General features: G+C 43.8%; 1 protein-coding gene across 1 annotated transcript; it reads right to left on the reverse strand.

Annotated features, from left to right (window-relative positions):
- Positions 1 to 213: 213 nt before the first annotated feature.
- Positions 214 to 33,554, reverse strand: LOC144105455 (uncharacterized). The gene is made up of 5 exons (XM_077638578.1): positions 30,435 to 33,554; positions 18,870 to 19,027; positions 15,506 to 15,582; positions 7,957 to 8,046; positions 214 to 419 (listed from the first exon to the last, which is right to left on the reverse strand). Exons 1-5 carry the CDS (start codon positions 30,534 to 30,536, stop codon positions 292 to 294), a joined length of 555 nt encoding a protein of 184 aa, XP_077494704.1. The 5' UTR covers positions 30,537 to 33,554; the 3' UTR covers positions 214 to 291.
- Positions 33,555 to 72,089: the final 38,535 nt, after the last annotated feature.

A 72,089-nucleotide genomic window follows, 5' to 3' on the forward strand; every position in this document is an offset into this window, starting at 1 on the left:
CGAATTTTTGAAAAAGAAAAACTGAAATCTCTAACCCTTAATCATACAGCGCTGTTATTGCGTTGTAAACCTTCGTTGTTCGCAAGTCGACTTTAGACGAATGACACCAAACTCTGCCGTGCATCAGTAAATCCGTGACAGTCTTTGTACCTTGTTTGTGTCAACAGTTTGTAGCAAGTCGAAATGAACAAAAACAGTCGTTGACTCAAGTGATTCTGTTCAACATGCATTTATTGTCATCTTCCTAATGCCATATTTCGGGCCATTTCAGTTGCGATGATTTCAGGAGAGTTAGCTGTAAATGCAGTAATGCTTTCTTAGTGTAAGGCTTTTTTGACGGCACTTTTTTGTGTAGTACTTTTCACACACCTCAGGAATGCTGTGATTGATTTTTGATAAAGGTACAAGGAGTTCGCAACCTATGAAATAGAAAAAGAACATCTCAATTACTGAATAATCATGAACTGTAATCATTGTTTCTTTTGCCTGAAATATGTCAATATCTTGTAATTAATACTGCAACAATAATACTTATGGTTCAAGAAACGTAAGACCATACATGTCATTGATAGATCAGATCACCGACATAATTATCCGGTGCACCGTCGCAAATATTTATCTAATGTAAAGGCGTTATCGTCGAAAGCAAAAGCTGTATACAGAACCCAAGGTATAGGGTACTGTTAGCTGTGAAAGTTTCATGAAACTATCTCAAGCATTACAGAACAAAAATTTTCCAAATATTATACTCACAGCTTACATAACGCGGCCTATGTCATATGCAATGCATTACCTATTCCTACAGAAGTTTCTCATGGCTTTGATTTTTGATTGCACTATTAGGTATACTAAGGAGCACATTCTGCAGCAAGAGGATCAAAATTAGTAAGCCGAAAAAGGTTGTTTACTTCTATGACCGGTGAGAAATATACAAATTGCCGCGTCTGCACCAACAGTCGCTTTGTGGTTGCTCGGCGCGCAGCTGGTGCGCCATGCTGGTGGATTTTGTGAACAAACTGACGTTGCGAAGTGAAGACGTTCAGGTTCAGGTTTTTGCAGCTACTGGTGGAGCTAACCTTGCGAATTCTGCCGGCAATCGCTCCAGCGTAGCGACACTTAAATGCTGAATATAGTCCACAAAGCAGGCACATATCTGACTTCTGACTAATCTGCATGCTTCTAAACACAATCACCTATAACAGTCAATAGTCACTCCTTTAAACACAATCTGAAGACCAAATCCGAGTCTTGAAGGTAATTTGAAAGAAGGCGTAAAGCCCCATTTCTATACGACTGATTTCCGCGTGGGTAGACAATGCCCGGAAAAGAACTGTGAGGGACTCCTGTATTCTTGACGCAAGCGAAGATTACACACCTTTGCGCGTTGTACACAAGACAGCACATAAGGAAATGTTCTATTTCACCGCAAACACTACATGTGGAACACAGCGGAGACGATGCCAAACCGGTCATATACATACACTCAGAGGTACTACCAGAAATCGTGCGAATGCGATGAAGCAATGCGGCCTGAGATATTTTAGTCCCTTGGTCGGACATGACTTCTTTGGTGCACTCCACAAGGTTCTTAAATGACCGCTCACTAGTTCTCTGAAGAGTCTTTTTGCATCTTGCGGGACATTTCTTGATGGATTAGCTGACAGCGCTGTATGTGTGTGACTGTCAGCCACCTTGTTGGTTATGGCACCTATATGTGAGGCATTCATTTCAATCGTATTGGGAGCCTCTGCTGCTCAGAATACGCACCATGCGTGTACAGAGAGCTAAGAGACAAGGCGTCAGTAGGGAACCCCTGCTCTAACCAATGAAGGGAAGATTTTTAATCCGTAAGGATCACAACAGGTTCAACCGTACAAGACCCATGCTTGTGTACAGCCGCCTCAATTGCAACGCTTTCGGCCAATGTGGAGATCACGACTTCAGCAAAGCGTACAGACCAGGCAGTAATTAAAGAATGAATGTGAAAATCTGCTGCCCTAGCTGCTCTGGCTTTATCCACAGAACCACTAGTGAAAATTTGCAGATGATGGGCATACTCCTTCGAACGCCTCCGTGTGCTGTTGGAGCTTCTCAGAGCTTCTCGGTGTTGGCGTTTCCCTGACGTCTAGGAGCGAGTTACCAATATCCACTGCGACGTGACACTGGTGAAGGTCGGGCTCGACACCCTCATGTCGAGGGCCCCTCCAGATAGCTGGTCTTTGTGTCCCCAGCAGATTCCGCTTCTCTTCACGCTCGGCCACTGCAGCAGCCGAAGCCTCCTAGAACTGGCCCCATATTTTGGCCCCCTACACGAAGAGGCACCCAGTCGTGGACCCAGTGAGCATATGCTCATGACGCAGCCTAGCGTGTTAGCCTTGACGCTTCAGAAGCTCCGTGCGCCAGCCTGTTTTCGTAGCGACATTTCTGATGACGTTAAAGACGGGCTTGAACAGTTTCAGTGGTAGCCGATTTTAATCATTGAAGCTCTGCGAAGACTCTGCAGAACGCTTATTTCGCACTCGAAAATGTAGCCAAGACTTCATTCGAGAAGCGGTAGGTCGGGGATACCTTTCACCAGCAAGTGCGGGGCTCGTTTGCGTGCACGGGCCGCCGGGATCATGAACGGCGCTTCATGAACGCTCACGTACGAAAGCCTAATTAGAGCGTTGTCATGTTCGCCGAAGACGTGACCCCCTTTTGTTGGTGCGCTGACCTGGATATGGTGGAAGCCACGAAGCTCCGTCACATCATGCAAGGTGCGCATGAACTCTTCACTGGCTTGGTCCAAAATCCTCCGCAGACTATGGCAGACTTCATTAAAGAAGCTACCGCCATTGAGCGGGCCTTTCAGGAGCGCTGCCACCAAAACGAATCTTTGTGTGGTGAGCCATGCAGCAGTGCGGCCGCTTTGTTGCCTGTCTAGCGACAATTCGTCTTTGCGTGAGCAGATATGCGTGGTGGTCCGTGAAGAGCTCTAGAAACTTAACCTCGAAGCCCTCCCCCCCTCCCCCCGATCCGACAGCTGCGGCTTTTACCGAACCCATGCGCGACGACATCCGGCAAGCTTTTTCACCACCTACTCCAGTAATGCCGGAGCCACACCTAATGAGCTACGCCGCGACTCTGTGTTACGAGTTGCCACCTGTGCGACATCTGCCGTACCACCCACCGCCTCCGGCCGCTCCGCCACTGATTTTCTACCAACTGCCCCAGAGGGGACCTGCATTGCGTCCACCAGCTTTGAATGGGGCTCTTTAGAGCACTTTTGACCAGCAGCCACACTGCTACCATTGCGGGCAAGCCGACCGCCTGTATCGTCATTTCCTGTACCGCGGAATCATGCTCCGAGGTTTTCCACGTGACTCTTATTGTCCCTGTTTCGGTGAGTGGCCCTGTGAAATCGAGGAATAACGCTTCCCTATCGGCCGACCACGACCTCTGTCTTCCTCGCGCTACACGTCGCCCAGCTGCCAGGCTTTCGCTGATGGGTTGCGGTGCTGGTCTAGAAGCCCACGCCGGGAAACTGAAAGCGACGACGTTTGGGGGTAAGGTTGCTGATAACAGATATTATTATGAACCACGAATGCCACCGCAGCTTGATTCTGTGATATCGATGTTCCCTGACACCGATGCACTTGTTAGCGCCGACCTCCGCATTCACGTTGAGAGGCACCCAGTGGCGGCTTCAGTTGGTACAGGCGCAGACTTTTCGATAATCAGGAAGCATCTCACGGATCGTCTCGGCAAAGTGAAAAGAGAACGGAATGGACCGCAAATCTGTACTGCTGGCGGTCACCTCACGACACCTGTCAGAAGGTTCGCTGCTAGAGTAAATATTGTTAACACTGCTTTGTTGCGACTTTTGCGGTTCTGCCCACTGCTGGAAGGACCTAATCCTTGGAATGGGAATTTCGCGGGAGCATTGTGGCATCATAAACGTTCCTGGCCATCTGGTAACATCTGCGACCCCTGGTACAGCTTCAGTGGACACCGAACCACACAGAGCGGCCCTGCACATCATCGACGCGGATGTGACTATGCCTCCGCGATCCTGTGCTGTCGTTACCTTCATTTGTGACGGCCGGTGCACTGCTGACTGTGTTACAGAACAAATCCTGCGCTTGTGCTCTCTCATGGGGTCTGCGTCGCTATAGGTATCGCAACTCTGTCCAACAGCCTGGCAGATGTCCTTCGAATAAATATTTAGATGGAATGGCGATGCATCGCCAGCGACACCATGGTCGCATACTTCGAAGACATCGCCGAAACACATGACTGTCCTGGCTTCCAAAGCGAAACATCCATCTGTCGAACACCTCAGTTGGTCCTTGATGTGAACCCAGGCTTACCTTCAGCCTAGAGGGAACGACTAATCGGCCTTCTCGCTAAGCTTCGTATAATAATGGACGACAGTACCCGACCGGTTCGACAGAACACATACCGTGTCTTATTGCGCGAGCGCGAAGCCATTGCTCAAGTCCAAGAAAAGTTGTAGGATGGTGTTATTCGAGGAGTCCCTGGGCTTCGCCAGTGGTTTTGGTTAAGATGGGAGTGGGCGATTTTGTGTTACTGCCGGAAACTTAACCAGATCGCAAAAAAAGACGTCTACCCGTTACCACACTTTGCCGACTCTCTTGACCCGCACCGCCACGCACGCCACTTTTCTTCGTGGACTTAGTGGTTATTGGCAGCTCGAAGTTGATGTGCGGGATAGCGAAAAAAACAGTGTTCGTGATGCCGGATAGCCATTATGAGTTCAAGATCATTTCTTTCGAATTTTTTTCGCCTCCGCCAACATTTTAAACAATTATGGGCGCTGTTTTATCAGGCCTTAAATGGCAAACGTGCTTCGAATTTCTGGGCGACGTCGTTGCATTGTAGCCAACGTGCGATGAACACCTCCAGCGCCTCTTGACCGTGCTACAGGCATGGTCTACTTGTCTGACGTTATAGCTCGAAAAATGCAACTTTAGTTATGAAGAACACCTTTTACTAGAGCATGACGTCGCCCATCGTGGAGTCCAGCCGGATTCAGCTAAAACTGCTGCCGTCTCCACCTTTTCCACTCATTCGGAAAAGAAAACGGTCCAGCGTTTTTCGGGCCTTCGCGCTTATTACTGGCAGTTCATTGCCAACTTTTCTCGACTTGCAGCACCGTTGACGCGTCTCACAAGGCAGGACGTCCCGTTCGCATGGATTTAACAGCAGCAGCTGCATTTGATGAATTACGGAGCCGCTTGCAAACCATGCCTGTCCTTGGTTATTTCGACTTTTGCGCCGAGAATGGTCCACACAGATGCCAGCAACGTGCGTCTTGGTGCTGTTATCATACAGTGGTAGGATGGCGCCGAGCGCGCCATAGCATACGCTAGCAGCGCTTTGTCTCGGGTTGAATCTAACTATTCGACTACCGAAAAAGAATGTCTATGTACAGAATGAAATTTCGACCTTACTTGTTCGGCAGGCATTTTCAACTCGTAAGCGGCCACCACTCTGTTGGTTGACGAACTTACGGGATCCCTCTGGCCGCCTTGCACGTTGGAGCTTATGCCTTCAGGGTTTTGACATGACAACCGTGTGCAAATCAGGACTCCAGCAAATTGACGCCGACTGCTTGTCCAGGCCTCCAATCAAGGTCGCGCGCGAAGACTACGAACCGGAGTTTCTTCTCATCACAGCCGTACACGCAGGAAGTATTTTCAAGAAGCAACGTGAGGACCCGGCGCTGAAACATCTCATCGACGTCGTCGAAGCACGCATCACGGAGGTTGCCTAGCCCTTTGCAAGAGCGTATTCCGTCCTTTGTAAACGCAACAACATGCTGTACAAAACCAACTTTTCTCTTACGGGAAAACTACGTCCTCATCGTCCAGCACCTCTCAGTGAAGAAATCTTGCAGGCTTGTGATGGCGAGCTCACTGCCAATCACCTCGGCTGCGCCCGGACTAGCTCGGGTCCAACACAGCTATTACTGGCGTAAGATTGCAGCGACAGTGTGACATTGCGTGCGCATGGGCCGCAACTGTCAACAACGAAAAAACCCCTCTTGTCAAGCCAGCTGGGCATTTACATCCTGCACAAGTGTCCAGAGTCCCCTTTGACCAGGTTGGCATGGACCTTCTCGGCCCTTTCCCAACTTCATGTTCGGCAAACCAGTGGATCATTGTCACCACAGATTACCTTAAACGCTTCGCTAAAACCAAGACTCTCAAGCGTGACACCGCGGCCGAGGCTGCGAAATATTTCGTAGAACACGTCGCACTGAAGCATAACGCCCCGGCACGTATTATCACGGATAGAGGCACCGCTTTCACTGCCAATCTCTTCGAATCCCTTATGAGACTGAGTGGCACTGCCCATAGGAAAACAACCGCATACCATCCCCAGAAAAATGATCCGACGGAGCGCCTAAACAAAACTCTCGAGACATACTTTCCATGCACGTTGATGGTGAGCATCGATTTTGGGACGATATCCTGCCATATATTACTTTCGCGTACAACATCGCTCAACAAGAGACCACGCAAAGGACGCCCTTCTGTCTGGTGTACCGCCACGCATTGTCGACAGTGTTGTAAGTAGTGCTGCCCCGTGATGGCAAAGAAATACACATTGGAGCCGAGGAATTTGCTCCTCGTGCAGAAGAAGCTCGACAACATGCGAGAGTGCGCATCCTGAACTAACAAGGCCGTGATGCCCGGAGTGACAACCGCAGCCAGAGACTGGTGACGTTCACCCCGGACGACAGAGTGTGGGCACAGATCGCCATTCGATGCCGCGGTCTTTCCAGAAAACTGATCATAAAGCAGTACTTCGGCCCCTACAGAGTTCTCCGTCAGCTAAGCGACGTAACCTGTGAAATTCTTACGGGTGGGGTTTTCCGGACTACCCGCCGTCAGCAAAAAGACCTTAGATCGTCCATGTCGTGCGGGTGATGACCTGCTTTTCGCGAGACATTTAGTGCCTTAGCCGTGCGTTAGTCAGTTTTGTTTCCTTTTTCTTCTCCCTATTTCCTTGTTAAAGCATCGGGCTGATGTTCTTTCCCAGAGCGAGAGGAATGCCGCGTCCGCAACATTAGCTGCTCGGTGGCTGCTCGGCACGCAGCTCGAGCGCCACTCTGGTGGCTTTTGAGAAGAAACTAACGTTCCGCTCCGGCCGCCTCTCTGTGCTTTTGGAGGTTCTCAGAGCTTCTCGGCGGTGGCGTTCCTCTGCAGTCTAGGAGCTAGTTACCAACATTATCTATTCTGTGAAAATATTTGCTACCATTACTTCCACTCGGTCGGCATGAAAACGCGTACCCAAAGCCAATTAACGAATGCTTTCCTTTCTCCTCATTGTAATGGGGCCAGTATTTTCGCGATTAGAACGCCTGCCTTGTGCTCAACTGCAGTGTTCCAGCCTTACTGGTTTAAAGGTATATATACTATTCTGTACAAAAATTAGTTTGTTTTGTACCATCAGAAGCAGTAATAAAGGCACGTATATATTCAAATTTCGGATTTTTAATACAAGTTGCTAGCCTGTGTTCATTAAGAAAGGCAGCTTAATCACCTTGTGGTCTCAGCTTTTTACTGGTCAGGTAGTACATTACATGCATTTTCTTGCAGCGCTGTACTTATCTGTCAGTTAAACAACATTCATAGACACCGCGTCACATACACCGGAATTAGCAACATGAAGAAATATGCGCCAAATTTTTGGGCTCTCTGCATTCAAAAGCTGAAGTTCGGAACTTTGCTTATTTTTCATTCCGTCTGCCAGGTTCTCCGTGAGCGAGAACCCAAATGGCTGGCTCGCAGCCGCCCTTAATCTGAGAGAAACAATTTAGCGCTAGGATTTTGACACTCGACTTGACAGTTGATGCGGGTGCCACACCATGGTGCATAACCACGCCTGATGTCTATAAACGTTTCAGTATACGAAGCTTCTAGGATTGAATAATAGGAACGAACTTGCCTGATTTGTTGTCGCTTTTGGCAGCAAAAATGACGAAGCAAGCTCCACTTGTCTCCATTTCCTTGAGCGTGAGTGTGTAATTTATTCCATCTAGGGTGCAAAAAAAGCTGCATTAATCACCACAGTAGTAAAATAATACAACTTGTCCGACCCACACAGCTGTAGGTTTATTTCAAAGGCTCTTTTCATTAAATCGCGAAAGGCGACTGCAGCTGTCAACATGTGGCGCAGTAGACGTGCTAGCCAGTCGTATATTCTGAGACATGCACCTAATAAGGAAGGTGCTGATTGCGCCTTTGTCTTTGGGCCTAGCCTCATTTTGCTATGTTATTAATAATGATGGAGAGGCATAAGTCTTCAGCTACCATTGATATTCGCAGGGACATAGAACGCCTTTTTACAGACGGAATGCAAGTAGTAGAGCAGGAGCTTGAATTTACGCTATAACTCCTAGGCGTTATCGCTATCATTTGAAATTCACTTGAGTATTGTTAAAGTGATTTCAAATGAATCTAAAGAAACCGCCGGGAATGGAGAGATCTACTAGTTACTTCTAATGCCCCGATGTGTCTCCATGAGGGCTTGGAACACACAGTGAGTCATACGTCAATGGACGCCGCAGCGTCGAAGTAAGCCATGTTTATTTTCTGGCAGTGTGAGCCTCGCACCTTGTTTCTCATGGGCACATTCACATAAATGTGGCCACCAGACGCTCTTGGCTGGTTCACGGGATTGCATTCAAGGCCGGAAGTTTGTACCTTTCTAGTTGGAACGCGGCTTTAGCAGCATACGTTTCGGCCAAATTGTTTACAGCCAAGGATTGACATTTTACTGAAAATCAATGTTCAGACGGCAGAAATATTTACATGACCTAATACTAGACTTTATAGCTGTTGACGGATTGGCAGGGTGAAACCGGGTTGAGAGCCTTGATGGGTTAAAGTGCAGTCTGGATGCCCTATTTTTGAGGAAATTTTTGTAGCCTACGTGACATTACATTCAGTTAGTTTTTCCGAAATCTAGAGCAGATAAGTCGAGTTCTCGTCTGCAGAAAAATGTATGCACATGTTATCACCGCTGTGTACGACAGCGCACAAAACTTTGGGCGTGAATTCTAAGACAAGCGTTTCCGCAGACCACACATTCGGTTCCCTTTCCGGGCAACTGCTGAGAACGGTGAGCGAAGGGCCAGCCGAAAAAATCAGCGCCAGGATAAGAGATAATATAGGATCATTTCAGATTGGTAGAATATATATGCAGATACACAAAGCATTCCTTCCTAATTTTCTCCCGCACTATTTAAAATAGTTTGAACTGTGGAATAAGAATAATAGCCGCGATAGTAAAACTAAATCCAGCATCACCTTCGCCATCAGTTATAATGATAACTTTGTCGCATAAGCAATATCTGCCGTTTACGGCATACAAGTTCTTGCGGGGAATGGTACGTTGAAAAAGGGAATGCTGCATTAATACATCTCATAAGAAATACGTCGTATTAACAGCCCGCATATCATGAATCCTACGAATGTGGCCAAGCAAACATCGCACTGTAAATCTGTTAACCATTGCTTCAAGCCGATTCTTTTGTAAACCACTTTAGCGCTTAGGCTGAAATATGCATTGTTTTGGCCATAGCCAGTCACTATGTACATTTCACCATTTTTTATATGCCCGCACCGACTGAAGTAAGACAGCAGGAAAGCCCGTATGGAATATAGGATTGATAGAGGAGCGATTTCTTCTCACAAGGTTTTTTTACAGCGGTCAAGTATTTTCAATCGCTGTTTTTTATTTCTTCTACTTCCTCTTTATTTGTTCCTCGTTCTTGAAATACAAGATACGCTGTTATTATACTATAAAAGTGGCCTTGTTTCAACCCTCCCTGTCGGGTCGGCCTGGTATTGCACTGCCTACGGGATCGGCCCGCGACATATTAGCGCGCACCTTTTCTGTCTATCTTTACTCTCCTATCCTTTAACGCTCCTGCTTTCAGCACGGGGCAGCGAGTGTGGCTCGGCTTGAGCCAGTATGCAGACCCGTGCACTTTCCTTTTCTTCCTGTCAGCAACAGCAGCAGCAACCCTCACTGTGTAATGTCTCTATGGTTTTAAAGAAACGCTTAATTGAATAAATTAAATAAAAATAACCAGGAATAGAGGAATTAATCACTTTGTATTTCTTATATGCCTCTTTTGTTTCATTGTGTGTTGCTTTAGATCAAATCACATACTATTGGACTTGTGTTCCACAAACGTAGCGTGTGCGTTGAGAAGTCTCATTTTTTCTATACATAAGGCTAGATATCTTTGTGGTAATTACTGGCCACAGTCACTAATCATCTATTTATAGTTTAACTTTTTTAGAGAGATCACGGTAGTTAAGCATCATGCGTGACTTCATGAATGATTTTCATACAAAGAGTGACATTCTTACGAAATCAGAGAGTTACCGGCGATTTTCTTTCACCTCTGTGTTTGGAACTGTATGTCTACTTGTAATCACTGCATTCAATGGCTGAATATTATGCGGTCACTGTACATAATTACAGCTTGATGCTGGCGTAGTTATGGTTTTCACCGATGCCAACGGATGCCTCGTGAAAGCTGTGCCAATTGTCTGAAGTTTTATTTCGACTTTCCCAAGAACAAAAGTTCGTTTGTATCCATGGTGAGCATCAGAGCAGCTGGGAGTACATTTAATTTTATTTTTAGTGTTGGCACAAATTGCTTTCGAGTGTGTCCGTATATGAGCAGAAAATCAGGTTTTTATAATTTTACACTGCATTGCAAGAAAAGCAGTGGTTGAGATTAAAGGAGATTGAACACAATTTAACCATGCATTTTGGGAGATAAGCTTCAACCGTAGGCGTCAAGGCGGTGATATGAAATCTGATGTAAAATCACTTTCTGCTAATTACCCAGTGGCAAAGAGCAGCTCTACTCTTGTAACAACGAAAGCGCTGCGGCTCTGTTCGCACGTCACAACAGAATCTAGCCGACCACAAACCAACACGCGTCTTAACGGCCTCCAGTTATTTCCTTTCGTATAACTCATTGCAGCAGTCTCTTTTTGTTTCATAGAGCAGAGTCACGTAGCACATTCACTGGATCTAGTTTTTATGTTAACTTTCGTTGTATATTCAGGACCAACGTGACGAACAACGCACAGCGCTATTTAAAAAAGTACAAATATCAAAACTCAATATGAAAATAAAAGTGACAATGTACTAAATTCTAATGCCTAAATTCAATAAATGTCGGAAAGCAGAGTAGCACGAACGATGACGATGATGATGAAGACAGATAATTCTCTGTGTCCTTGCGTCGCAGATGGAAGTTGATGAGGACGACGATGTGCAATGCACAGCGCGGGAGTGTGTTGCAGTTAAACACTAGGCATTTTCTGCTGCGGCGATCCCTTAATGCTTTCGCGCAGTGGCCAGCAGAGGTGATCTGTTCGCGCCGCCGCGGGTTCGAGTCCCAGTCGCGGATATTATTTGATTCATGTTAATTCGCTTCTTTCACTAAGCACGAAGCCACAACATTGCAAGACCTTGCTATGGGTCTGCCCATCGGAATAACGCTTCCGCATTAAAATTAGTCTCGACAGGAAATGTAGGCGCAAGCATAAAATGTATTCAAGACAAAGCGTAACGCATTTTTATTGGCTGATACTGGAATCTAGGCGCGCTACAATAATGTCTTGGCAGTTTGGATACTGATATGCTCCAGCATTTGCCGAAGTGTTTCAGTTAATACAGGCAGTACGTATGACCTGCCTGGATGTTCTTTGGTCTTCCGGAGCCGCTGCAATCGACAGCAGTTTACTTAGATGAAACCACGCGGGCTTTCGCTTCCTCTTTTTGGTCCTCTAGGTGCCATCTAGTTTTGCCGTATTTTGTTCACCTCACTGTGAGGCTGCATAAAAGTGCCATTGATGGCACAAATGAGACTTAATCTCTCTTGACCCGTTCTGCCTAATTCCATGGATACAGCGGTGACATTTCAGACTTCTAGAGCGTTGAAGCTCTGTAGAAATGGATGACAGTTCACGAAATCGATGATTTGGAACATGTTACGAAAAATATCTCTAATACTAACACGTAGCGCGAGAGCTTGCGGCAAAGACCGAGTGGACTAAGGCACGGGGAAATGGATGTGCTCTGCTAGCGCCCACGCGGGCTCGAATTCCACACCGAGTCATGGTATGCTAGATTTTGTTCCTACTGCATGTCATTCTAGAGGAGAGGGTCTGGACAAACTCTCGGCTGCAGGGTTGCCGCGGTTTCCGTACCAAGTACAGCTAACAGTGCCAAAAATTGGTTCATAATTGATTGCATCCCTGATAAAAGTTCTGAATGGAGGAAATGCTGCAAACAGTGCCTTCCGCTTTTAGTCGATTTCACAAGGAGAGAGTGAAATCTTTTAATCCGATAACTTCATTCAAAGTCTATGTACTCCGCGGAATAAAAGCTGGTTCATGAAAACCATTTAACTGCAGCAAACGAGACTTGGTTATTCAGAGAGCTAGAAAATTCAATCAAGTGTAGACGTCCAGTAAATTAGTATAAAGGAATTTATGATCTACTGTTCTACCTAGTCACGCTGCGTAAAGAACTCATTTCTCTTGTACGGAACGGTGAGGATAATGTCCAGCGTGCTTCGGGGCTCTCAAGCGTCGTCTGGTGATATATCTGAATACATCAAGTAAGGTGGGGTGGGAGTAAACCACTGCACTGGTCTAGTGGTTCCAGTAGCTGCCCCGCATGTGGCAGGAGCTGTGTATTCGATTCCCAGTGTGTTTTAGAAGGGTGAGGGTTCGGGCTAGTGGGTAGTCAACATGAGGATCCGTAGCGCACACAATTGAGGGGACATAACACGACTTCCACTGAATGAAATTTATTTGGCGCTGACAGCCTTATAAATATCACGTAAGGTACAGGTATAACCTACTAACAATGATTACCTTGTCAAAGTCATGATGTGTCAGTGGAAGAGATCAAAAAAGGACAATAAAAACCACCAATCAGTGAGCAAGTTTCACACTATCGCCCACTCCTTGAATCTAAGAAAGCTAAGTCTTTCCTTGATAATAACACCGAAGGATCACTGATACAATTTTCCAATCCCTCTTTTTTCATTGCTACAGCTTCAATTATTTATCGTGTATTCTGATCGCTATTTTTTCCTAATACTGAACACTCCTCGAAGTTAGGCGTGCACTTGTGACTACAGCAGAGGCGAGCGAAATTACCTCGCCCCTGATCTCTAACATTTCTGTGGTGCTCGCTGAGTCGCTCGTGTTGTGTCCCCTCAATTGTGTGCTCTATGGATCCTCATGTCCCACTGTGTGATTCCCACTGAGTTCGTGCCGCTTTACAGGGATAGATATTTTGTCCTAGTCACGTGCTTGGTTTTATACGTGATAAAATGCTTGTTAAAAATATTTTACCGGTCTGTTGTCCGAGCTGTTCGGCGATTGAATTAGGCGCATACAATTCGGCACGCGCGTTAGAATGATCTGCATGTTGTCATTTGTGTTGAATAAATATCATGCTGACGTTGATAGTTAAAAGACAACAAGCGTTTCGCTCTTTTACCAAGCCATCTTCATAGCAAACCCGCACATCTAGCCGGGAGACGGCCATTATTCAGCTGAGAGAACCAGCTGGTAACCGATAGACCTCATTCCGTTCTGCTTGCGTAAGTGGATCAAAATTTTCGTGAAGCGGCAACATTGGAGACCAAGAACCACTTTTTCTTCAGTGCATATGAAAAAAAAAACGACACGCGAGAAATCTCTCTGCGTCTTTGAGAATACAGCAATGCATTTTTTTAGCCAATCGCTACTACTAACATAATAGCCTTCCTGAAAATGCTCTGAAATGCAACTCTACTTTTTATTTTTATTTTGAAATCAGCACTTTGTGCTTTTCCTGAATTTTTTTAACGTCACGTAATGCAAAAAAGCCGTAGTTAAAACTAGTATATATAAGAGAAGAGACAATTGTAACCAGTCGCAAAAATTTTATCATCTAGAACATTGTTCACCTATAAATCCCAATCTGTCAGGCCACTGTGGTCTGCATTTGCGGAGAAATGCAAAGAGCAAGACTTGCTAGATGTCGAACCCATTATCGTTCCGAGAGAAAGCCCACTATCGCATTCAAGCCATTAAACCTGTTTAGCATAAAATACTCAATAAAACAAAGCAATCGTTATGCGAATCCGCCTCTCCAGAAGAAAAACATGTGAAGTAGGACGTAATTCATCGCCATGGCTCAAGAACGGCAAATGACTGCGTCGGAATAGGAATTCTGCAACCTATCTGACCAAAATATGTACCAGAGCCGTAGTGCGAACCAATTACAGCCGAATGTTAACCATTCGCTTAAGTGAAAGCAAGTATTGAATGAAAAAATAAAGAATGCAGCTTAATATCAGTGAGTTCCTTAAACCACCTCGCAGGCAATCTTTATGAAATTGTCTTGAATCCTTAGTCGTAATGATCGTACAGTATAAGGAGGCACCAAACAATGATCTATAATGAGGTTCTGCAGGGCTTCAAATTAAGTATATTAACCTGGCGATGATATTTAATAAATGTTAAGCAGGGACTCGCTGCGGTAAACCGAGGAGTTGAACGCGCCCCATAGAGGCTCCTTATAGTCAGTACTCGGCACAAAGAAGCAAAACTGGCAGTGACACTGCCAGTTTTGCAGGAAAATAAATAAATAGGCTTTCTAAAGCCCATAATGGGGAAAGAAATTATGAAGACATCGCTGAAGTTCTTTTGTTTTGTTTCTTAATGCCGTCTTAGCTATGGATACAGATATTCTCGCAAAATGATACTTCAAAAAGAGGCCAACATATATGTGAAAGCGGTGCTGACGAGCTCACTGTGAACAAAAATTTTGTCATGCATAAAGCACGAACTATCATGGAAAACACGCGTTTAAAAAAACAAACATTTTGTACTGCCCACTTCTGCCATGGTTGACCTCAGGACAAAGTTTATTTATTTTGGTCACTTGTTTTTTTGCTATCAAGCAAATACACAATTTTAAATGATGTGTGGATTCAAAAAGTTTAGCCGTTAAAAGGCGATGAACGGACATTTTATCAATGTAAAGTGCATGATTGAACTAAGAACTTGTGCAGAACAAAACTCTCCTGCTACACAACTTAGCTCTCTTTTGGAAATGAACACTATCCGCGCTAAACATTTGCTAGACATTTGTAGTACAATTTGTAGACATTTGTACTACCAAGGCTAGACATTTGTAGTATCGACTTCGGCCTGTTTGCGTTAACTCAAGGCAGTGTGCTACTCAGAAAATTGTCTAAAACATAACAAGGATTGTTCATTCAAGAACTGTTTTAAAAATATTATTGCCTTAAGCATTTCCTTTGGAGTTAGCAGCAGGTTTGTTGTTATTTATGAGGGAGTTTCACAATTATTTCTACAAATTCGAACCCTTTCAATATTCATTGCGGAGCGCCATGGAACCAAAAAAAGATAGTTAATGCGGCCGGGTAAACACTTACTTAAATCAGTGTAGGTTGCCTTGTATCCTTTGCCTTCAGTAAGTCGTAAAAGCGTAACTTGTACTTTCTGTGTGACACTGCAAAAAATTTTAATTTCAAATAGCATTGTAAGGTCTGATAACCACTTGAGACACGTTTAGGAATTAGATTAAGTAACTTTATATGTCCTAGAAATAGCTATTTTAGCTAATTTTACTGCGGTAGTTTACGAGAACGGAAAAAAGAAAATTGCGTAATCACAGCAGAAGCGACACTGCAAGTTCTCTGACTAAAGTTAAGCGTACTAACGCGACCCCATTCACTTGAAAGGCACTCTTCCTCTTAAAGGGACATCATGGAGTAGACTTTCCATATTCTCATCTCAATAGTATTCAATTATATTGCATTATTTTTCTGTAGCGATATTGGTCCATGAGGAATAAGCCCACTGATTTGTGAAAAAGTTTCGCTTAAACATTTTCTGCAGTCCGTGAGAAATTTCGACTACACTGAACAGGAATACGTGATCCCTGCTTTGAGGTGAATTCCGGCGTAACCAAGTCTACAATCAGCGCTAAGAAAACTTTGTCGACGACGTTTTTACTTCTGAAAGTGGCTTGTGATGGCTACAGGTTTACTACATTTTAGTCCGAAAGCACTAGTAGAAGCGGTTCCAGCGAAGAAAATTGCGTGGAGCATCGCAGCAAGTCGGGTGAGGTCAGGTTAGTTCGGAGGAGCGTCGCACAAGCAGCCCGAAAGGGAGAAAGCTCGGGTAAGTTCGCAGAAGAATGGTACCAACTGTAGATAATGGGAGCAGGGCCTCTCGCCAGCTTCCATCGGAAAAAGATAGACTGTGAAGATAAGTCAGAAACGCGGTTGCGTGCACGTGCAAATGCCAGAAAGAAAAACGAATAATGATGATGATGAAAATACAACCTTTGTCCGTAAAGTTCCGAGGCTGAGTCCATTAAAAAAATGCGTTTAACACTTATATCATTTGTGCAGCACCCCTTCGAAATAGCCTCCCTTGCAGTCTACACACAGCCTCCAACGCTTCTTGAGGTATTGAAAACAGTCGTAAAAGGCTTCTTTCGGGTGGGCTGTAGGCTGCTCTGTCGTGGCTTCTTGAATGGTTTCCACGCTCTCTATTCAGCGACCTTTTAGGGCTCTCTTCGCACGAGGAAACACAAAAAATCGCATGGGAAGAGGTCAGGCGAGTAGGGCGGATGGGGAAGTACAGTAATGCTGTGCTTGGCGAGAAATTTTCTCACGCTGAGAGCAGTGTGCGGCCTTGCGTTATCGTGGAGAAGGCTCCATAGTCCAGATGCTCTTAAGACAGGGTGACGGCGTCGCAGTGTATCACGCATGGGTTGGAGCACGTTGATATAAAGCCACTGATTCACCGTCTGCCCTTGTGGGACGAACTCGTGGTAATTGACACCTATGGCATCGAAAAAAAAACTATCAGCAACGTCTTTGTTTTGGTCTTCTGTCGCCGCACCTTTCTGGACGCTGGAGAGCTTGTGGACCGTCATACGGCACTCTGCCCATATGTTTGAGGATCGTATTGAAAACACCATATTTCGTCTTCAGCGATGTTGCTGTCGACGAATGCAGCATCCTTTTCTGCCTCCGAGAGCAGTTCAGCGCTCACTGATGCCCGCGTGTCCTTCTGGTCCTGTGTGAGGGAGTGCGGCACAAGTCTGACATTCAGCTTTCGTTTCCCGAAGTTCTCAAGCAAAATTTGGCGGCATGTTGTCTTACTAATGTCGACAGCATCTGATAGCATGTGGACTGTAATTGTGCCGTTTTGCTGTACAATTTTCCTAATCTGAGCCACGTTGTTCTCATTCCGTGAAGTTGATAGGCGCCCCTTCCTTGTGTCGTCTACCACCGACGTTCTCTCCGAAAGGAACCTCTTGTGCACTCGAAAACTCGCGCCCGCAATGATGTCTTGCTGCCGTAAGCGTCACAAACTATACCTCATACGTCTGTGTGGCAGTCTTGCCAAGCTTCACACAGAATTTTATGTTTACACGCTGTTCAAGGTGGACGTACATCTCCCCACATTCACTCTCAGGATAATGCGCAGAGGAGTAGTTAAAACATATTTTTATTTGGTGTGTATCTCACGGCTGCGACAGCAATTAACATAAATACTTCAGGTCAGCCGGAAAAGGCGACGCTACACATAAGCAGAAACATTTGTTTTGGCCAATCATTTGTTGATAATAAAATAATTCAGTCGCGAAACTTTAGGGACAAAGGTTGTATTTTTTGCATAACAGGCAGAGCGTGGCAAAAAAGTGGCAGTGTCCTTAGTTCGGGACACCATTGGCGTAAGCTGCTGCCCTTGCTCGTTGGATTAGATGAAGTTAATGTGCTTGCGAGCTAGACAGTGCCGCCTCCCACCCCTAACATGTTGGCGGATATATATTAAGGCTTATTGTTTTTGCCAGGCCAAAAAGATATCGTACAGCTCTGCCTTCTCCCCACAAAACCTTCATTTTGCTTTGATCAAATCCGGGTAATGGCGTGTAATACATAATGGGTGCAGAATGTCTCAGTATGTTGTCTACGGAGGTTGATTTCCTGGTGTTTGTTCAGGTTTTTGGCAGGTGGGGGTATATCTGTCGCTATAACTTGAAGTTCTGCAGAATATCGCTGTATGTTGTGAGATGATCGAGCTGATCTAATTCTGAGGTACATCTCTCAGAGCCACGGGGAAAAAGGCTCGGGCTGAGTAGTGTGCCAACTCAATTCCCTCTATAACTTGGTGGCCAGGTATCCACATCAACTCTTTGCCTTCAGCGTAGGCTTGTCTGGTTTGAAGGATCAAGGACGCAAACGGGGCAATCCTACCTTTAATAATGTTTTGTTATGCTCTTTTTGAGTTTGTAAGTATGTATTTCGAGGCGGGGTGTGTGACCGTTAGAGCTTTTGTCATCTCTTCTGCTCTTGTTGTGTCGTGGCTGACTGCTGTAATTCCATCGACCGTCTTCCCTTAGGGGTGAAGAATGAATGAGTTCTTTCGCACGTCGACTCGGTTTAACATTAAAACCCAGCAACTTTTTTTTTCATTTCCATGCTTTTAAGTCTACAATTTCAGAGGCATTTAAGTGTTTGTTTTCGAAATGTTTGCTATCGAGATAGAGAAAGTCCACTTTGTCCTCAGTCTCTATTTATGCAATACAGGCTTTAGCAGCAATTTCTGCTCTCGCGATACATTTTTTCTGCTTCCGCTTTCTTATACAGCGCCACTAAAAAAAGGAAAGCTGAGAAGAGTCAGTAAAATCTTCCAATTTGCATATTTATGGCGTTTAATATTAAAAATATTGACTGAATTTCAGACAAACTCATTTAAACACCAAAGATGGTTACTTACTAATCAGTCCCAGTGGCGAATGCTTGTCGTGCTGTAAGAGTGTAATTGTACACCGTTTCTTTTATGGTTGCTGTTTTATTCATCGAATGACAGCGGAAAAATGCATAATTGTCATGCTTCCGCTTGTAGACCACAAGTGTCTCGTTCACTTTCACCATCTGAAAACCAGCGATGGATCACTGGTCAGATGTTGCGCATTTTTTGCAACTGTGTAAAATGTGCTGCTACATAAAAACTATTTATGGCCCTCTTATCACAAATTGCTTGCATAAACTAGAAATCATAAGTAAAGAAGGCCGCAGCTTAAGTTACAGGTATTTCCATAAAAGGTAAGTAGGAACATTATAAAGGAACAAGTAGTTTCAATTATCAGCTATGGAGAACGCAATGCAAATAACAGCAAAAAATCGATTAGAGCTCATGACCAGACACTTGATAACAGTTTCGCAAATAGCATACACACAACCACCTTGGTAATTACCAGAAAATAAGTTTGGTTTGATTTATGAAGGCTTGACGTCTCGCATCTACTGAGACCATGAGGGACGCAGTAGTGAAGGGCTCCGGACATTTCTACCACCTGAGGTTCTTTAACGTGCACTGACACCGCAAAGTACACGAGCCTTAAGAATTTCGCCTCAATCGAAATGCATCCACCGAGGCCGGAATAGAACCCACGTCTTTCAGGTCAGCAGCCGAGCAGGATAACCACTGTGCCACCGTGGCGGCCGCAATTAACAGCAAAAAAAAACATATATCTGTATTGCTTTACAATTGGTGCGTAATCAGAAGGGCGTGCAGGAGCCAGATGAGCATATTTAGCTTAAAGCGCATTTTGAAAGCATATGTCAGCAGTTGTGGGCAAAGGTACTTACAGATATTTAAAAAACAAAGGGCTATGAAACAGCGGCAATAGACATGAAAGTTGCCAGCAGCATTTTGTACGTTTTGCAGTAATCTTAGACCTGGGTCAGGCCGTCGCATTTGCTTACGTTATCCCTCAGCCTCAACCTTTTTGAGTACTCGACTGCAGCAATTTTCGAATACTTTCTTTCAACTTAATTATTGTCATGCATTTTTAATGACTTTAAACTCTGAGTTATACTGATTGCTTACTTAAGGTGGTAAAATCCTGAACTAGCAGTTTTTAAGCAAGAAATAATGCACTTAGTCTTTCAGAGCAAAAAGGACACAATATCGATTACACGGAGAGTAACCACCTGATGTCGCACTGAAAACATTGCAGTACGGAGCCTAATACAGCCCGAAAAGAAAAGAAGACAACGAAAAACACGTGGGTTAAAACCCAAAGAAAATTGTCTGCTTTAGCTCTGCAGTACAGATATTTGGCTGATAGGTTAGCAGCAAAATGTTTTGTTCACGGAGTCGAGTATGCGCTTGGCAACAGTGTAGAGCAGGGGACCGCAACTACACCGAATTGCCAGCATGCATTTTTTATAAAACGTTTTCATCCCTCTTGTGCATGCTATCTCACCTTTTATAGCTACCATGTTTTTAAACGCTTTATTGTTTTTTCATGAATTGTTCTGGAATTCACTAAGGCACTTACTTTGAAAGGGTTTCGAATAAATTCGTATTTTTGCAAAGCACACAAAGGTTCGCGTTTTTAGTGTGAAAGCACTATTTCACTATCTATCCTGGAAAAGCAGAAATTTGCCTAGAGACTCTCAGATGCCTGCAAAAATAAAATAAATATTGTGACGAAGAAGACGACAAACTGTGCAGTGGCGCAGGCAGGAGCGCTCGCGCTAGGCCAGTAGCCATTAAATCATCTCACTGCCATCTATCATCGTGTCTCGTTCTTCGGCTGGCCGCCACGTAATATTTGGTGGAGCCTGCGGGGTACCACCGACATCCCGGTCCGGGAGCTTCGGCGCATGCGGGAGCCGTGGTCGTCGGCCGTGAGTTCTTGGACTGCTTCGCCCGGCTGTGCTCCAGCCTTTCAGACCCGAACCAATCTCGCCGTTCTTCCCCCGCCCCGCCCACCGCCCAGACCACTCAACACGATGAACTGAGCCTTACTCAAGGACCCGACTCCACCGACCCGAGACACCGCTTACATCTGAAGACACCGTTCCCCTGCCCAGGCCGTTCGGCGCGTCCTGGGGCCTCGACCGTCGGCTCTTGGCGACCTGCGGCCCGGAAGCTTCAAGGCCAGGAAGCATTCCGCCGTCTCATTCATCGTGGCGGCCAGCACCTCACTCCTTTCTCGTTCCCGTCCAACCATCATCATAAGCCCGCAACCACTTCGCGCGTCTTTGTCACCGATCGGGACGATCGCTCGGTGGCCCCGGGTAGTCTGACGAAGAAGACGACGAACTGTGCTGTGGCGCGGGCAGGAGCGCTCGTGCTACGCCAGCAGCCATGAAATCATCTCATTGCCATCGATCATCGCGTCTGGTTCTGCGGCTGGCCGCCACGTAGCAATATTGCGGCGACTGGCTTTAGAACCCGCGGCGGAGCCAACAGATTAGCTTCGCTGGCCGCTGCAGCGTTTCCCTATGCTATCGTCTCCGCCGATCACGCCTAGTGTTAAACTTCAACACACTCTCTCCCTGTGCAGTGCATGTTGAAGTCTTTATCAACTTCCATCTGTGTGTAAAAGTCACTAAAATGAAACGTGCATAACTGGCTCCGTGGGTCAGTGGACACCTCAATCGCGCTTCGAGCTGCGTAGCGGTAATGACAAATATGTGCGCTGCTTGCATTTGCATCAAAAACTTCTTGACAGAAATGCGGCAATGAAGCAGTAGGCCGGCGGCGTTCATAAGGTAAATTGGCGCTGGCAACGTTGTAGACTCCTTTGATCTTAAGTAAAGGAGAGGTGCATAATTGCCTCGCTGGGTCAGCGGACATCTAAGTCGCGCTTTCAGGTACGTGCCGTTGATGTCTACCGAAAAAAAACTGTTTTCGCACAATATTTGTGGTTTATAAAAATAAACCTCCTGCAGTTTCTTTAGAATGCTTATTTGTAAGGTGTTATTGCATTCTCAATTTAACCTTACGTTTCATTTCCAGAAATATCTTCTACTATTATTTAGGTCCGCTTGGAGAGAACACAGCAACTTTTCTCTTTCGGTGTTCTCGGCTGAAGGAGTAGTTTCTCCGCACCCAATTCCATACAGACATAGAAACAGTAGGTACGTTTTGCATAAGAAAGTAGAAACAGTCGAACAGCAGGGCTGTGCACAGCGAGAAGCTGTCGGCGATTAAAAAGACAACCATATGCGACAGTAACTAGAACCAAAGACACGACCGACTTGTAAATGCACTCTTTTGGCACAACGTACTTTATTCGCGCCGCAGTATTAATATCTACTCATAAAAACGAAGTAACCCGCTCAAAAGGTAACCGCCATAGCTTCTACGTGACCGAGCTCAGGAATGGGAGTTCTGCATTGCAGCTTACACGTTGTGCCTTCATATTCGCTAATGTTGCAGCTCCGAATGAAAAACGAAGTGCCCATGTCATAACGTTAACTCGAAGTGGTTATCTTGCAAAAAGGGAGTCGCATAGTTCTCCGCCTAACGAACGAGACCTAGACCAACATCTGCTGTATATGCATGTGCCCCATACAAAGCACTGCCCTCGGTAGCCCAACGCTTAGTATGAACGGTTTAAAGGAATGTCTTTGGTTTTGTGACTTACTACACTAAACTAAACCCACTCTTTATAGTGAACAAGGGACGCTGGTTACATGCAATCCCCAACGCCACGACGTCACGAAGTTGAAAAACGCTGTCTTTTATTTGACCGGCGTTGTTAACATCTGATATCGTAAGCGCGAAGCACACGTCTATACTTGGGCCACTTTCAACACAATTCGTTTCGATGTGCTCGGCCATCCGGCTGTGCGCAAGATACGCGCCGAAAAACCCTAGCGTACGCGTTCGCAGAATTTTGGCGAGACCTAAATGAGCTGAGTTGAAGATATGGAAAACATTCTAGGCTGTCTAAACGTGTGTTTAAACAAACTGAGGACGACGCAAATTGTCAGATGCAGCGCTTGTGAGGCCAGCACTTCTGCAACTTTCGCAGACATTAACCTTTAGGATAATAATCTATTTCATTTGTTTCCTGGTGGCTTAACGGCGTGGGGCTCTTTCCTTACTTTTCTACCTTTCAATGAATCAAAATATAATACATGCATCATTGAGTAGTAAATATGCTTCTTTAGAAAGGAAATAAGTTCCACATACATTCATAATGTCGAGATCCTGGGATTCGTTTCTGAGCCTATCAGATTGGACAGCGGCAGGCGCAGCGATGACTCCAAGGCAGAATGCAAAAATAAAAATCATGGTTATATCTGTTGGGAGCCTGATCGAAACAAGGTTTCATGGTTTAGGGGAATGCCTTTTATATATGACCAGGCTGGTGATTGATGGCGTACAAAGGTACGCAGGAATCAGAACATATCATTTTAATAGAGAAATACTAACAAAGTGCGAACATCAACGCTGTTCTGCTAAAGTGACCAGCTGTGAAGCAGCGTCAGGATGGATTTATCACAACACTATATGAGTCATAGGCGAAACTCCTGTTGATGTTGTCTGGCAGTCTTTCATTATTACACTGCGGAAGGCTGGGCTATTCTTTTTTTTACGATCAGCAGTTCTGCCTTTCACTGTATCGATCATAGTGCGTTAACACAAAAGGTGTAAACATTTTTTATCTGAGGCTGTTTTCACAGGAAATAAAAACGGCTAACGCCAAGCATTCAATAGCATGAAGAACAAGTTTTTTTAGAAGTGCCTGGTGCGAATTAACTTCCAGAGAGGTTTTGAAACTGAAAACAACGCATGACAGCGCTGAATAATAAATCTTTCTGGCATGAAATTCTGTACTCCTAACGCGTAGATAAAACATCACTGGACGGTTAGGGCCCTGTCACACTAGCCCGACACGCCGCCGACGCCGACCCGACAAAGACACCAAAGATCGGCCAACCCTGTCGGTCGACCTTGTCTGTGGCAGACCAAGCTGTCACACTAGGCCGACAACGACACCAACTCGTCCGACGACCAGATGTCTTCGTAGTGTGACATGCTTTGACGCCCGCGACGCCGACAAAACCGGTCTGCCGACCGTGTCGTCGCGAGATCGGTCGCTGAGCAAAAACATTCACGAGACACGAACACGATTTCGCTATAGTACTGTTTGTTTATGTTCATAACAAGCTCTGGGATAGATGACTGTCCAAAAAGGTATCATTACTGAGGATCGTTGGCCAATGCCAAGGTGCTGGTTGAAGTGATAACTACGATACAAGCAAATTTCATCCTATAGCCGCCTGCTGCTGCTGCTGCTTCGTGCGGCTTGCCTGACGTCTGCTAGATCCGCTACTGAAGCCGTCGCGGAAATCGAGCACAACTTTATTTTATTATCGGACAGATTGATGTGACTAGAGGAGTTCCTTTATTACTGCGCTGGCTAGTTCCAAAGCTCCCTGAGCTGCGGCATCGATGCGAAACCAGCTAGGCTTAGCGACGAGTACGGCAGCCGGCAGGCCAGCATGGATCCCGTCCGCCGCCGTTATAAAAATCAGCTTAAGATTGTTTTTGACGTAAGCAATAAACGCTGAGACTGAAAAATGTGACAAATGTATCATTTCTGAGGATCGTTGATCAACACCGAGTTGCTGGTAAAAGCAACAACTTTGATAAGAGCAAAATTTCTCGCCAGAATAGCCCAGCAAGCTGCCGCTGGCCCGCCGTTGTGGTCCGGCTCTCCTGTCGCCCGCAGCGGTCCGCTAGCTCCGCAGCCGAAGGTGTCGCGGAAATTGACCATAATTTTAGTTCATGGTGCGATTATACTGTTAACAGCCAAGCGATATTAAGAGATATAGCGCAGGCTACTTGCGAAGCGGCGTCCGCTGCGCCGGGCAGCAGCACAGTTAGTCGCCTGGCGGGACCGCGGGCGGTGCCATTGCCGAAAGCTCGCTACTAGCGCAAGCATGCTTTGTCGCTGCTCGTGTATAGCAGGCGGTCTTTCTGATAATATGGCTATTTCGTCTTTTCTGGTGCGAACTTCAACACGCAGTAATCTGACCGCTGCGGGTGGCAAAGCGTACACTTTGAGCTCGAGTGCTTGAGTCGAGCGGCGCAACGATGCTTGCTGCTCCGTGTGTCCCTGCTTGCAGTGGGGCTGCAATGCGCAAGCAGCGACCGGTGCATCGCGCCGGCCGAGTTTTCGCACATGGGTCGCCGGCTTTACTTCTGTCGCGAGTGCAACACTGCGGAGTGCTTCTTATCAGCACCTCTGAAGGACGAAGATTACTCTGTTCTCCATGGCGTCGTGGGTATGGCAGTAGCTTCGCATTTCAGAGGTTCCCCGCGTCAACGAGAATTTCTTTTTTTCTCCAGCAGGACGTGATGATTCTCTGTTGCCTTTCTTAGGACTGAAGTCCGGATTTGGCCAGAGCGATGCAGGCTTTCATCACTGGACCATAGCAGATATCGTCGACTTCGTGGAAGGAACTCCACCAACAGCAAGCTCCAGTCATGCAGTAAGCGGAGACGATTCTTTTTCTCATTGCTTAAGATTGAAGTCCAGAGACAACTAGCTTGCCTCAAGAATATTAGTTAGGAAAGTTTCTAGGCAATGCTAAACTCACTGGCATCCCGGACTTTCTGAAGTTACGTTTTCTTACTAAGCCATGGTCGCCAAATGTTACATACGACTTACGACTTACGCCTGATTACGCCCCTTGGCTTGCGTACTCAGCGAAAGCGAAAGGCGCCCCTTGTCATTTTTGCGTCACTTTGCCTCCGCGTGTTCACCGGGGGGGCTCAAGGTAGCTTTATCGTGCGCGCTTTCAGTAACTACAGAAAAATGCACGAGGCGTGCATGGATCACGTAAAATCCCGATGGCACCAGGAGGCAATGATGGCATCACATAATTTATGGCTGTGATGAAGAGAGAGAGAGAGAGAGACTCTTTAATGAAGAAACAGAGAATTTAGCCGGCGTTTCAATATCGCTGGCATGCTACTCTGCGTAGGGAGCGGAATTTGGGAGATGAAGACTGAAGGAGAGCAGCGTGGAAGAGGTGGAAAGAAAAAACGAAGATAAAACGCAGCCATGAAATGGGTACTAAGGATGCAGTGGCGAGTATTGATGTAACCTATAGAATGATGGAGTGCATAGTCCGACGAATGGGCTGACGAAGTTCACTGCAAGAAGAATGCATGAAGGTAACCTGCAAGTGAATTTAGAGCTTATCGAGATGTCGAGATGTCGTGATGAAAGGCAAGCGGCTACCCGTTGTACAGCAGCTGAACAGAGCACTGCACGAGTAAGTTGAAATGAATCGTGAGAAACTATATCCAATATTTTCCAGCATTGTCATTAGCGCGACGCATGACTTGCCAATTCGCGGCATGCAGTCCATTAGTGGAGTCTTCAATGATCTCCTTGACTTTCGGGTAGAAGCTGGAGATACTCGACTTAGGAGCACTTCACTTCTTCTGCTGGCAATGCTAAGTACACTTCTGTCTGCGTCCACAACGAGATTATCTCAATCTGTGGTGACATCCTGAGAGAGCAGATAGTTGCTGAAGCTAAAACAGCGTTTGCTTTTTCCGTTATTGCTGACGAAACTGCAGATATTTCAGGAAAAGAGCAGATGTGTATAGGCGACCGCTTTATTTACAAGGCGGGAGCCGAAGTGTGCGTTCGAGAGCAGTTTTTGGGATTTGTAGAGCTAGAGCAGTTAAACTCCGCTTGCATCGGCGCTGCAATCGTGAAGCTTTTGACGAATGCCTGGTTGATTCTTTCGAACCTCGTTGAACAGGGGTACGATGGATGCTCTACAATGGCTGGCGAAGAAGCTGGAGTGAACAAAATAATGAAGGAACAGTTTCCGAAGGCACTATTTTTACACTGCGCAAGTCACGAACTAAATCTCGTCATCAATGATTTGACCGGCGCCTCTGATATTTGAAACACAGTTTGGATAATCAGAAAAACCGTAAACTTCTTCCGCGAGAGCGTGCTCCGAAGAAAATTGGTGCCCAGCATTCCGATGCTGTGTGAGACAAGATGGTCTGCAAAATACAAGTCTATTAGGATGTTCTCTCAGCAGTACGTGGCCATAGTCTAAGCACTTGAGGAGCTCGCGTCAACGGAATCATGCTGGAACGCTGCAACAAAACAAAGAGCTCACATCCTCTACTGCGCAACGACAAGCTCATCTTTCATCGTCTGCTTGCACATTTTAGCGAAGTACTGCGCTCGGCTCGAACCACTCACGAACGTTCTGCAAGGTGTATCCATGGACTTCTATTCTGTGCATGACCACATCACTGAGCTGCAATGTATTTTTTGTGGCCACGGGACGAACGCTGTAGAGGAGTTCTTTGACATCATGAATGCAGCAAGGAAGGCAGCCAATCACTTAAATGTGGTGACATCTACACCAAGACAAGTATCTCGTCAGGCCCACCGAGACAACTACTTGATTCTGTCGCCGGTGTAATACTACCATGAGGCAATATATGTGTCGTACTTGCACTCTTTCCCTGCTTCTTTAGCTCGCCGCTTCTCTGAAAGCAATGTGAGGAGCTTCAAACTTCTCCAGCTGCATCCATCAAAAATAATGCACCTGAGCTGTGCGGAGTTCGCTGTCCTCACCGAAAAACTGCAATGCTTTTACGGTATAGACAACTTCAACGAAGAAGCGGTCTCTTTGTACGAGATGTGGTGCAACAAAACTGGGGACGGATCAGAAATAACTTACTGCGAGCTTCTACATGAGGCCAAAACATTATTCCCTGGTGTTGCAAAAGCCATTGAGGTGGCTCTGGCTTTGCCAGTCACTAGTACGGTCGAATGCTCCTTCAGTAGAATGAGAGTGAAAACCTGGCTACGCTCAGCGATGACAAACGACAGGCTGGACAGCCTTTCTAAGATGACTGTGCACCGAGAGCGTTTAATAAAGCATAGAAATGACTTTATCACCCGTGTCATTACGCAATTCGCCCAGAAAAATCTGAGGCGACTGCAGTTGCTCTTCAAGGACGACTTAATGACTGGAGTTGCGTGTTTTTGAACATATTGTACTGTGTCTGGTCATCAGTTCGGGTGAGTCGAGAACCCGCATACAGCAAGAGTGAGCACTTTTCTCCACGAAGTGATAGCATCTTATTCATTATTTATTAATTTTAATTGTTTGTTCGTTAATAAACTTCAATGTATCTCTTCAAGCCACGCCTTAATTTGTTGTTTGTATTTTTTATTTATAGTGTGCATTTTACTCATTTATTTATAAAAAAATTACTCCGCAAATAGTGCCTGTTTGCTGAGAACATAGCGCTGCCCCCCTCCCCTCTGGCGCCAACAACCAACGCCCCCCCCCCCCCTTTCCCCGCCTGCAAAAAATTCTGCGTACGCTCTTGTCGCTGTTTACACATTCTGTATCCGTGCTCGCTAGGGTTGTGGCTCTCAATAAAAACCAACGTTCTGACCATGTACCGTTAAATAGAAAATGCTACTCAGGAAATTGGAGCCGCGTTGGTCAATCTCTGTTGAACGAGCCCTTGGAGAATGCAGCGAAATGGAAGTGCAAAAGTACTATATATTTTATGGACGCCACGCTAAGCACTGCAAACAGTAGCCGAACCCCCAATATCAGTAGTCTAAAACTTTTCCGCAATGACTCGATCACCGAGCAAATCGAAAGCACCACTCAAAGCGAACCAGGTTTGCGGAGTTGGTGGAAGTGCCATTGAATTTTGTTTTGGCTGTATATTCATTGCAGCGGACGAAAAATAGTGTGCTGGGCGTCACGCCAACAGCGACCATCCAAAGTGAAAGAATTATTTGTTCGGCTTTGTGTTCTCATAGACAAAGGTGGAATTATTGTAGCATATTTTGCAAGTTGTAACATGATTTGTGAATTGGAAGTAGTGTACTCATCGACGGGTACTGCAGAGTGGCGGCCAGAACAATAGAGAGCACCCATCTTCTTTATATTTATGCTGAAGATTACGGTGGCGCAAGATTCGTTTGTATGTTCAAGTGATATAGAGGCATTTTCAAGCCTATTTCGCGTGCCACTTGGAGTTTGCTTAGCAAACTGCGATGATAGCTTCAAATGCGCCCCCCTCCACCTCTGTCCGCAAATAATTATGGCATATATTGTTCACAATAACTTACACATGCTTGTTTTTAGCCACAATGACAGCAAGTTCTGGTCTATATATCTAATTCACAAGGCATTTCAAAAGGCGAGTGGGGCAAGAGGAGCAGTTTATATGCACTGAAAGTCGTATGGAAGCTACTTTTCGTCCACTGCAGTAACTATGCTAAATTATATCGGCAAAGCCTTGGGACATAGCCGAGATCCTGCCGAGCCAGAGCATGGGCAGAAGCGCGCCGTAGATTACCTGTTCAACTGCGGCTCAGCTTGCCCTGTACATGAATTTGGAAGCCCACGCCAAGCTAAGGCCTGTACACAGTCGGGGCTTGGATCGGGGTTTGATTTTTTGAAGGCTCAGTGACGCAAGCGCTTCTTGCCTAGTGGCAACCCTGGTGGAGAGCAACGTCGATACCTTGTGTTTAGGGAAGTTAGCCTTATCCGCATATGTATTGTTAAGCACAACCCAAACAAAATATTTGGCGGAGAGAAATGAGGAGCCGTGCGAATGTAACGACTCGTACGAATGCTGGTGCTCAATAAGGGGAGAGGGGGTGCGAGCGGGGTGGGGGCAGTCGTGTTTTTGCACTAAACCAATTTTTTCTCACCAGAATCGCCTCATCGCAGAGGCTCTTCAACACTGCAGACAGATGAAATGAGCGTAATTTTTCTTGTTCCTCTTTGACAAAAGTTTCTTCAAGCATTTTTTTTTAATTTGAGCACTTGACCAGCTCCTTTTCACGTAAGAGTATGCGTCTACTTGCACGCACTGAGTAAAGTACCTCTGCTCTTCTCCTGGGGAAGGGTCAAAGCTGAGCTGGGCTTCTCCTGGTCCGCTTGGCTCACAATGTGTGGGCTCAGGAAAGCGATAATTTAGCTAACTCGGGTTGGAGACGCGCCCATGCCAACCTGGCCACGAAATGAGCTTACATTGCTTAGAGATAACTTAGAGACAACTAGCTGGACATTGCCATTAGCTGAAACACGCCTACTGTACAGATTAAATGCGGGTCCTTATCGCTCTGCAAATAAACATGCTTTACCGTGTATCCATTATACTCACTATAATTGTACGTCTAGTTTACGAGTAAACGTGCAGCTTTTGGCTATAAAATTTCAGTCCCTTTTAGTCTGGAACAGAAATTTCTTTTGCAGTGATCTACTTCGTTCAGGCAGCACAGTATTCCTTTGTCATGTAACGTAACTTTGCACTTCGCGACAAAATGGTCGCTCAGTTGAGGAGCCAGTAAAAAAATCTCTTGGCAACTAATCGATTTCACCTATTTGCAGGTGTCTACTGGCGGGGGGTCCTAGTTTAATTTTGAAGTTTTATTTCAATAATAAATATACACGCATCATACCGGAGTGAAAATTTCGCTTAAGAAGTAAAACTTGTTTCACTTACCTCCATAATATCGAGGTCCACGGAATTGCCGTTGTTTTTCTGAGGTGATGCTGCAGCAGCCGCCGCCATGACGCTAAGGCAGAGTGCAAGAGTAAGAATCATAATTCTGTCTCTGTGAAGGTCGGCCTCTACATGCCTCCTCAGATGAGTGGAGAGCGGCTTATAAAGGAAATCTATTGTGATTGATGTGATTCAGGCGCAGGCTGGAGCTGGTGCCTTCAAAAGTATAATAAAAATGCTAACATTATTTTGAATGTCAGAGCTCTCCTGCTATAAGCAGGAGAGCGGAGCGGCGATGCATTTATTATAGCATATGACCATGAATCATCAGCAAAAAAAAAATAGAAGCATTTTTCTCGTTTTCAGTTTGCCTTCAGAAGGTTGCGTTTTTCTTTTGTTTCGCCTATATGGCTGTTGCCTTTCAATGAGAATCTCATCGCACAATACCCACAGGAGGCTAAACTTTATAATTTCTTTCGACTGCGGGCAGCATTTTACTAAAAATTTCTAACACAAATATTCAAGAGCTATACAAAGAATAACATTTATGTAGAAGGAACCGGTATATAGTTAGTATACTTCCTAAGAGGGGCTGATATTGAATCAAACACACAGAAACACTGAAAAATATCTCTAATTGCCTTGAAACCATATCCTCCTCACGAGACAAAATATATTTTATTTTTATTTTATTTATTTACAACTTACTGCTAGCCTCATTGTGGAGGCTTTCGCAGGAGAGGGATTTATTACATACACACATAAAAAAAACGGTTACGGTCAGGTTAGTGCAGGAATGAAAATAGTAATAATTGCTTGCAAAATATCTTGAAGAAAGGGACAAGGCAATGCAATACAATCCGAGAAATCATGTGCACAGAAAACAAAATAAAAATTAATTTGAAACTTCGATGTCTCAGATTAAAAAGGAAGTTACGGACATATCTTTAACCAAGCAGCAAGAAGAAAGAATATGACTCTAATAGAGGAATATAACAAGATAGACGATTAAATATTTGTTCAGCTAATATTCCAACGATAGGAGGATGGGGGCACATTTGTGCTGGGCGATGAGTAAACATGACATTTGTCGATTTTTTTCTGCAGAAATCACGAATTCCTGCGAATGGTGAAATATGCACTTTCACGTCAGGGTTTGCAGATGGCGAATTGGACGGTCCAGAACTGATTCTGGTACCAGCGAAAAATCTCCCACAGGAATCAAATGTTTATCCGCAAGTATTTTTATCTGCGGAGCAGACCGGATGCCACCACAAAAATGGAGGAGCCCCTCTAAATCGCTAAAGACTCAGCAGCGTTCAGAACCGAATTGAGATCTTGAGTGTTTGCGTCTTTTCGATAGACAAGCACCCATCCACAATGCCACCTATTACAAATAGCTTCAATATCCGTACCATGTACCTCTACGAGTTGATCAATGTTTTAGTGCACTGCTCTTTTACTACGGTGCTAATAATAATTTTATTTATCTAAAACATTCACTCCACCCTCATAATGACTGTAACACGGATGAAGGACAAAAACCGCAAAGATGGCAAATTTAGCGGCCTATATTATAATCATATAGCAAAATAACAACATCTGAAACATTATCACTCCAACCACCATCTATTAGTTTTTGTATTGGTAAATCTAACCCTTTATTTACAAGAAATCATCAACGCATGCGAAATAAAAAAAATTCAAAGTGCAGAACGCAATTCGTGTTTGCCGCGAAGCGTGTGGAATAAGCGCAAATACTGCCTAAAATGTTATTTTTCAACAGTCTGTGACTGAAAAGATGAAGATTTTTCAAAGCCCTCTCTACACTACTTAAGAATATTATACGCAAGTTCGGGAAAATGATAGGTTAGGAAAGCATGAATAATCATATTGAAATGCAACACTCAACACCTTCTCTTATGCTGGTGGTCCAATAGTATTTCACTCGATTTTTTCATCTATTTTCGCTAAATAACATGATTTTAATATCCTCCACTACAAGAATTTGATTATCAATCCGTGACACTTGTGGACATCGCACTTGGTAGCAAGCAAGGCCAGATAAATAACTTTCCATTTTCCTGTTCCTCTAGTGTCAGTGAAGTTAATTAAAAAAATACAAAATATATCATTTCCGTCTCCAGCATCCTAGTGCCTCGTGTAGTTAAGCATTCGTTATGAACAAGTGATACAGGAAGCATGGTACCGGTATTCAATAGTCTACATAAACAGAGCCACTAAAATTATCACCCCTTCTTACTAACATGCATTTGTTGCGCGATGTTTGAAGCCATTTTCGCATCTCATCACTAAAATCTTCTCGAAGCAGTTCTTCTGTAGCAGCTTAGATTTAAAAACGTTTTTCAGTTTAGCCGCAGGTAGTAGAATCCGCCACTTACCTGCATACTGAAATCAACAGTAACTCACAAACTGATTGCATGTTTTCTGACCTGCTAAAAATTTGAACGTGTAGCACATTCCCAACTAATGTGTATGCTTGCTTAGCTCAGAATAAATTCTTAACTTTGCCATTCGGGCATAAATTTTTCTACTCGTCAGCAGATTACCGTGGTTAATAATTATTGCTCTTCTCCGATGTCACAGCAGGTGTGCCGCAACGAGTTGTGCTCGCTTCATTACTCTGACTAGTTTGCATTAAAGGCATGCCAAATAACATCTAATAGTGTACACGCATATTTGCAGGAGACTTTTTTGTTTGTATATCAAGAAAAATGACTGACGACCACCTTTCAATCCAACGGAACCTTGATCACACAAATGAAGAAATGATCATGTCAACACTTCTAAATGTTACATAAATCTTTATAGGATAATCAGATAGTTCTCACTTTCCTTAACTACACAATCACTCGGACTACAACTACAGGCAATTAAGAATCCACCTCAGACCAAATCTGTTTATGGTTGATCATATGAGCACTTTTTTGCTAATGCTTTCAGGTCATCAGTATTCCTTCGCTGCAACGTAAAAAACTTTACCGTGGCGTGACTAAACAAACTTAACTTTGCCCAGACCTCTCCACAGGGGGCCTCTGAAGAGTGCAGACATTGATGACTGGCGATACCACGGGTTTCCGAACATCCACAGGGGCATACCTGCAGGGGGATGATGGTGAGCAGTGCGTCATTACGGACCCGACCAACCCCGCTAAGCAGTGTGTGGCATCACCGTGTCCGGGAAAACGGGATCCTGGTTGTTGAGCCGATGCCGAGTGTTAGCACCTTTAAGGCTCCTCGGCGGAGGCAACACACCACTTTGGCCCCAGCTTCCTGTAGACGGCAGCTCTGGCCTGACCCGACTGGGCGAAATCGGCAATCACCTTTTCCTGTCCTCCCCTTCATCTTTCGCTTTCTTATTCCTTTCTCACAACTCTCCTGTCGTCTCCTCCCTTCTTGGTTTCTTCGTCCTTTCCTGGCGGCTAGGGTTAACCTTGTGTGATGCAGCTACCCTGGGTTGCTCCATATTTGGTAATAGTCGTGGTGTGCAGCTGACGTGGGCAGAACTTGCTTGCAAGTTCCTGTCCCGTCCCCTCGTTGGGCTCCATGGTGGGTGGCTGGCACCACAGCCGAACACATATTTTTCATGACTCGTCCTTTCCCACCAAACGATCGCCCTCACAAAAGAGGGTGGAACGAAGCAACTGACGTCTTCCAGAAAAAGAAGGTAAACATTCCAAAGTGTCATGTGGTACACAGCAAAGTTGAGGAAACACCAGCAAGAATTTTGTCCCCCTTCATAGTACCCAAGTCCTTGACGGCCGCATTGGGCTAAGGTTACAAAGTAATCAAACTGGCCAGCGGTGATTTGTTACTTGAGCTGCAAAATAATTTACAGCATTCCAAACTTTCGAACATTGTGACAATAGGGGAAATCCCTGTTTCTTCCACAGCTCGAAGATCATAAACAATCCGTGAAGTCATCTCTGAGGGTGACCTCCTTCATTTAACAGAGGAAGAAAAACAGGAAGGGCTGGCTGAGCAAGAAGTAATCAACGTACATGGACTCAATAAGCGCGAAGATAACAAGGAAATCCCGACCACACATCTTGTCCTGACTTCCAAATCCAGCACATAGCCAGAACAAATAGAAGTGGGGTATAGGAAACTAAATGTACGCTCGTACATGTCAAAGCCCCGGAGATGCTTCAGATGCCAGAAGTACGGTTACGGTTCACTGAGCTGTCACGGCCACGAAACATTAAATGCGCTTCAAAAGATCACAAATCAGATAACTGTGATGGTATACACCTTGTTGTGCAAACTGCCAGAGGGACCACCCGGCATATTCTAAGAAGTGTCCATCCTGAAAGAAAATTAACTCATAGCCATTAACACCAAAGAAATATATCTTTCAAAGACGCACAAGCATGGAGGTAATGTGCAGTCTCACAAGGCTTATTCTCCTTCACTGCCAGAACAACTTTTCCTGATCTGGTGTGCCGGCGCGGTGCAACACACAGCACTCCGGCATTTGCCCAGGTCACTTTGACAGAGTGTCGGCCAGGCCGATCTACGCCCCAGGCAGGGACAGCGAAGGCTGCTCTGCTACCTCCAGAGCAGGGAGCCCTGGTCCACGGGTCGGCCTCCCACAGTACTTCCCCTCGTCGGGGCAGGTCTGAAACACACACACACGCGGTATCTCCGCGGTCCTCCTGCATCTCTCATATGGTGATAGAAACAACTCCTCCCTCGCCCCCAGTAGCGGCGGCAAAGCTCTCTCGAGTACAAAAAAAGAGATAAAGTCTCTATAACTGGTCCAAAAGACCCACGAACCTAGTTTTCAAGCCTTATCGCCAACTAGACTACAAACATTGCATTACTAGTTCACTGGAAATGTTATGGACATTTGAACAACTGCACTGACGTAACAGATATTTTAGCTTCTTCTCTCCGATAGCACTCTGTCTCCAGGAGACTACCCTAGGACGACAGGAAAAAAATATCCTTAAGAAGTACCAAGTCCTTCGCTGTCACCGAGAGAACTCAAGAAGGCTCTCTGGGGGCGCTGCTATTGTAGTCCAGGGTCATGTTGCACTAGGAAAATCAGCCTAAAAACCTCATATCAGGCAGTTGCTGTCGCCGTCCTACATTTTAAAACTATTACAATATATTCTGTATATCGCGAATCACACTAAACAGTTACACTTCACGACTTACAAGCACTTTTCATACAACTACCGGAGCCTTATCTTTTGGTTGGGGATTTTAATTCTCCCTCCACTTTTTGGGGAAGATAAATGAATGTCAGAGGCTGAATTATAGATTTTATTCCCTGCGAAAATGTCTGCCTCCTGAAAACGGGCAAACACACTCATTTTTCCACAAGCAGTGAAAAAGTGAGCTGCCTAGATTTATATCTTTGTGTACCAAGTGTTTTTACTGATCTTAAATGATATAATCTTCACAACCCTTATGGGAGTGATCATCTTCTTGTCATTTTTAGTCTAACATCCTCACCACTAATCACCTTCAACAAACCATGGTGCTGGAAGTTGGCCATGGCCGACTGGGTGCTCTTCTGTCAAAATGTCGCTTTGGAAGAAATATTTTCGGATGGCTTCGATGTTGAATTAAATTAGATGTTCACAAATTGTATCATTGCCGCTGCTAACCAAACCATTCCTCAGACTTCGGGAGTGGTGCGAAAGAATCGAAAGGTGTGGTATACACGTGAATGTAGAGTTGCAAAAAAGAAGCAAAACAAAGCATTGGGAATTTTCCTTCGGTGCCCCACATTAAACAAACTTAGTAATTAGGCAGACAAAACTGGTTTTATGTTTTCCCGACCAAAAACAGTTGCCGTCCTTTTCTCCTTCAGGAGAGGCCTGCAGCCCTATCCCACCCTGCACTTGGATGAAGCCGTTCTCCCAATAAAACAAGACCATATACTTTTACGTGTAACATTCGACAAAAAGCTCACATTCTTCCCACACATAAATAACTTGAAAGTCAAAGCCTCTCGAGCTCTAAAAATACTTAATTTGGTCTGACGAAGACACTCTGTTCCAATAGGACTTGTCGTTTGCAAATTTACTGGTCAGTAGTACGTTCTACCTTAGATTATGGATGCATAGTTTATGGACACGCGAGGAATCGTACCTTAAACGGCTGTACCTAGTTCATAATTTAGGTTTGCGTCTTTCCACCGGTGCATACAGGACGTCACCCATAAGCAGTCTTTGTGTGGAACCCAACGAACCATCACGTACACACAGAAGAACCATGCTCACTAGGTCGTGCATTTCAAAAATCCTTTCGGTACCTAAACACATCTGTCACAAAATAGTCGCTAAGTGTCCATCTAGAAGACTATTTAACAACAAACCTTTAGCTATCAGGCCACTTCTCCTGCGTTTTGAAGAGATGTGCCAAAACCTCGGGGTACTGGATATATTACCTAGCATTGCTCGAAGACGAGGTCCTCTACCTCCATGCTAGAATTTTCCTGCAATCTGTGATTTCACTCTTACACAGTTTCGTAAAAAACAAGCTCCACAAACACACATAGTAGAGGAATTCTTTGCACTCAAAGAAAAATACAATACTTTTGCGGACGTTTACACTGATGGTTCAAAAACGGATGTTTACATAGGAAACGCTGTGGTGCGAGGGAATTCAGAAAAAAACAGTACGACTTCCGCAGAGCGGATCGATCTTCACTGCAGAAAGTTAAGCAGTCTGTGTGGCCATAGAGAAAATAGCAAACGAGAACCTTGAAAGCACTAATATTTACACAGACTCCTTAAGTGTACTTAAAGCTCTCCACTCTGAAAACGCAATCGCTTCCATACTTGGTGATATACAAAACATAGTATTAGCCACAGCTCTAGAACAAACCATTAAACTCTGGTGGGTCTCGAGTCATGTCTGAAAAGAGCTCATTGAGAGAGCAGATTTCTGTGTGCTCAAGCTCGTTGCAAAGAAAAAGAAAGTAAATATACCGTTTAATGTTTGCATGAAATTGTTAGAAAGGAAGCTAAGAAAAAATGTCAGTATGCTTGGAGCAGTGAACAAAATAATAAACTACACCAAGAAAAATCGGTTTTAAGTGAATATAATTCATATGCGCACCAGGAACGTTTCAAGGAAGTGATTTTATGCCGTCTCCGAATAGGCCACACGCACCTTACACACAACTTCCTGCTAAAAAAACAAGACAAACTTGTTGACGAAGACTGCGGAGATGAACTTACAGTTAACCACATTTTTCGTTCTTGAGAGAAATTGAAAAACCTAAGAAAAAATACTTTAATAAATTTTATAACGAATGCTTTCCTTTTTATCCAACACTGCTCTTAGACGCAAAAGCCATCGCTAACATACCTTCTGTTTTTAGTTTTTAAAAGAAGCTGTCGTACTTGAAAAACAATAAATTGTGACCCACTTGCTTGCTTTATTGCATGATACACCTCAGCCACTTTCTCATTCCTAAGAAGGCTGCGGTTTTTATTTGATAGGTTGGGAGCCTCAGGAAAGTTGCCCAGCCAAGGAGAGCCGCTGAGGCTACTTCACCTTTCTTAAGCCTTTTAAAATTAGTCATTTTCAAATTTCTGCTCCTCTGTTATTACTAGACAGTACAATATTTATGGCTATCTACACCATCGATAATATTTCAAATTTGTAAACATTCTACAGGAAACTTCAAATAATGTTTCAACTTCAAGTAATGCAATTTTGTCATGACACTTTGAGCAGTGTGGGTGAAACGACAAACCCAACGCAGATTATGTTTTGTGTGAAGACCGAAATGCTTCTACTGAGAAACTCGGAGCAGTTGGTTTCTATCAGCTCAATAGCATTTATTTAACGCAACAAATTTGCACTGGACAAAACAACACTTCTGCATAATTATTCGGCATCTGCAACCTATCACTCAACTTTAATACTAGAGTAAGCTCAATTATCAGCTTAACTTGATCGATATCTTCATTTGTAACAGAATACAGTACACAGCCATCAGCATCAACAGGAGTTTTGTGCTGCAACCACCAACAATGCCGTTAATTTAAGCAAAAGAAGTGAGGGTCTGAGGGTGGAGCCACGGTGTGCCCCTGGTACAACTGTAAGGGTTTGGAAGGGTATTTTGAAAAACAACGTAATAGCGTCAGAACGTAATGTATACTTGAAACCAGTTTCGAAGAAAATTATATAACGGTATGCTAATGTCATGAACGCCATTCTCTCATGAAAAGCTGAAGGTACTTTGAGTAGGTTGTTGGAATGTTTGTGAGGTAAGGTTTTAAATAATCGTCATCCGCAAAATCTGAAAGCTGCTTGTTAGTGGGCAGAAAAAGCATTGCATTTTAAAATTTCTTACCATAGGGGTTAGGCAATATTTCTCTTCTAAACAGTTGGTGGCATCAATGACGGCTGCCTGTTGAATCCTTGAATGCAGATTCCGGACGGGCGTCCATTTCGTCTGTCAAAAAAAAAACCGCTTGATTTTCCAGCATAAATAACTGGCGCGTTGAATTATACTGAGCACAGTAGCGGCATATCGCTGCGAAACAAAATGCGCCAAATTGTCTCCGTAAAAAGCACGCACATTTAACAGCGAGGATTGTTCTGAGGGAATAATCAGCGGTTCCACATTATCTGATGCTAGTAAACAATCCACAAGCAGCGGATTTCTCTCATTTGTCAATGGGTGGGTTCTGACGAAATGCTTAGTGTCGCCGACACTTAGAGTATTGTTTGTACTTTAAGAGCTATAACAATAAAACCGTGGAAAGCCAAATGAAGAATTTTTCTGCGAAGAGTATTTCGCTAAAGGCCACGCCACCTTCCGAGCAGAGCGAGTGTTGACTGAACACGTTCGAAGAGGGCAGAGTGTGGTGTACAGCGCAGAAACGGATTACCCGGCTAACTAGTACCCACAAAGGAGAGAAGCGCCATCTCGCTGATAGCAACAAGTGAAACCTCCAGGCCTTGGGCTGAGAACACTGGTAGACCTCGGGCGGGCTGTAATAAAAGGTGCACAACAAAAATTCTACATGAGGAACCGACGAGACGGAAACGATTTGCAGCATCTCAGAAATTGCTGCGGATGTCAATCATTGTTGAAGAGCGCAATGGTCCCGTCCCGTGCAGGAATCAAAAAGAGGTGATGGTGCTTTAGGACGGCTTTAAAAAGGCGATAGGACAACAAAATATAGCAATGCTTCTCAGTGGGTTAGTCTGGCCGTCATAAGACCCTCAATGCGCCCCGCTCTGAACTGTTCTGTACAAATTGGATTTCCCACATGTTATTCACCTAACATTGCCTGAGAGTGCCGATGACATGCACTCCTCCATAATAATAACGGGGTAGGGCGCATTTGGCAGAAACTCTCTCGTGATAAATCACAGTGCAGCAATGTCCCTTAGCAGGAACGTATATAACAGCTGTACCTTACCAGTCCTGACTTTGGGCGAGAAAAGTAGATGCCATAGGACGGTTATGACTTTCAACTAAGTACACCGCAGCTTGATATGGAATACAATTTTAGGTGTAACGTTTTACGGCAACACCTGAGTTTTTCCAGAATTTAAAATCTATGATAAGATCAAATTTCTTAGAGACCTCTTCTACTACCCTAGGAAATCTTTTTTCAAAATATTTAGTAGATACACCTTAACAGAGGAAAAGAGCAAATGCAGCCGAAATTCGTTTCATGACCAGGAGCGATTGTCCGGAGTACGTAGCGATGACGCCCAATACATCATTGAATAAATACGCGTACGCGTGTTGAATGGTGAAACAGTGACAGGATAGACGTCTCCGCTTGCATAAACCTAAGATTATTTTAAAAAAGACGGCTTTAGCTAATGGTCATATATTTCTTTTTGTCGGTCAATTGAATAATGTTGTAAGAACCCAGCAAACATAAATATTACTTTTTCGCTACAAGAACCAAGTGAGCTCCCCGGCAGCTTAGAAACGAGTTAAAAATCAGTCTGTTATATTTAATTTTGCCACCATACGTAGAACAAAAGAAATTGCACAGCAGATGTGTTCTTAGATATACTCAGAGAATTTAGTGGTAAATGTTGTGTGTAGCCTGAGACGGCGCCTCCTTAAACTGAGCATGATAACAATAGCCAAAAGTTGGTTTCCTTCTTCGGCACTAAAAATCAAAATGAGTCGTTAAAACAATCCATAAATATTTTTTGCTGGAACCCCTTGAGTCTACCTGCTTTAATGCATTTGTTTGCTTTTGTTCAATATGCCATCAGCCCCCTGCGAAGCAAGGTTGGAAATGGTCATAAAACATTTTGCCCGTGAGAAGATCATTTAACAAGAAAAAAACCAATATATTATATTGTTTCTTTATAGCACCAGGCAATATAACAGAGTAAAGCATCATTAATGATGCTCATACATACTTTATTTGCGTTTGTACCTAGACCTGCCTGGCATATATTGTATATTTTTTTCTTTGTTGAAGGCTTCAAGGAAAACGGCCAAGCCGAAGCTCATTTAAAAAAGCATAAATAGTGGTATGCTTTGAACGTGGCTATTTTGGCTCCTCGATAAACTAGATGCAAGCCTTCTGCACCTGGGGGGGGGGGGGATTTTACAAGTGCTGTTGTGGTGGCGCGTCTATATACGCCACCCAAGGTGCGTTCTCAGCTGCTAAAACTCCATTGAGCGCACCACTCTTAGCAAGCATTTGAATGTGCGCATCTGTATCCAGAATTCTGCAAGTTTTAAATTTACATCTTTTGCAGCAGGTTAGTCAGGCATAAATATGAAATATGAGTGGAGGACCCCTGTGATTAAGTTTATTGATATCCAGCATTCTGGAGAGGAAGTGAGGAAGTACTCCTCACAGTGAAAACTTCTCAAAAGCAGCTCTGAAGCGTGCGTGGGCCTTCTTTGCTTTATGAGCGGCTTTACGCGGATATTGTGAGAGCATATACAAGTCATCTTTATTTCAGGATTTGTGAGAGACTGATACATTCCTATGTCACTCAAAGTTCATGAGGAGAATGTAATAAATTTTCCATGGCTTCTTCGCTCTATGTCTAAGAAACTGTTCGTCTCTTCTTCGCCTTCCTTGTCTAGCTGGAAATGAAAATATCGCGCCAAAATTCATTAGAAAGAAAACACGAATTCGGACATATAAAAAGTTGTTTACATGAAATGTATTCAGAATTCTTCACAAGTGAACGCTGTCAAACATTTCCACGAAACAGTCCTAGATGAATAGGCCGCGTTGCGATTGATGACCTGAGCTAGACCACGCGAAAACAACTTTTCGCTCCAGCTTGCAAAGGAACGTTGTTTCATTTCACCATGTATATTGCGCGCTTTAGTCTACATTTTTAGAAAATCAGTTTTGGCTCTGTGATGTTAGTTTCTTCACCCATATCCTTTGCTCGATAAGGCTGAGCTTGTGTCGCATGCTCTTAAAAAAAAGTGCAACGCAAACGGTTTACATAATTCCTTTCGGCGATATGGTGAGGAAATTTGAAACGATACAAAGGCAATTTGAAAATGCCTGCCACGTATGTCTGTATAAAATTGCTATGCAGATATATCGCCGGACACCATACGAAAAGACGATCTCCTTTAAGGGCCCCTCAGCGAGACCCCTTGGCTGTCGCCGCAGCACACTCTCGCGCTGTGCATTGGAGAGCGTCGTCTTCGTCAACTTCCATCTGCTCCGTACCCCGGTACTGCCTGCTCACCGTCGTCTTCTATGTAGCAAAAATCCGTGCTTTTGCTCCAATTCGAATGTAGTAGATAGTCTCTGTAGATTTTTGTTCAGGCTTTTCTCCACAAAAAGTTAGTTTCGCCACTATCATTTCGCAAGCTGCTTCATTTTCAAATAATAACCACTATTTAAGAGAACATACAAATTTGCTGCTATCCAAGCGGTATCGTCTCCTGGAGCAAAAAAATGTTTTTATGTGCATTAACGCCAATATTGAGAAATGAAAGCATAAACGCCTTATTTTGGACCAAATACAAGCAAACCCATACCGACCTATCAAAGCCGATTAACTTAGAATCAGGGTTTATATTTTAACTCAAAAGTGCATGCAGCCCTGGGAAAAAAATTCTTTTTCTGTACAAATGATCCCGTAAACGACATGCACCTGTGGCCACTTTTCATACTATTCCTCAGTTGCAAGCGACCAATTGAGGAAGCAAATGTCTTCATCAACGCTTCATTATCTCATTTTAAGAACTTTTCGCAATCTGAGCTTCGGAAGAGAGAATATTTTGATGGTATATTTGGTTTCTTAAGTGTTAATAACCAACAATTCTAAGAGAACTATTCTGAACAAACAGAAAATTAAGCTTTCAGGGCAATGTTAAAATTAGTGGCCTAAGAACAAAACTGAAAGAAATATGCAGTAAAAGATGTTATGATTTTATACAGTCGGCAGTTTAACCGCTTCATGACAAGAATTCCCAACATCCACGTGTTTGTGTATATAGAAAATGAAGAGATGAAGCATGGGGCTGAGAACTGATACCGTTTGTCTATTATTTGCATCGAGAGCTAAGGTAACGCTATTGAATGTAGGCTATATGAAGCTTTGAATATAAGAAAAGGGTTTTAGGATGTTTTCATTGGATGTTTTCATTGTTTTCATTAATGAGTCATTGAGTACCACCAGTGCGTTCAGGAGATATTACAGAAAGAAAATAGCAACAAGTTTTCTACGGTTCTAATATCAGATTCTGAGTTCACAAAGAAAGAATCCAGAAATAAATTAGCGCAATGAAGAGAACAACCAATTAAGCCGAAAAGTGCAGCTGGATGTCCATGAGTGGGCCTTCATTTACAGGAAGCCCACGGCAAAGAAACAGGCCACGATTCCACCGCAGAGAAAAAAAAATTGCTGTTGATAGAATTCAATAAAAAGGCCGGCTGGTGCCGCCTGATCCTGGAGAGCGGAACGGGTAATGCGTCTTCTTAGAAGAACATGATTTCATATCCACGGTATAGTAATTCGCCACCACTTCCGATATGAACGCACTAATTACGTCCCGGACCTCAGCTCGCGGCGGCTGAGGAGCAATTGAACAAAGCAGTGGTCAGTCCTTTGACTGAGAGCAGGGTGCCGATGAGTTTTGCTTCCTGGCAGGCCGCCATTAGAAATTGAACCCGTTAACGTTCTACTCTTGAGCCTTGTCTCGGGAGGGTGCTCTGAAAGCGCTGATCAAGGAGCCATTAGGCATTGAAAGAAATCTCAGTGATTTGTTAAGTGGGAGAAGAGATGAATATAGAGTGTGAATAGCGGGCGGATACTGCGGTGGGGCGGTTTATCAGACCGCTGATATTTAGCTGTGGATTCCTGATCAAAATGAATAGAGCTTGCAGCGTAGAGGAATTATACTGCATTAGCGACTCGGTGACAGTGATCATAATGAAGAATAACACTTACGAATTTAAGGTTGCAAAGGCCTACACACCTATAAACAGTTAAAACGCAATGTTAAAAGGCATGTTGAGGCAGGTGCTAATGCGCTAATTATAGAGCAAAAACGGAGTACATTCTCATGGCAGGGAACTTCAATGCGAAAATAGGCATTCTTCTAAACCCTCAGACAAAAATTATTCAAACAAGTTCATTAAAACCATTAGGATAAAAATCTTTTAGCGAATCGCTGGTTTTCAGCCTACTTTCTTTAGATAACATTTTCGCCTGTTCCGATGAGCTTTCACTGGAACAGCCGTTTAATTACTAGTTCAAGAATTCCGGTAAAAGAAATCTGGTAAAGGACATAAAGTTCATTGAACTGTCCCAATCTTGTCTTTTATTTTTAATAATCATCTGCCAAAGGTTGACACTCATTCAACATCAAAATAGATTGCACGTCTTGAGTGTACCTTCCAAGAGAAAGACTCGGCATAATACAAAATGGCCGCTTTCTGCAAAAGTGAACCCCAAAATCTGAAAAACAGCATAACGCGTTCTTCGTGCACACCATAAGAAAATAAGCATTGCAAACATAATTTAGTTGTGATTTCTATTCCTCTAAAACAGCTTGAATGAAGCAGTCATGGCGTTTCAGGAATATGCAAAAGGCCGCATTTATAAAATTGGGAATTTGAAAGAGTGTATTAGATGGACCGCATTGCGTTTGCCCATGTTAGCCTAATTTCTGAACAGAACAAAAGACATAAGTTAATTGCCTATTATTTTGAGCCTCTGCACGTTGACCTGACAGGGCAGGAACCAACACCCAGTTTCATCAGGCAACAGTCGAACTCCCAAAGGGAACAAGCACTCCTCTCATCTGTTGCTCACTACCCGACTTTTTTTGTGCGTCTTCTTACTCTGGTTCTCTTATTTTTTAATGTTTACTCCTTTTTATGTTCTGTATTTTTAACTCTTCACCAGACCACGAATCTTTTTGCTAGGAGTTCCATTGGCCATTGCAGTGGCCATTCTACTGTGATTTGTCCAAAACTCTCCATGCGAAGCATTTCTGCTCTCAGCGAAGAAATAAATGTTTTAACCTTTTTATTTAGTAATTACGGCAGATCGGAACCGAATAAAAGCAGTACAGGCACAATTTGAATAATGTCCAGAACAAGAATGAAACATTGAATATTTTAAAAGCAGGGGTAAAAATATATTCACTGCAAGTTAGACTGCCAGAAAGCTTTGAAGTTGTTCCAATCGCAAACCGCAAGCAAACAAAAGGAAGAACTATAACTGTTAGTTTTGTCGAAATATAGAACACATATGTGCGCGTGAGATGTTGAGTATCTTGGGTGGATATAGAGGGTTAGTATAACGTAGGATCTAATGCGTACTTTTGAAGAGGGAGTTAAAGAAAAAAAGACAAGACAGCAATTGCATACACCCAGGGTGAAATTTCTGAATAACTGGGGCTTTCACTCACTTAGACAAAAGGAACAAGATTTTTCATGAAAGCGTTCAAAAAGCTGCCCTTTGTAATTGACTCAAAAGTAAGTGAGCATTGTCCTAAGAGTAAGTGTTCAGCTAACTCAATTTATACCATGCAGAAATTACTTGCTGGCCGTTATTGTGCGTAAACATAATCTGATGGGGCGTATATGCTTCAATATAGAGGTGACATTACTATGCTCATGCCGATTTTCAGTTTGAAGAATTTTTCATGCTACAAGTTGATACAGTACTTGTCTTCTAAAAAAATTGGTAGACTTCAAACAGCGTTATTTTGAGAGGAAAGAAGACGACGGTCGGCCTTTTACTATGAAACATCTTACTAGTTTCTGCTGTACTCGTTGAATGGCGATTACATCAAGAAATCGTAGAGCACTGCAAACCACCGAGTTTATTTGGACCATGGCATGGGACCCAATGAGCCTTGTATGCTATTATTTTGCCTGCTGTATATCTGTCTGTGTTTTCAGGAAAACATCTGAACAGATCAAAGGGCAATGTTTGATAAGACTTCTATTCGTTTTTGTGTTCGAACCTTGACACCTTGACATTAGACCGGTTTTTTGAAGACACATTAACAACGTAGTGAAACAAAAAATTAGAAATAATTAGTACATTTTTCGTCGCATTTATGACTTTAAGTTCGTTTATAGGCGACTTCACTAACTTAATAGCAGTAAGCCTAGAAAGTGCAATCATTAAAACTATTCATCTCGGAGTAAAATTTATTGTTTTTTTTTACAAATTTTTTTATGGCGAAACGATTGCTCTCACGTCCCAAACACAAGTTTCTTTACCGCTGCTGCACAATAGATCAGACAACAGAATTTTTGTGGGCGAAAACAATTCGTGGTACTAAATCAGTAATAAATGCAAAGTTTTTAATTGATAGTTAAGCTTACCGCATTGGTAGTCGTGATGTTGATAATTCTGGGTATTTCCTCGATGCGTCCAAACCTTTCTTCTACCTGTGGCTTGTGTTTTCATCTATCATAATAAAGTTGTTTACGGTTCATTGCAGCAATAAATAAATAAATAAATACATGTAATCATTTTACTGATGCAATAATTCTATAATTCTCTGCAGTTCGAGCTCTGCCGCAATAATTCTACCTTGTGGCTTAAAGAGGAAAATAATTAAATAGTTTCGCTGCCTCCACTGGTATCGCTCACAGGTGTCCTTTCAAACTCTGGACAGAGGACTAGATTAGGTAGGGCTTTTTGAATGGAGCTTACAAAGCATGCACTGAAGCATTTACACTAGGTCTGCTTAATGAAGTGCTTGTGACCTGAAACTTGTTGAAAAGAAATTTATTTATTCGGTAACGCTTGTAACTAACCTTTCGTGTGATGCTCCGCGGAAATATTTTCGAGACTTAAATGAAAATAAAATTACTAAAAATCATAGAGAAATCAACGTTCACTGCACTGTGGAATCGGCTCTAGTAGTATCCCAGTCTATTCGCTCTGAAAATTTCTAATGATTAAATTGTTATGTCATGTTTTTATCAGTTTAAATGACGTAACGCTGCATTAATCACACTGGGGAAACAGGAAACTGCATAGCCGCAAGACGCGCTCTCGGAGAAACAAGTACTTTAATCGGCGAAGCGCTTTGCAGAAGCTCCATCGGCAGACTTAGTTTCCAGGTCGACAAAATATTCTGCGCGAATTATACCTAGGTAAAACCGTTTCAGTTAGCTGTTTTTAAGCTCACCATTGTTTAGTTAGCTAAATATGTTAACCTATCAGCCTTACGAACGAAGTTACTTTGCAGAACGAAAAAGATTCTTGAGACAGCGCAGCACATGTGACAAGACGTACTGTTTGCGTCACTCGCCTTGGGCACACTTTCTTTTTAATATCGTGGTGATATATTTTCGGTGTAGATGGCATCCGTGCGTGCAAGAGAGAGGGAGTACCGGAAGGCGTTTGGATGTTTTAGTTGGAGCTGTTTTGATAATGTTTAATTATATAGGTATTCTGTAAGTAAACAGATATTGGTTTATGGAATGTTCTATCTCTATTTTTTTTTCGGCCACCACATTCGTTATCAACCTTGCTAACCTATAGAAGCAGTAAAATAATTTATAGAGGGTTAGTTGTGGAGAGGGATATGAACGTAGAAACCGCTCTCTTTATTATAACAACTCCAAGCGGTGCCAAGCAACAGCTTAGATCTGTCGAACATTGAAGCACACTAAGAGACTTTCCCTAATGACGCATGCTAGTCTTCAAGGAATTCACAAACTCGTGCGTAATGGTTAAGAACAAAATACTTGAACAGCACCCATCACAGTCTCTTTTTGGGCAACGACCAGAAATACCTCACCTTGTAAATGTCTTAGTCAATTATTTCTGATCTTGAAAGTTGTTCGACAGGTTTAATATGAAGTTTATGTCGAGCACTTAGTTATATTCTAACTCAAACCGACGCACAAAAATGACCACTTAATTGTAGTACGCGCGCTACAGATAACTTCTTGTCCGTCAATCGTCAAACATGCCGTGGCCAGGAGTGAATAAGATCTGAATACGCCGCTGGAAAGTATCGTGTCTGAAATATCAGATTCCAAATCCATACGAAGAATTCTAAGATTGGCCGTTCGAACACGAAGATATTATTGTTTTTTGCATTTCTTGTTATTCAAATCATGACTTTAGCAAAGCAGAAGAGCGTGCGGGTGCCTGAGCACTGACCGTTTTCTTTTCGTTAATAGATTATTGCCAGAGCGATAAATACAGTATGTTTCTCTGCTGGTGCACACATGAATGCATTTTCTTAGCGTCAAAACAAGCCTTGGCCATAGGGCGTTATACACATCGGCATTTGTTGCTGCCGGTTTCGAGCAAAAGGTTCTGATAAAACATTTATCGAATGAACAGAATGAAGATAAAGTGCTCTTTTATGAAGTCTGCATACAGAGTTGAAAACAGAGCATTGGCTTTTATGAAGGGTTTGACGTCAATGAAATATAAAAAAAATTCTCTTTAGAAACGTCCCAACGTAAAGGGCACTACACAAAATACAGCTGCGAAAAAAAAACACCATGTCAAAGTACTATGAAACAGCTCCTGTCTCGCTAGAATGCATTGGCATCTCAAACTGACGTCACCACAGCGACTCTAGTAATGTTTCGAAACTCTCTTGCGATGTAGCAAGCATGTCCTCATACGACAACACTGAGCCCCTGTCTAAAAGCTGGAAAACAATGTTTAGAACTTCACTTAAACTGTGCCCACATTATGGACAGTCTGACAATGTCCATGTGAGTTTGAACACGAAAAACTGCAACCTCTAATGCATTTTTCATAATCATTTTATAATAAATTTTGTGACTAGCACCTTTGAATTATATTGACCTTATGATTAATGCGTCCTGGGACTGAAACTCAGGTCCCACACTACGACTCCTTTTGTTGATCGGAGTTCTTGGTAGCCAATGGCACTGTTAGGAATTTATTGAATCAATAAGCCCTTCGGCCTGTGTAGGAAAGTTGCATGATAACTCAAGGAATTTTTACTGCGTTGCGTAGTCCGCAAGCCCGAAGAGTTACCGTTCTACAGTGAAAAGGAGTTAAGGGCATCCAGGGCATGGAGGGAAAGCTGCTTATTTGTGAATTATCAAACCTACTCTCGTAAATATACGGCAGCGAAGCCGTAATTGTCCACTCTTTGCCTTCATTTTTGTTCGTCAGTAACGATTTCTTGTGTCCTCAGCAAGGCAGCCGCTACCGTGTGACCACTGAAGTTGTGTCGATTCATATTTTGCTAACGGAGACCAAAAGATGTAAGATATCTCTTTTTTGTTCGTAGCCTTCCGCTTTGCCTAAATATACACCGTCAACATTAGGAAGTCGGTCTTCATAATTTTTTGCGGCACGAGTCATTCAGTAAGTGGGACTTCACAAAGAACGACAAATCGCGCACAGGAAGCTATTGCAATACTCATAGCTAGCGCCCCAAGCAGAAGGAAAAGAAAATAAAAAACATTGAGATGGCAGAAAGTGTTATATTCTTAACTAGATAGTATGCTTCACACAAGCAAGGTTTATGAAAATAGATATATTTAATGGTTTTGTGTGGTGCCAAATATTTGCGACCAGTCACATGCGAATTTCTGCCGGAACACCAAGTTCGCATAGAATATCCCTCATTTCGTTCTGGTAGACCTCAAATGGATTATGTCAGGCCTTAAAAATGACTGCAAACATACGATGTGCGCCACATAACCCGAGTGGGGATATTATCACGCAGAATCAGCCCAAACTTGGATTGTAGCGGCTAAACCAACTTTTCGTGTTTTTCATAGAAAAACCAAAATTGCTGAAATTATAACGACGTGTTCTCCTTGAGAAATAGCTTGTGACCATTTTTTTACTGCTTTAAATGAACGATAGCCTAATCATGGTCGACTGATAATTTTTGTCTCCTCTGTATGACAAAAGAAAACTTATTCTCCAGTCGCCGTCGACCCGGAAGAAACGATACATGCCGATGCTTGCACACGACTAAGACGAGCACGGCGACTCTGGACGACTGCAAAATGTTTGCCACTATCTTGTTTACAATCGTACTTGCTACTTCTGGGCATGACAGCTAGCTTGAAAAATGAAGAGGCATCATTTCTCACAGTTAATTACGATTTAGCCTCAATCAGAAAAGCTCATGAATTCATATCGACGTGCAGTCGCGTGAGGGGACTTGAATGGGACCGCTACACATCTTGGTAGTAAAAACGCAAAAGATGCGCGTATGCCATGCCATGTCAGTGCTCGTTAAATATCTCTAGGTGGTCGAAATGATATCGATGAAGTCCTCTACAGCACCTCTTCCTCTCTTTGTGCAAATCCCCTCTCCACTCTTTCCCATCGCCACTAGCTCCAGGTGCCTAACGCCAAATGTGTGTTAGCCCCTTTTCTTTTTCCATAAAAAAAAATTTACTTTTAATTTTTCATAAGAACAGGTGATAAAAAATTTATTTAAAGTTTATTTGAACTTATTTATCTAAATTTACTAGAACTCATAAATGAACGACATGTTTTACTAATTTTAATATAATGTAGTGGTTCGGTTCTGCCACCAGAACCGCAGCTTCGAAGCTTAAAGGAGTAACATCAGTTACCCGCACTGCTTTTTAACGTTTTTTTTTGGTCTAGCTCGGAAAATATCAAAGCCGGATGTTCAGAGGAGCTTTTACTGCTGGTGTTATTCAATAAATTCTATTTTATTTGCGACGTTTCTATTGTTTTTTCCTCTTCAGACGTACTTTCTATGCAGAAAAAGTATTAGGCCGGAATTCAAGGCTTGCAACTTTATCCTTCAATTCCTACCTAATCCAGCTCTTTTTTGGGAGCTCCTAAAATCTCTTTCGGGCCATCTTTGTCAAGTTGAGGGAAGTAAGATATCTTTCAGCGCCCTCTGCCGAAGGGCAGAGTGCCAACGCCGATTTCAAATTTTGGACCGGGGCTGAAAAGCCAAAGGACTAAAGAGGCTTTGAGAGCATGACAGCTTAGTTGTCATGGTGTTTATTGATTTGCTTACTGGTTTATTTTGGAGATTCAAATCAAGAGCCTTGTTAACGATACATGAACGCAGTAACCACATTTGCAAGGATACCTTGAATGCAGCAAGGGAGGACCTAGGAATATAAACACCACAGTAACATTACAAATATTACAATTTCAATCTTAAAAAATGTAAGTGAGCAAGTCTTTTCAAAGAATATACATAAGTCAGTCTTCTGAGAACTTTGCAATAAGATTATATTCATTTATTTATTTGTGAAAACTGAATTCATACAAAGATTATAGAAGGTTGGATTTTTGCTCCTCGAAAGTACAAAAATACATCTAAGTAAAAAACGAAATAAATGCTCGCAAACAGGCCGCGCGATGAGAATACCGCGGCAAGCTAAACAGCAACAGTCAATCAGTTTAATTGCTCCTCAAAAAATATAATCTCTACTGCTTCTCATCTTCTTCAGTGAGAGTGTTCAACTCAGTGTGTTCAGGCAATAATATTTTTATATTTGCATGGGCTGTTGCTTTGCTAGGTATGGCGAAGGTCACCTTCACGGGCACTCTGCCATTGGCTGCAGTGGCGCGACGCTCCTCGTAACTTATTCCAGCTTCCTCTCATTGGCTGTAGCATGTGCGACGCTCCTCCGAACTAACCAGAGATAACCTATATCACTCCGAGGCTTCACTCAAGGTTCGTGGTTGCGACCACGTTAAGGAGTGCTTTCACAAAAAATATATTAACCTAGGCATTCAGAAGGCCACTTTTACTGCCATGCAGTTTCTATTCATGTAGGTGACTGCTGAGAATGAGCCAAAAGAGATGAGGCATACATAAAAGCAAACAAAACCTTTTTAAAGCACAACCATGAGGAAACACACTGTTCTGAAGGCTGGGAACTAATTATGAGGTTTCGGCTGCAGCCTCAGTTTTAGGTGCATCTCATTTGACAGATACGTTTTGTTTCGTGAGCTGTAATGCTCACGACGCAGGAGTCTTCAAAATTGTTTTGACCAAATATGCGAAAAAAGAATTTACGTCAAGTGCACTTGAAATTAATTGAAATGGGGAAATATATTTCTGCTATCAAGGTTTTCTATTGCCACACAGGTGGGCGCTGTGAAGACTCTCGGCGATTGTCTGTTTGGGAGATCAACGCTCTGTGGAAATACAGTTTTGTAACCATGGAGGTTGCTTAGCTGAGCAGCAGCTTCATTTAAAAACCAAAATAAGCACAGGGGTCTAATATGGGTGCTCTAGCGGTTGCCCCAGCCTCACTTTCCCAGGTGGAACACACTAGATCCTCCCATAATGTGCGACTTTGGTTTATAGACAGACTTAAGGCGCAGCGATGGGAGCTTCTACATCAATTAAGAGCGCAAGCGTCGTCATGAAAGCGCTAGAGGACAAAGTACTGAATGCGTTCACTCCGGCACCGAAGGCCTTCTGCTGGTATATCGACGACTGTTTTTGAATTTTACGGAAAGACGACGCTTCTCGGTATCTACAGGAACTAAACAGTGTCAAACTTAGCTTGAAGTTTACTGCTGGATTTGAGCAAGAAAAACCACCTTTCTTTCTCGGATAGCCTGGTAGCGCGGAAAGACAATCGCCTTTTTCTCTCTGTGTACAGAAATCCTACGCACAAAGCCAGACATTTAGATTTTAATTCCAAGCGATCAACTTGCGCACAAAGCCTCCATTGTCACCCCGCTAACTAAACGTGCCGCTAGCATCTGCGAGGAACTAGATCTGAAAAATTTTAAATAAGCGCGAAGAAACTTCAGCCGATCGTTATTTGAGCCACTTGATAACGAAGAGACAAAGAGCTGCGCATCCGGCGACCACTCATCGTAGGACTTTTCGAGCATGAGCAGGCATTTCGTACGTGCGAAGATCTCTCTCGTCTGTTTTCAAGACACGACTTGCTCGTAGTCCACATGCCTGTCAGCAAGCTGCGGAATGAACTAATGAACATAAAAGGCTGACTACCATATGAACAGTGTTCTGGAGTTATCTACAGGATATCATGCCTGAACTGTAATCATGCATACCTCGGTGAGACAGGAAAGTTCCCGAGATGCATAAAGGAGCATCAACGTGACGTGACAAGCACAGGAATGTTGCAAATGTGCTCGCGGGTCATGCACACGACACTGGCCACCAGACTGTCTGGGGCGTTGCCTCTAACTTATCTAGAGAAAGGAACTTGACGTTGCACCTTCTCCTGGAATCACTGTTCATTCAGGAGGAGCAAGTGACTTTAAACAAGAACGCCGACCCCATGCCAAGCGTCTATGCCCGATCCTTACGCCGTATTATTCAGTTGTAAGAACGCCACCGCTCTTGTCCGGTCCTGTGGGAACAAGAAACCCGCACAGGTTTCGAAGCGTATTTCCTTTTTTCAGTTGTGGTCCATAACTGCATCTTCATTTCACTCCATCGCCATTCCTGACAAGACGAATTTCAGACTGCCTCTCGACTACGTGAATATAGTTAATTAGCTTCCAGATAACATTTTCTGATTATTAACATTTTATTTATTACAGTTAGGTGAGTGGTTGCAATTAGAGATTTGTAGCGGGCAGTTAGTGATAGAAATACCACCGCTTAGAGTGTCTAAAACGCAACTACCATCGGCTTTGTGACCCAACAAGTGTTGTCTTCACCGTGCCAAAATGCATACTCTATAAAAAGCACGCAAAGTGCTCTATGTGTTGAAAAAGTGCGGACAGCATATTCTCTAACTCAAAAACAATGCCAGGATTTTACGTTCGAAACATAAAAGGTGTTAGTACACTGACCTTCTGAAAGCATTCTCAACGAACTTCACGAAGGCTAGAGCGTCGCAGTACTCTTCAATACTTCTGAGGTTATCTGTCCTGAAAGGGCACCAGCCATGATTAAAATATCACTCTGTGTAAACACGCCACAGCGCTTACCAGTGCATCTGTTTCAAGAACTACGTCTCTCGAAAGGTCGTGGCTGACGTATTGCTCTCGTAGTATTTACGTTTGTTCTTCAACAAACCTCGAGAAGCAATCTTGAAAAGAGCGTTGTCTTTTAGGATGTTGTTGACACCCACAAGATGTGGAATATTTTATGCCATCGATCTTCGGTGCATTTTTGGTGCTTTAAGATTGATAATCGCGGGAGACAGCGCCAACAAATACCGCGTAGAAACGAAGAAACGAGTAATATTTGGCGTAACGGAAAATTTCCTGCCAACTGGAGTTTGAACTGGGTGCAGACCTTTCGCGCTATGATGTCTTCTTTAGACTAGCATCTGGTTCGGCTTTACAAGCATCTATTGTAGCACTTCCCTAGCACTGCCGAAAATCAGAGGTATCGCGGCGTCATTCTCCTGACTCTTTTTTTCCGCTCTTAAATGGGCTCATTGTGACTGAGGCATTTATGCTTTCTTCATGTTAGGCAATCCAACGCATCGGTCCGGATACGCGAAGGCACACGGCTTCCGACATGATGTCAGGATGTCCGGTTGAAAACTAAGAATTTTAATCGAATTCAACCTTTCAAACACGCTGTTTCGTGTGCCTACCAAGACAGTGTGCTCCGGAGCGGCGGTTTATGTTCGGCCTTAGTAGCAGAATTCATACCTGTCTAGCACGTAATATATATTGTTTGAAGCTTGCTGACGTAATGATTTCAAGTTCACTTCATAATACATACGCCAAATTAGCTTCTACCATGTTTTCACGATTACGTATCAAAGGTGGCAATCAAGCGCACTACTTATATTTATAGATAAATGAATGCCTTGAAGGGAATATTCCTTATTTTCTTTTCACCAACTTTATTGCCATGAACCAAACATACTAAAGGATACGCTGGAGAGTAAATCTAAGATAATCACAAATCGAACGAAAGATGGTAGAGCGTGGCAAGCACCCTGAGGCTTTACCCGCCCCCCTCCCTTTGTTCACTTTTTGATTATCAAGATAAATCCGCCCACCATCTGTCTACCATAAAAATATAATAGCTTACTCTATCTATTAAAAATTCAATTCGATACAGATATAGATTCCTAGCAGACTGTTAGTAACGGCGATATCTTTTTCTACAATTTCCAAAGCACAATTACCCATGGCGCCTTGGTTCGAAAAAGTTTCGCCAGCAAGGCAGTCGTAACATAAAACCACAAGGAAAAGGACAGCTGCAATGTAAAGGCACAAGACATTCGCTAAGTCAAGTGCTAAACATGTCTGCGATCGGCGAGAACCGTGAATGCCACTCGAAGAAAAATGAAACGCTACTTGAAGCCAAATCGAATGACTGCTAATGTACATGTCACTTGCTTTGCACAAAAGCATGTGACTTAAGCGTCAGTAGCTTTTTGGTATTTTCTAACACAATGGGGTGCATAGCTCGTTGCGGCCTGACGGCCTTTTTTTGCCACATTCCTACTCAGCGCACATCTGAGAGCGGAAAAATCTTGCTTCTTGACGCTTACAAAAATTTCAGCTATACATCAAAAAACAAAAGATAAAATAAAAATCGTGATAGTAGCGCCAGGTTTAGTTGAAAGCTTTGAACAAAAATCAATCAAGGCGACTTTGTAAACGCATTGTACACTGCTTGAGCCGTCAGGAAAGTCATTAATAATCTTTTTTCCGAGAACACATAGCAATGAAGAATTGCATTACAGATTCTAGTGCAAACGAGGATCAAGCACTTGATATGGTAACAGGGTTTAGTCGTTCATGCTGAAAGAATTCACAGACAAGGCAACGGAAAGAGATGCTCGTTATCATATAAATGACGGAAGCCAACAGTCCAGAGAGCAAGAAGTATACGGGATATCTTTTTATTTTTTTAATCAATGGAAGATACTAAAAGCAGTCCCAAAAATATCGCAAAGAAAGTGCATGCATGTCTCCACATTATACCCTCTCAGACGTGAGATCTCAACTTTATAATCTTCTCAGCTCCATTTTCTTCCCATGAGCATGAGAAGTGTGAAATATCCCCTGTCATCGAAACTTCTCTCACTGAAAGAAAGCACAAGCTGTTACAACTTTCCCATTTGGGGTGCCATTAGTATTCCGGGCACACCAGATGTGCCCGGTGAAGGGTCCCGGACCTTTACCTTTAAAGCTTTACATCGTGTTGCTGCCGTGGGGACTCCAGAAACACAGATTCAATAATTTGTAAGCGATTCTGTGTTATTTCTTCAAATTACGTATGCGGATGATCTAAATGATCAAGACTCGACTCTCGGCCACATGCTTGATTGGCTCAATGAGTTTTATACGGAGGTTAGCACAGAAAAAAACTACTTTCGCTCAAATCACTCATAAAACGAATACAATAAAGCTCGCGTGTCAACTTATGTTATCATCACAAAATTGAGATTGTACTTGCAGCTACCGAAGTATAACAACCACTAAAAATTTCGCCTCGAGCCCTCATATGGGCAACGTATAATCTTCCTCCTTCTGCAAGCACATGTCTGAAACATTTGCTTACACAAAAACATGTTATATTATAAAGGGTGCAACGAAAACCTGTTTTGGCTAATGTAATCAAAAACTTTTTTATTTTGCTCTGTCGATCTTATCGCGACCGACAACAGCGCAGAACTTTATGTGCGCAGAAAGACATGTCACCTTGAGTTTATTTATTTGCTATCTAATTGTAAGATTGTAAAAGCGCTTTCAACCCTTTCATTTACTAGTCCTTCCTATCATCCCGACATAGCCGGCACCATCACAAACTCTCTTGAACGGCATATTTTGTGAAAACTGACTTCAAGTATGTTCTTTTATTTTCGCGTGCAATATGCGATTGCAACAACCTCCCAACTTTCTCACAGTCTCATTATCAGCATATTATTACTGTTTTTGCGCACAACTGTTTAGTTATTCTGTTCCGTATTCTTGTTTTTTACCATTTACAAAATTGCGTCTGCCCTGCTTGCACCTTATTCAGGTGTATGAACAAAACAAAAAAAAAAAATTAAATGTATTCCTAGACTGGCGGAAGAAGAGCGTCGCGTAGAGAGTTTAGGACCAATAGTTGTAGAAGGGGCCGTCCATATGCTAGCCACTTTCATTGCAATTAAATGTTCATAGGCGGAAAAACAGTTCAAACTAAATAATGCAAGGAAAGAGTGAGGAGGAATCAGACAACTAGAACAAATTCTCACAAACTCTAGTTAAACTGAGCAACTTGCGACACAGGATATTCTACACAAAGCCTGGTGGGTGCCCAGTGCAACTTGGTAGAGATCCGCGCCCTTTCAGCACAAGGGGCGGTTTCTCAAAAGATTTGTGCGACCAACTTACTTCCTTTTTTATGTTTTTACATTAGCCTAAGATACACAAAGACAGTCATGTCCATCTGATATGCTCCGCATTTGGCTTAATAATTTGCTTGTGAAGAGAGATACGACCAGAAATGTCTCGAATGATCGCAACCGCGCAACTCCTTCAAATTTATTACAGACTGTTGTGGTTGCTATGGGTCCTTACCTCGATTGTTCCTTGCCAGTTTTAGTCTGTTCGATGACAGCCGAGGACGTTTGTTGCTTCACCGCCGCCGAGTCATTCTGTTCTTTGTGGGCGCACTTCCGCCAAATAAAGTTTCACTTTGGAAGCCCTTTTCGCTGTCTTTCTAACTGCCACACTGCCGTCACCACTACGTGACAATAGCACACAATTTCGGGACGCCATTAATAGAGAATTTTAGTTGCACGTACGTAAAAACTCTGCGTACGTAGAAGTCTTGCAGGGTGAGCAGTGCGCATGCGGAGAACTTAACGGCCTTGCGTGCGTCTCACGGACGTACTTAAAATACTGAAGCTTGCGTGCACATATACTTTGCACACGTAAAGAGCTCTGCGGGAACGTCACGCGAGATCTCGAGCAAGCGAGAGAGCGCCAAATGGTACACTGCAACCAAGCCCTTGACATGAAGGGGGCAACTCTGCCCCTTCGTTTCTTTAAAAGCGACGATTCTATTTTTCGCACGACGTAATAACGCGACACCACTTCGACACCAGCGCGACACCATGCCGCACTGCATGCGACATGCATTGCGGCAGTCTGGAATTGACGTGCGCCTATCAAAAATGAGAAGTGCTCAGCATCCGCAGTGTACGCGACAGCAGGGACCTGCTTCTCGCGTCCTCCAGAGAGTATTAGAAAATGCGTCGCTTCCTTCGTCGTAAACAGGATGTGGTCTACTTTATCGTTCCGCCACGGTAGCTCAGTGCTTATTGCGCTCGGCTGCTGACCCGAAAGACGCGGGTTCGATCCCGGCCGATCGAGGGTGTCGAATTACGATGGAGGCGAAATTCCAGAGGCCCATGTGTTGTGCGATGTCAGTGCACGTTAAAGAACCCCAGGTGGTCAAGATTTCCGGCGTTTTTCACTATACGGCATCCCTCATCGCCTGAGTCGCTATGGGAAGGTAAACCCTCATAAACCAAACCAAACCTATTTCATTCCAAGACAGCGGTGACAACTGATAAGAACTACACACGGCACTTTAACGCATTGCGAGGCCCTGTCGGCACAAGTGAAAGCCACACGTTTCACGCGCCAACGCAGCTCGACTGGCTTGGCTTCATGATTCGTCTTGGATGATATTGGCTTGTACAGTACCGATATTTGGCGATCCATGGTACGAAAAAACGTACGCAAGTAATTCCAGGGGTGAAATTACGGATCGCTCTCAATCGAAACTTTCTCAAAAACAGTCTTATTTGCCCCTCTCCTATTGGTCGGCCGTGGGCGACGACCATTTTAATTTTTTGCGTCACTGACCGACGTTGTAAACGGCCCAAAAGTGTTGACGTTGCCCACCTAAATATGCGGACAGATTGAGACGATTTTTTGAGACCGGAAAATGTAGTCTCAATGCGTCTAAGACAGAAAATGGCGCCTGTTTACATCGTCGTATACTGTGTAGGAGCAACAGTGTAGGAGGTGCAGGTCGAGCAACGGTGTAGGAGGGTGCATGAAGACGACTTTGACGCGCGACACGAGTTATTTCGACGCTTCGACTTAAGAAGGAGACTGCGCAGTGGCTTTGCGACGGACTCTCCGTTGAACTGGGAGGTGCGCGGGTGAGTGCGCTGTCAGTTGCGCGGCAGGTGCTGTGCGCGCTGCGCTTCTTCGCCTCCGGTGGGTGTCGAGGCCCCGTAGGAAATGAAGAAAACGTCGACGCAGCCCAACCGAAGTATTTGCAGCGTGTAGCGGAGACCAATGTTAACGTTGGGTCGCAGAAGCGGTGTGTTCGCTTTCCGAGGAGACCCGAGGAGAAGGCGGCGGCGAAGGAGGGCTTCTTTTCCATAACCTTTCACCGCGGCAGAATCCCCGGCGTCGTCGGGCGTGTCGATTGGGTCCTCATTCCTATCAAGGAGCCTGGGGGCAGTGCTGCGAACGAGCCGCATGCGGTTTTACGCTGCTAACGTGATAGTGGGTATTCCTCGGCCACTGTTTTTGACTGCATGAGTTCAACTACAAGTGCGGGCCTCGGCAGCCAGAGTAAGTTCGTGCTGTGCGTGTTTTTTCTCAGATCTGCGGCGCGAACATGGGAAATCTGGCCGTGGACACGCGCAGACCCGCATCCATCTACGACGCGCTCGTCTGGCGGCACTCTAAGTCGGAGGAAGGCCTGCCGGACGACGGTGAGTTTTTTTCACATATATTGAGCTGTTGCGCTATGCATTTTCCCGGATCTGCTGAAGCTACAAAGATGAGCCTTTCTGGTTACACCAATGCAGACACGTTACAGTATGATACAGTGTATTTTCATTTTTTTGTTAATTATAATTGCATCATAAACACTGTACACATAATACATTTTTGAAATAGATAGTATTTCCTGTCGAGGAAATCAAGACAAAATGCACCTGACAGCGCTTGTTTTGTGTAGGCAATTATAGCGCATCATTTATATCAATATGGTGATAAAAGACTGACCTTACAGCAGTGCTCACTTATACATCTAAATCCTGCGTGTTTGTGTGCTCTTGAATGTCATATACAGCAAAGCTTCTTTGTGAAAACTTACATAGCCCACCTGCCCCTTATCTGCTATCTCCTTTTAGCTTGGTGGAGTGCCTGTGGTCATTACTCGTGTGACAAACATGCATGAACCAAAAGTGTAATGCTGGAATAAGGCACGAAATATTTGTGATGCTTGTTGGAATCAAAAAGCACCACCAAAGCTGTTTTTTGTGAATCATACATTTTGGCACATATAAGATGTCTAAATACCAAAGCTAAGCTTTTAACTTGATGATATGTCACTAGGGGTTTCACTCTGTGCTAAAAGTTGTACCTACTGCTAGGAGACCACTGCACAACAATGCGTAATAAATATTTTAAGATGCAGAGGCTACATTGACTGCTGAATGACTAGAACATAATCACTGATAGACAAAGATGCGTAACATCACAGACACATCATCATCGAGGAGATGGTGTGTGAGTAAAGGCCATTTTACAATAACAAAGCATGCAACACCGTTAGTGGGAATGCTCTGCACCTCTAAGGATATACAGGTAGCTACATTATGGGAAATTTTGAGCACTCAGTTATTACCTCATAACTGACACCTAGCTTGGTTTGCGATAACACAAGGCTATGAACTCTTGTCCATGATGACACGAGATGGCGACAACGCCTTATGCTATCGCATAATATGTGGGACAAGTGTAACTGTTTGCAAGCTACTTTTCCTATAGGTATTCGATAACATACTCCTTTTCAACTGGTTGTTCCCGTTCCTACTGGAGCGGCCTGTATACAGGGTGCCCCCGATAAGATGGATCATATTAAAAAATTAAAACCTAAGTGTTCTTCCGGACAGAAAGGAAGTGCATGTTGTTAGAAGCTATGTAAAGTATTTAAAGTCCTTCAAACACTGCTCTCATCAAACCTAGCTATACCAACATCAATGCCCTGTCCTACCTACCTCATTGCCCTGGATCATATGCAAAACTTGAACATTGCCTCTACACATTCATTGTGGAGAAATAAAGCGCTGTGTACCAGCGAACGTGAACAAACTTGCTCAACTTTCTGCCCTGTTGCAATTAGCCTGTACACAAGCCATACAAGTATCTTCTTCTTGCCTGGTTGACACCAGTAAAGATCAGATAATAAAGTTAATGGAACAAGCTCGTTCCCTGCTCGGTGACAATAGCAAAGTTATCAAATCAAGTGCTTCCTTTTCTCTAAACAAACGGAGTGGAGCGTACACATGGCAATTTTTGCATCTTGCACAGAAAAAAAAGAACTACCGCAACAACTGAACATCAACTGAACGGAGCTACAAAAACACCAACGGGACAGCAAGTGCTTAGCCCTATGTGGGCGGCATCGCTTGGTTACGAGGCAGAAGAGTGATTGCTGCCACAGAGGCAGATCGTGTCGGTTCTCATTCCCCGCACCGAGATTGCAACCTATCAGCAGCTGCACCTGCCTGCTGTCGTCAGTTGCTTCTGCGTGATAATACATGGTTTTCTCGTATTTTCTAAAGAAAAATAAACAGAACCACACGTCACTCGGTCATCGATAGTTGGCGCCGAACGAGAACACGGAATAAAGCTGTCTTGGTCGATTTTCCAGCCGAGCGCTGCTTGTAAGTTGATCTCGGCAGGCTCGTAGCATTCACTGCCTTCAATAAGATTTTTCTTGGCACTTAAGACATCCGTAAAGTACCTTGATTTTAGACGACACGCAAAAAAACAAAACAGGAACTAGCCATGGAATCAGCTGTTTTCTTGCAGGCCGCTATGTTCACGCAATACCACTGCCAGCGTGCCCTCATGAGAAAAGAAGTTACCCAACAGCAAATTTTATTGCAAAACTGAAAACGCTTCTAATTTTCCTTCATGTTGCTCAGCTTTCAAAACAGTTTATTACTAAAACAAAACATCATTTGTTTTATTCTTTGCAATTCTGTTTATTTTTAAACAAAAAGTTCACGCTTCTCCGCTGACAGCGCACCTTCGCGGCAACGAAAGTGAGGGAACAGCAAAGTTAATTGTAAAACTTAAAACACTGCTTGTTTTGCTTGGTGCTGTTGAGTTTGTAATACAGTTTCGTAGTAAAATAAAACATTACTCGTTTTATTCACTGCGTCTTTACATCAAAACATTAGTGCACGGTCGCTTGTCGTGCGAATAAATGGTTCCGGGGCGGAGAACTAATAGCCGCCGCAACCTTGCTGCTAATTGGCTGATTCCGCGGTCGGCATCTCGCGGTATCGTCATTTTGACGTCACGATCTCAAAATTGAGAATTTTTGCGAGCGATCTGTAATACCGCCCCAGGTCAGCGCACTATGACCACATGGCATCTTGCTGCATACGTCGCATACTATCACCATCAAATGAACCTGAAACAGCGCAACGCATGGCGAAAGTCCTGAATTAATACGTCTGCCTGTCGCCATAAAATATGAGCGCACTCATCCGGTTTTTGACAGTGTTGCTTCTGTTTTACGTTAATTTTCTCGGTTTGCCACTGCACCGACAGATCAATGCTTTCCACCTATCTCAACTTGCTCAGGGAGGTTCCGCTGGCAGCACCGGCTGAGGCCCTCGTGGTGGAAGCGAGCAGTGAAAATGCAGGCAGTGAAAAAGACCTATCGGGTTGCGGTCCGTGTACAACGAGACAGCATGAGACCATTCCTGAATCACTTGTTTATAGTGGCGAACGCAACTTCATCGCCACCTGGAAAGCTCAAATGCCCTGGAATACAACTTTCACGCGTTCGCGTGAGGCTTGGAAAGATAGCGCGAATCGTTGCTCTTTTCCGTCACGGTGTGCAGCAGCGCTATGGCAACGCGTCATTGCAAAGGGAACAGGTCGTCCACTGTCTACAATGACTGGAATTTGCCAGGCATTCTGTAGTGAGCAAAGGCTCAGAAATTTGGCCCGTGGGCACAGACAGCGGGTTACCGGCAAGGATCAAGACCTATGCTGCAGTGCTGGAGAAGCAGATAGAAAACCAATGCGTGTGTTTGCACACTATGCATCACGGACTACGGAGAAGTGGCGCTGCGTGATGTTCTCTAACTAGTCAACGTTTTCAACTTACTGAGACTAGCGCCAACGAATTTGGAGAGCGGACATCATCAACTGTGCCTTTCCTGCCATATGTGCGTATCCACCTGCCATATTCGAGGTAAGATTGCTGTGATGCCATAGCCACCACACTGAGAAGAAGAGGCCTTCCTTCTTTTCTTAATTCAGGCCACCGGTCGACTTTGATTTGTTCACAGCGCAACCAGACACTGGAAACATGCCGAGGATTGAAGCTAAATCAATGTGTTGCACGCCGGCGAGCTGTAAAGCACTCGCGTCACCCCCGCGGGAAACCGCAGTGGCCGCCAGCGATGTATACCGCGCTGCGCAAGTTGCAATGGATGGAGAGAGTGCATTGGCTGCTCCGTTGGCAACGCGTGAAAATGAATGTCAAGGAGAACAGAAGTAAAACTATCGCAAACCGGACGAGAGCGCTTATCTCTGATGACGGCAGGCAGGCGGCGTAAAATGGGCCTTTGGCCACGCGCTTCGCTATTCGCGTTTCGTTTGACGCTGATAGTACGTGTAACTGAGAGCATTGGACTGGAAATGCGCGTACCGCACATCGAGTTTTCACGTTTGCGTATGCGAATACTGTACAATCTGGGATAAAAGTAGTATATACTCCACGCAGCGGCAGCCGGAGCAACGCAAAACTGCATCGTAACGCCATCTAAAGGTGGCATCTGGGATCGAGACAGCCAATGGGAGCCGTTTATTATCTGCAGGCATGTCGCTTGACTCGCTGAGCGGCGCCACAGCAGTAGCGATCCGGTGGCCTTTTTTTTTTCATTTTGTGTCTTCTTTTTTTCCACGCGCGTTCGAGATATGGTTTGGCAGCCGGGGCGTGCACCGGCATTTTATCGTACTTTATCGTTTTTCATAGTACTGTATCAAACTGCCAATGCACGATGAGAATATTGCAACACCAATAGCGATAATAGAGCTGCAAGAGTGAGACAACCTTGAATTGAAATTATAAGCTTTAGCAACGCATTCACACTCCCCGAGGTGGCGCTGTGCTTTAGGCGCTCGGCTACTGAGCCGGATGACCAATGTTCAACCCCGGCGGCAGTCGCCGCGTTTGGATGGAGGCTAAAGGCAAATAGCGTAAGTGCGCTAGGCAATGTCAGCACATATTAAATAGATTGAGATGGTGTGAACTAATCGAAATCCTTTTTCTACGGTGTCGCACTAAATCAATGTGACTGTTCGTGCCATTAATTTCGACATTTGAAATGGTTCACTGGATTACCGCGAACAAAAGTGCAAGTTCTCAAGTTCTTCTTTAAAAAATCTCCACTAGGATAGGCGAGACCCGAACGAACAGCATGGCAGAGGTATGCCTCCAGCATGTATCACATTAATCTCTCCGCTCAGTGCAATTTTCAGAACTTCTAACCAAGAGTTATCAGGTTTTTTATTAGGGATAAAAAATATAGAAATAATTTTAGCGCAAGAATAAACTCGGATAATTTTCCGCTGCGTTATGCAATATAAGCTTTCTACTATCAAACTACACAGTAATTGCATAAAAGTGCATGAAAATGAAAATTATTGTGTGCGAGTTGTGCGTGAATTTGGGAGTGTTTACAAAGAAGGGGAGAGTAGAGCCAACAGTGATTTCGACCGGAATCTGTTAAAGCATATCTTCAGCTCTTTATACCATTCGAATGTTCGAGATCACTGGACTGGACTGTCACCTGCTACTAACGGTGAATGGGTGATTTCAGCAATCGCATACCCAACATTTTTAAAAGGTGCACTGCTGACCGGAACTACATAGGAAGATATCAAACTGTTACTCCGTCCAAGATATCTCTGTGACCTCTGATATACATAATGTTGTGTGCTTCATCACTAACGCATTTCTGTTCTCTGCAGAGTTAATAATGACTTATGTGCTTTTACAATCACGTCTCACCCTAGTTTGTTAGTTTCGCAAAACATTACGCCCTCATAAACGAGATATCTTTGTACGCTGCATTCTTAGCCTTAGATACGTGGCACCGCTGAACCAAAATCTAAACTTCTCTCTTGTTACTCAAACGTACAATACAAACTTTAACCGCAGAAATGTTCGCAAGAGACCGTGTGCTTCTTAAACTAACAGCTAAATACTAAATACCTTCAACTTTCTCTATGCAAAAAAGATTGTAGCTGTTCCATACAACCATTCTGGCACAATTGCTACAGGAAATATCGCGTAAGTTGCCTAATGATTCCGTCATTGTTATAGAAATCACTAACAGCAGCCGGGACAATGGTGTAGTTGTCTTCATCTTTTCGTGCAAATTATGTTCCGTAGTGCTCACTCCTCTCCGATGACATTAACCTGACCATACATTCATAGAGCAACTGCTGTTTCTCATTACCGATTTTATAGTCTTTCTGCTTTACATAAGAGCTTCATGTTCACGTTGTCGTAAACTCCGCTGACACCTACAAATTAACAACAGAACAGATGTATCTCCGCCAATTCTGCATATATACAGTGTCTAAGCACGAAAAACAAAGATGACGCGGTCGGTGCGCCGTCTTTCAGGAATTGAGAATACTAACTGAGAAAGGTCTAGACGTGAACAGCAGATGGCAGAAGTGTCCTTGTTCGTAGGTGAATAGCATGGTCGGCGCGGTTCTCTACCGAATCTTTCTGTCAGTGCATGGCCTTGACTGCCGCATGTTATAGGAGCGGGCTCTGGAGCGACAGAGGTAATGACTCGACAAACACTGGTGCATAGCGCATTGCAGAAGTGTGAAAAGATCTCAGAACGATGTCGAGCGCATAGTGAAGCTTCGAGCTTACGAAGCCGACAATGCGGCATATTTCCGTAATTGCGTAATTTTACGATGAAGCTAAATGCGAATGATTTAGCTGATAGATAATAGTTCTCTGCGCGTGTGTGCTCTCTGCACAATACTCTGGATCGTTCGAGCAGCGACAAGGACACAAGAGAAATATAACGCTAGGTAACACTGGGTTGACAACTGCGGAATGATATTTTCATGTCAAAGCAAATACATGGCAATGAACTGAACAATGACCACAAGGAGCAGGACACCAATAATGGCACATATTATGCGTACATAATGATAGAGCAGCGCAAGTTTGATTGGAAAATGAGAAGCGTAGTGCTGCGGCCACGGGTAAGGGTGCATCGGTCGCGTTATTTATGTACTGCATAATTTAAGATGAATGCGATTACTTTCACACTGCGGGACTAAAGTATTAATTAGGGCACGAAGTTCGCTGGCAGTGTTTAGAGCGCATGCTGTCTGTGAATTGTTTTTAATGCTACCTTGAAGACGAATATTGTACAAGACGTCGTGCATTGAGTAGTCGGTAAATAAAGACTATTGCCTGAATACTGTAGAAGCCTCCGGTGAAGGACAAGACGAATTCCCGGATGTGTTCCAGGGAGGCCTTTAGAACAGTCTGCCGACGTATTGCGCCCGCCAGCATCATATGATGATCCCAAACGTTGCATGAGGCACGAGGTAGAGGCTGCGGCCACGTGACCTCGGGTGAGCGGCAGGCGTACGTCCGACAAGTACGATAATGGCGCGAGCGCTCGCCGATCGGTGTTGACGCCACTTGAGGGCGGACAGAGTATAAGGGAGGAAGGGCAGGGGGGGGGGAGGAGCAACCTGCCCAATGCGGCTATACTAGTAAAAACTATACACGCTTTAAACATGGACCAAGAAGAAATAAATTTTTGAGCTATAGCGCCGTTAAGCAATGTAAACATAGAATACAGAAGTTGAGCAAATGATAGCTTCTTTAAAGCGCGCGCAGACACATTTTTATGAAATCCATTGATAAACTCACGAGTGGCAAGTCCGGGGTGCACCAGGAGCGAGCCAGTAGACTTTCACTTTTTTACTGCGAACCACATGATTGACGAATAAACGATAAACTAAGATAATACATTTGACTTTGGACAAGAGTACACTACTCGTACTCATGTCCATAATCAAGTGTACCTAGTTTATCGTTCTATGCATCAACTTCAAGTTGTTGATGTATATCCCGTGTGCACTACAGAAGGTTCTCAAAGTAAGCCTATTCTGAGGTGGTTGCCATCTTGATAGCACCCTTGCATCAACATTCTATATCTGGAACTCGTCCGAAATACTACGTTCATCATCACCCCTGTGTGTGTCCACTCCAAGACGAAGAATTTTTTCTATAACTGATCTGCTCTTAACCCTGTATTGCACCAGTGCACATAATCTCTTATGTCGAACTTATCATTTCTTGCTTTCTAGGGCATTTACCATCGCCAGAATCGTCTCAGTGCACTATCAGTTCTACGCATCAAATTCCCTCTTTATATACAGGCCCTCCTTTTGATTCAGCTGTGAGAAAATAGCATGCACTTGTTTCTGAATGAAGTATTAATCACTCGTAACGTTCTCCATATAAACGTTCGAAGTAGTGTGTGTTGCTATTTAACGAAATTGCCTTTTCGTTAGTTCTCAAACTTCCGTGCCAAATTTGAGTGTACTGATAATACGCAAACTTCGTTTATACATTTCTCTTTAGGAATAATGGTTAACCACAATTACTTACCTATGGTGAGCAGCCAGTTTGAACTCCATTTTAATTTAATTTTTTTTATGACATTCATAATCAGGTTGTACACTCACTATTTGCTAAACGCTTTTCTGTGTCATTTACATTACATCGCTGTGTATAGTGATGAGTACCCGCAGCAGGCAGGTGAATATTCCCCGTTTCAAAAGCAGTGTTCTTCTCTATATCTGACCACAAAAGGTAGATATTTTCAAGCTGACTGTTTAAGACAGCAGTCGCGGCTATATATACAGGCGTGCACTGAGATGGCATTCTTTCCGCTGGCAATATGGGAGGCACTGCAAGAGATTGCCCGGCCCTTGTATATGCGCCTTTCACATATCTTCGAAAAACAATCGGCAACCGCTCTGGGTATGGCGTCGCCATCGTCCAGTTGTCAATCTGGGAAAATGTCCTCACTTCGTTAAGTGGAAATCAAATATGTGAAGAAAACTAGTTTTTAAACGTAAAAATTCCTCCCTCGCACCTTTTTATAGAAGTAACAAGGACAAATATGCTGCTGTTTATGCGTGTTTCCAGGAGACCTAACATGACTGCTGTTTCCGGTGTGATGGGTTCGGCGTAGAGTTGTCCTTCAAATACTTAAATAATGATAAACAACTAAGCGTGCGATCGTTAAGAAAATAATATATGTTTTCGACAATGAAAGTAAACTTATGCTCGGACTGGACTGGAGAGGAGAATCATGCCAAACTTCTTATTGGCTTCTTGTGGAATTCCACTTCCTGACATAGGATATATACGGGAAGAGGTGGAAATTATTTTGCCCATCTTCGTTTTTACAGCTTTTAAATGACCATTTTGTTCCACCTGTCACGAGATGTTTTTCATTGTATAAAAACTTGTTCCTTTATGTAATGCCCCCTACTGGGCACTTTAACATAAGAACCTTAACTGAATTTAGCTTAACTGATACCTTTTTGTCTGCAGCTAAAAAATGAAACTAAAGAAAGTGACAGCTGTGCAATGGCTTCTGAAAGGCTTTCTAGAAACAACAAATGAAACAAGAGAAGTGGTTACCCTGACCTAGAAAGAAGCTGTAACCAATGAACATTTTGCTGCGTTCGCCTCCTTCCACATATCTCAATCTGGCTTTTCTCAAAATATCTTGTGCTATTGTACGTTTTTTTTGAACAAGTACAGGTTCTAAATTATGCTCATTGAACAAATCGGCATGCCAACATTGTTCACTGTAAAAATGATTAACTTACTACGACAACAATATACAGATTAGACCGTATATGATGAAAGCAGTAATAAACAAAAAGTGAAAAATACCGCAAAGGAAAAATCTTCTCGACCAGTTCCCGTCGTAAACCCGCCGCGGTGGCTTAGTGATTATGGCGCTCGTCCGTGGACTCGAATGACGCGGGTTCGTTCCCGGTCGCGGCGGTCGGATTTTGATGGATGCGAAATACTACAATTTCTGCACCGTGCGATGTCAATGCGAGTTAAATAATCCTAGGCGGTCAAAATTATAAGGAGCCCTCCATGACTTCGTCCCTCATAGCCTGAGTCGCTTTGGAGCGTTAAACCCCAAGAAGTCCAACCAAATCAGTTTCCGAGGTACCTTGTGCTTGCCTCTGAACGTAACCTTGACAATGTGAAGTTTCTGACAGCGAGCTAGGGCGTGTGCTGTCGCTCTGCAAAACAGCGGCTATATAGAGAGTCTTGATGAGTGCATGGTATAGAAACCGATGCAAGCATGTCACAGACATCCCATGTACCATTATGTTAGCCGGAATTCCTCAGGGAAATATTATTTAGATATTTGAAATAACTTACAGTCCCGGGGGGCATTGCGTAATGGGGGTCGTCAAATTTCAAACCGTCCATTCCAAACAGAATAAGCAGAATGGAGTGTAAAGTAAAATGCAATACACAGCAAAAATACTTTAACACACAAAAAACCACCAAATAATACACCTAATGACACGGAATTAGAGAAACAGATATTCAACAAAGGTTAAAGTACAACAACGAACTAATATAAAGTGCGCATAGCTCGTGCTATTATCAGAGTGAAATCAAAACAGTCGCAAAACAGTAAAATTCCCAATATGATTAGTTAAATCATACAGATATGAAAAAAACGGTGAATAGCATCAAAGAAAAATGTAAGCAATAAAGCTTCATCGAAATGGCACTTAACAGCAGCAGTAATGTAGAAAATTTATTAAAAGATGTGACTGAAGGCATGTTAATTGATGGCTTCAGTTAAATGTTCGATGAGTTGGTCACCGAATGTGCCTCTATGGGACAGAGGGCTGTGTGATAAATTACTGCATAGTCTGATTACTCGAGGAACTGCCGTTGAATTAATTTATGAGGTGTCAACGTAGATACGTGTGAAGCTGAGGTGATTGTAAACCATATCAGCGTTCGAGAAAGAACATAAAGGTGAAGCGAACATGATCTATTGAGGCGAACATTCTTGTGGAACACTATTAACCTCTTAACAGTTTAGGAGGAGCTGCGCTTGTCCTTGCCCAGCTGTCCCGAAATCGTTTTGGACGACTGTAGCTCGTCCTGGCTGAATAGGTTCTTCTCTTCAGCGTTTCGGACGAGCAGCGCTCGTGTGTGGCTTAGATGGCATTTTGCTGGACAGATGGCATTACTGACCTGTTAATTTCGTTTTCTTCTACCGCACAAACGTTTTTTTGTATGTGAACCTGGGTTTTAAAAATGTCATCCCGCGGATACGACGCGTGTATTCCTGGCCTTTCCTCTCGAAAAGGACGCTTTTCTTCGTCGTCATCTTCCTCAGACGATGATGATTCAGACATCGAAGTGTACATTGTTTCAGGGAGCGAGGACGACATTGATGACTTTGTGCTGAGCAGTTCTTCCGATGAAGGGGACAGCTCAGAAGTGAGTGAGTGAGTGAATAAACTTTATTGCTCTAATAAAGGAGTCTTGCTGCTTGCCCGAAGATTGCCGATGTCTGAGCGTGGTTGGCGCCCCTAGTCTAAGGCACCACTGTCCCTGGCCATCCGACATGCGTGGCTCACTAGGTCTCTTTGGAACTTGAGCTGGCTGATGGTTAGCCGGTCCTCTCACTGCTCCGCATTTGGCGCTTTGTTATCTCGGTAAGCAACATTCTGTGCGCTCAGAAGCGAAATTTATGGGCGCACGTCAGTGAATGAAGATCGACGTCAGTAACATCCCTACGCGACCCCCTCGGTTTCCTTTTCTGGCAGTTCCCAGTATGACTCCTCACATTGTGATTGTTAAAAGAGGGATTGCCTTAGTTTTCGTGGAATCTGCGCTCAGGAAGTCATGTACTCATAGAATGCGGGTTAGTTTTAATCAACATTTGGCTAGGCTGACGGCAGTCGGGTTCCCTCGTTCGCTCGCGACAGCAGTGGCTGAAAGTCTCCAACAAAAAATAAAGCAAGGTCCTCGGAGAAAAAGACCAGAAGTCCCTTGAGAAGAGGTGAGATGTGTGGTGGTGCCTTATATACGTGGATTGGCCCTCAACGTGAAAAAGGTCGCGAACCGCCATAACGTACCAGTTTTTTTTTTTTTTTTGGCGCAGATATAGCTCGCTGGCCTTCGCGCGCGTACCGAAAGTAAGAAGGGAAACGAGGAACATGGCTGTGGATCGAAGCGTAGGAGGCCATATGTGAAATGCTCGGAAGAAGTGGTCCATGAAATTTCCCTGTCGTGCGCCCACTCCTACACAGGACAAACCTGCCGATGAAATTTCCCTGTCGTGCGCCCACTCCTACACAGGACAAACCTGCCGATGTGTCAATGAGCGAACGATAGATTTTGCTGCAGTAAGGCACATTTCGAATTTCCATGTTTGGGTGCATTTTTTATTTTAAATTATTATTCGATGAACATTAGTCTTGATACCTTTATGCTTTGTGTGAGAGCAGCCTCGTATCGTCTTTACAGACAGGATGAAATACCACGCAAAAAGATACGCGTTGACATTTTTCAAATAATAAGGATAATTTACAGGATAAAAATACGCGAGTGTTTTCGACGACAACGCCGTTAGGTTCTTGAAAATACATCGTGGGGTCGAACACGCTTTTCAAGCTACTAGCTCGCGTAGCGTGTCCAATGAATCATTCCATTATCGTTCTCGCGTAATCGTCTGCTACCGAAGAAGCTGGTATCTTTAGTCTGATTCAGTGGTCGCTGAATGTGAAAAAACGAATTTTCGAAACAATAGCTCAAGTGCACAAGGTGTTCTGCCTTGTATGAAACTTTTGCGGGGGGTACATAAAAATGTCCCACTTTAACACTGGAGTTTTCTCTTCTTGCTCTTGTGCAAACAAGGAGGTATACCTACATAACCTCCCGACCAGAAACTCAATTACTACGCCGCTACGTTATGCAACGCTGAGTGTTGGTTGTATATGTACACGGTTCACAAGTTCACTTCAGCCACATGACACAAATCTCAGGCGTGATGCTGTACATACGCGAGATTGATTGCGACTGGTTGGGTCGAACATATTGTAGCAAGTTCAAATTAACCAAAAAATAATCGACTGAAATGTTGTTTTTAAAAACTCATTTATTTCAACTCCTAATAGAATGCTTACTACAATTGT

This window comes from Amblyomma americanum, chromosome 9, assembly GCF_052857255.1.
Source record: "Amblyomma americanum isolate KBUSLIRL-KWMA chromosome 9, ASM5285725v1, whole genome shotgun sequence".
NCBI lineage: Eukaryota > Metazoa > Arthropoda > Arachnida > Ixodida > Ixodidae > Amblyomma > Amblyomma americanum.

What these genes read in the sequence shown, in the direction of transcription:
- LOC144105455 (XM_077638578.1), bottom strand. Translation starts at nt 30,536, where the DNA reads ATGATTCTTACTCTTGCACTCTGCCTTAGCGTCATGGCGGCGGCTGCT. An exon ending in TTCGCCACTGGGACTGATTA is followed by an intron (nt 15,583 to 18,869) that starts GTAAGTAACCAT and finishes AATTTTTTGCAG; the next exon opens with TGTCACACAGAAAGTACAAG. An exon ending in CAAAAGCGACAACAAATCAG is followed by an intron (nt 420 to 7,956) that starts GCAAGTTCGTTC and finishes TCTATTTCATAG; the next exon opens with GTTGCGAACTCCTTGTACCT.